This window comes from Piliocolobus tephrosceles, chromosome 15 (genome assembly GCF_002776525.5).
Source record: "Piliocolobus tephrosceles isolate RC106 chromosome 15, ASM277652v3, whole genome shotgun sequence".
Taxonomy (NCBI): Eukaryota; Metazoa; Chordata; class Mammalia; order Primates; family Cercopithecidae; genus Piliocolobus; species Piliocolobus tephrosceles.
The window spans coordinates 572676-644764 of record NC_045448.1 but is presented as its reverse complement, the minus strand read 5'-3'; the positions used below and the strand labels follow the sequence as shown (position 1 = coordinate 644764).

At 43.9% G+C, this 72089-nt stretch overlaps 1 protein-coding gene and 1 long non-coding RNA gene across 5 annotated transcripts; one reads left to right on the top strand and one right to left on the bottom strand.

The window, feature by feature from the left end:
• Window positions 1-14827: 14827 nt before the first annotated feature.
• Window positions 14828-62577, bottom strand: LOC111526762. 3 transcript variants are annotated; one of them, XR_002726486.2, is made up of 8 exons: window positions 62197-62577; window positions 59467-59556; window positions 57273-57427; window positions 48968-49135; window positions 44998-45454; window positions 27638-28137; window positions 22545-27258; window positions 14828-15389 (listed from the first exon to the last, which is right to left on the bottom strand). It is a non-coding gene; the product is annotated as an uncharacterized LOC111526762 (long non-coding RNA). The 3 variants fall into 3 exon arrangements; XR_002726488.2 differs by lacking the exon at window positions 14828-15389 and having other exon boundaries at window positions 22447-27157; window positions 62197-62569; XR_002726489.1 differs by lacking the exons at window positions 14828-15389; window positions 59467-59556; window positions 62197-62577 and adding an exon at window positions 59006-59451 and having other exon boundaries at window positions 22447-27258.
• TMEM18 (transmembrane protein 18) lies at window positions 62202-70991 on the top strand. 2 transcript variants are annotated; one of them, XM_023192660.1, is made up of 5 exons: window positions 62202-62381; window positions 63973-64093; window positions 66702-66756; window positions 69126-69219; window positions 69302-70991. In XM_023192660.1, exons 1-5 carry the CDS (start codon window positions 62325-62327, stop codon window positions 69395-69397), a joined length of 423 nt encoding a protein of 140 aa, XP_023048428.1. In that variant the 5' UTR covers window positions 62202-62324; the 3' UTR covers window positions 69398-70991. The 2 variants fall into 2 exon arrangements, with proteins under 2 accessions (XP_023048428.1, XP_023048429.1); XM_023192661.2 differs by lacking the exon at window positions 62202-62381 and adding an exon at window positions 62847-63085.
• Window positions 70992-72089: the final 1098 nt, after the last annotated feature.

The window sequence follows — 72089 nt, the reverse complement described above, 5'->3', positions numbered from 1 at the left end:
CATAATTTGGCTATCTAAAGCTTAGTCTTTTTCGGGTTTCTCAGGAACCTCTCAGGAGAGAAATGTGTACCGAGGTTTGCATGTTCACAGCCGCTTGTGGTCTTTCTATTTGAATTCACTTTAACAGATAATGATATATTTGAATTACATTTTCTTTCTTAGAGATTTGAAATATGGTACTTCATCATCTTCTGTTCAATAGTCTTCTGACAGCCGGGTCTTCATTTCTCTATAACTTAGTCTTTTTGCCTGAATGCTTATCTTTTTTTTCTTTTTCTTTTTTTTAACCCAGCAGCTTTAGCTTTGGAAGTGGCTTTGATGTTGGTCCTTTTGGATTGATCTTTCCAGATGGTGAGTATATTCCCATAATATGTAGCTTCCAGATGTTTATTTTAAAATTATGGATAATTTGCTTAGATTTTTGTTCTGATTGTGTTTCATTTAAAAACTGTTAATCCTCATAGACTTTTATTTTATCTGTCTTCCGTATCTATTATTTTTTCTCAAATCATTTACATTTATTTTTATGTATTTTGTTTGATTTTAAATTTCTGTTATACAATGATCTTCTCTGCCTAAAATCTTTCTTGAAAGTGATGTACCATTACAAATACTTTAACATTCATCTTTACCATAGAGACAACAGTTCATCAATTTTATGGACAATTTTGCTACAAGGGAACTATAGGTTGTTTTTCTTTTCTTTCCAACCGTTAAGATACCCCAATGTGTAACTTCTCCATTAACACATCCACATCTCCCGCTGCCCCTCAGAGCACTCGATTCCATTCCACAGCTTTGCGTCTTGCTGATTTGTAAACACGATCGGGAAAGTGGCTGTTAAGGAACTCACGGTTTTGTTCCTGGTCCAAAATAAAATCAAGGAATAAATTTAGAATAAGGAAGGCAGTTACAAAGTACAATGTTGTGAAAGCATTTATTTTAGTGAAGTGAGCAGCGAATCTCATGATTATGCAGATCCCAACTCTTTGACATTTGCACAGTATTGATAACAGGGCGGGGGGATAGAATGAGAGAAAACAACTGAACTCTCCCAGAAAACGTGACTGTGTCTACCCTTCTTTGTCATGAATGCCTTGTCGCTCCAATCGTACAAACAGCCCAAACCTCGCCCTCCAAGTGCTCAAAGTGGACATGGCGATGGCCAATGTCTCTGAGTTCTGAGGGCCTTGTTTCCTGCCCTTGCTTACAAAAGGATTAAGAATTGGATCAAGCCAACTCTTCCTCAGTTTTCCACTCTAAAAAAAAATCTTACTCAAGTTGTTGTGAGGATTTAGCTGTTTCATGAAGAGTGCTTAGCCCATTAATTAACACATAGCCATGGCTCAATAACATACTCCAAAGCTATCACCCTATACCCATACTCATGCAGGCACACAGGCATACACACATGAACATGCATACACACATGTGCACACAGACACATGGACACACAAAGACATATAGACACACGTGCATGCAAGTATGCGCACACAAATGTAAACAATGAACTAACATGCACAGACATGCACGTACACACATATACACACATATACACACATGAACACAGGCACATGGACACACAGACATACATGCACACACAAACACAAGCAGCAGATAAACACATGCACACACACAAATGCACACATGTATATAAATGTGCACACATGTAACACAAGCATGTGTGTGCACACATGTCCACAGAAACACGAATACACACATTCACACATACGTGTGCACATGCTCAAACACTGGCACACATGCACGAACATCACACATACATAAACATCACACACACGCTCATGCACACAGACACACACACGTGCACATGTCTGCATGCACACATAACATACCTGCACACACATACTCAGGCGCACATAAGCACACACATGAACACACAAGGGCACACACACAAAGTTATAGAGAACCCTAAGTTGGAGGCTTAAGACCGTCTGTGAAAGGTTTGAGAGTAAAACTGGAGTCTGGAACCACATCAGCTGGATGCAGTGGTGGCTCTGGGATCCCTTAGAAAGCTGTCTTTGTTTCAGACACAGCTCTCACTTCACACCACGGGAACAGATTCAAGAAGTTGCATGTCTTACTTCAAATCATATGTCTGCTTAGCATGTGAAAGGGAGGGAGGTATGATTCAAAAAAGGTTTATAACAGTTCCTAAATGATATCTATGTATTCAAAAAAAGGCAGTAAAAGTAATGCAATAAAAACTCCTTTCTTTACCCCAATTCTTTCACTAGTAACATCGTTAACAATATAAATGCTAGGTAGAAGCACCATGCTTTATTTTGCCCATCTGTAATGCTATATTGCTCACATATATACATCCATGTTTAATTTTATGTGTCAATTTGGCTAGGTTAAGAGATATTCAGGTAGCAGGTAAGACATTATTTCTGGGCTTGTCTGTGAGGATGTTTTGAAAGAGATCAGCATTTTAATCGGGACTGAGTGAAGCATATCTGCCCTCACCCACGTAGGTGGGCATCATCCAACCAATAAAGACCAATAAAGACCCCAAATGGAACAAAGAGGTGGAGGAAGGGTGTGTCTGCTTTCTGTTTGAGCTGGGAGTCCTCACCTTCCCCCTTTCCCTTGGCTCTCAGGCCTTCAGATTAAGATGAGTGTGCACCAGCAGCTCTCCTGGATCCCCAGCTTGCAGAGGGCAGACTGTGGAGCTCCTCTGCCTTGGTAATTGTGCAAGCCAATCAGATAATTATCCTATTCACCTGCCTATGTATCTATGCATTTATCATCTGTGTATATTTCTATCTCTGTATCTCCTATGGATTCTGTTTCTCTGGAAAGCCCTGACTTATATAATACACATAAACTAAAACTTACGTTAATTTTTCTCACAGAATAAGTGATGTGCCTATACTTTAAAATCCAAGCTTGGGCCAAATTTCACAGGAATACATGTTGACACTACGTAAATGCTAAGTGTCCTTAATTAGCCCTAGAAGGCATTTTTCTCTAGATTTCTTTCCTCCCAGGATGTGGTGGGGGGGTCCTTCTTGCTTCCTCTGCACATGCCTCCTCGTGTACTAATACAGGCTCACTCTGCACATCCCTCCTCATCTCCTGATCCAGGTCTCCTCTCAACATCCCTCCTCATTAACTGATCCAGGTTCCCTCTCCACATCCTTCCTCATTGACTGATGCAGGTTTTCTCTGTACATCCCTCCTCATTGACTGATCCAGGTTCCCTCTGCCCATCCTTTCTCATTGACTGATCCAGGTCCCCTCTTCATGTCCCTCCTTATTGACTAATCAGAGTTCCTCGGTGCTTGGCCTCAGGCTTCCTTTCTCCTCTCTTTCTCCTTCTGTGAAACCTTACCTGGAATCTTACTCTGTTCTATGGCTGTAAAAACTCCATATAAACTGAAGACTGAGAATGCATCCAAAGCTGAATCCCAGATGCCATTTTCAGAGCCTGGAATTCACTATATGTAGCACAACACATGTTCTTATCCATCTCCATCTACTCCAAGTGTGACCAGCTGGGGGCACAGAATGAGAATCCACACTCGCAGCTGCCTTGCATGAACTGTGAGCTCATGAACACTTGCTGGAGAGGGAGTGCTAACCGGACCCCTTCAGTGAGGGCTGCCTGGCTGACACGAGGTCCAAGGCTTCCTTGAGAAGTTGGGAGTTCAGACTCCTTGTCATCGCCTTCCCAATAAAGGTCAAGCCAGAGTCGGAAGAGCAATAAGGGTAGCCTGGGGAGAGAAAGGCGTTACATGAAGGTGCACAGTCCTGAGGCTGAGTGCATGGGGGAAGATCAGATGTACAGCAGCCTCCCTGTGAGGCCAGTCCTGCTGTCCCACAGCCCCTCTGCTCCTGTGCGGGGCCTGCAGCCAATCCCCCGCAGCCAACCCCGGCGCCCCGAGAGTCACCCCGTTCGCCCTCGCGGGAGCCTCGGTGAAGAGGGCAGGGACGAGGTTGGGGACAGGGTCGGGGACACGGCGCCGCCTGGCCTGGGAGGCGGGTGCGGCTGTAACCGGGTCGGAACCCCCGCGGGGCGGATGCGCAGCGCTCCCCTCCCCGCCCCGCGTTCCTCCCCGCACCCCGAGACCCGTGCGTCCTGGGTTTCCGCCTCTGACGCGCATCTCACCCGCTGGCCTCCCGGAGTTGGCCCAGGAGCGCGGAGGGGTCGGGAAGGGCGCAGCGCTGAGCCCAGGCCGGTCCACAATCGTCGGCCCAGCGCCAGGTCTCGGCCTCGGAGCTCTGGGTCCGGTGCAAGAGGACGCCCTGCCCGGGTTGGGGGGCGGCAGCCTCGTGAACCCCGCTCGCCCGCGCTGGAGTCCCCATTTTGGGGGAGTCCCCATTTTGGGGGGTCCCTGCTCCTCCCACGTGGAGCGCGCTTTGCAGCAAGCCTGGAGCCCCCGCGCTGTGTGTGTGGGTTCGGGGCCTCAGCCCAGGCCGGGGGTTCTTGTCGCCCCCCGCCCCACAGGAGCTGCGTCGTGCACCGGCTCTGAGCCTCATCCTCATACTAGGGGGCAACACTCTGTCCTCCAGACGCAGCTCTGAAGACTCAGCGGTTGTTCAGTCACCTGCCAATCATCAGTCAGCCGGAGAGACGGGGTGGGTGATTCCCCGGGGCTGCTCCTGCCCAGCCCACCGCACTGACTCTGCCGCGGAATGCGCGCTATGTCCCAAGCGGGGTCACGCGGTGCGTACGTTTTTGTTTGCTTTGGGGAGGATTTCCTCATCCGTTTTGTTTTTGAGGAGGAGAAAAAGTGAGATCTATGGGAAGCTATTTGTGGAAAAATGTTGAACGTATTTGCTACAAGCCTTGATAAATGCCTTCTAAGTAATGAGCTTCGAGAGAGACAAAGTCCTCCCGTCTCCAAGGCTCAGGAAGGCATCAGCCTCTCCCAGGCACGGATGGAGGCAGAACAGAGAGGACAGGTGAGAACAGGAGGGGTGACGACCACGCGCTCTCCAGAAGCTTTTTCTTCAGCGCCCAGCAACGCCAGGAAATGGTAAAACCTCAGCCTCCTGCAAGGATAGGACGTGCATGTGTGAGATTCTGTGTCCGGCACACATGCTGGGGCGCATGAAGGCACAGGCCCCGCGGGGACTGCAGGGCGCATGCTGCTCAGGGAGGATGTGCTCTCAGGAAGTGGAAGCAAGTGCCGTCCCTTAGTCACCGGTGCTCAGCGGAATCCCGGATCCCAGCTCAGCCCACTCTGTGCTGTGGACAGGCCGGGAGCGGGGCAGAGACAGCGGGAACTCCTGTCTGTGCAGACGGAATCAAATCCACACCGGCTCTGCGAGCTCCAGCACACCCTGGTAAGCCTAGCGATCCCAGGAAACCGTCCGCCCTTGAATGCCGAGAGCTTCTAAGACACTAGTGTTGGTGGAAGGGGACCGGATTCTCATGCGAGAATCCAGCGTGGAATCGGCCTGGCGAGATGGGATCCACTGCACTGTAGGGCTCCCCGCTTTCTGTAGAGATGGGCCCAGTGGGGCTCTGCTGCCTGTGGGGATGGACACTGTGGGGTTCTGCTCTCTGGGGGGACAGAAACTTTGGGGCTCTGCTGCCTGTGGGGATGGACACTGTGGGGCTCGGCTCTCTGTGTTCTAGTCTGGTGTTGAAGCTCTCTTTTTTTTTGAGACGGAGTGTCGCTCTGTCGCCCAGGCTGGAGTGCAGTGTCCGGATCTCAGCTCACTGCAAGCTCCACCTCCCGGGTTCCCGCCATTCTCCTGCCTCAGCCTCCTGAGTAGCTGGGACTACAGGTGCCAACCACCACAGCAGGCTAATTTTTTGTATTTTTAGTAGAGACGGGGTTTCACCATGTTAGCCAGGATGGTCTCGATCCCCTGACCTTGTGATCTGCCCGCCTCGGCCTCCCAAAGTGCTGGGATTACAGGCTTGAGCCACTGCGCCCGGCCGGAAAATGCATCTTATTTGCACCTAATTTCTTTACTCCAGTTAAAAAAAAGAAACCCAGGCTCTGAAATCTTTGAAGCTGAGGCCCTGAGTCACAGCTTCAATGGCATAAAAATTCCCTGAGAGAAGATGTTGAAGAGTTTTGTTTTGTTTCTGTTTTGTTTGCTTGTTTTGTTTGTTTGGTAGCTAATGCACAACCCAGCATTTTACATCAGTTCACATCAACATGGTCACCAAGTATTTTCTCTAAGACCCTGGCTCATACGTATTAAAGTTTTTTTATGTATTTAATATATCATTATTATAAAATTAAAGCCAGACATGGTGGAATGAACCTGTGGTCCCAGCTATTTGGGAAGCTGAGGTGGGGAGATTGTTTGAGCCTGGGGAGGTCAAGGCTGCACTAAGCCATCATCGCACCACTGCACTCCAGCCTGGGTGACACAGTGAGACTGTCGTTTATAAAAGAGAAAAAATAAAACCATTGGCAGAATGATCTGGGAACTCGGGCTCTGACACTGGCAGTTTTCACTGGACAAAGTGCTCCCATTTCTCATGCAAGTGCCTTTTCCAGGGCTTGTGCTCAGGAATTATTAGCTGAATTGCAGAAAGGAAGGAGGGATGAGTGAATTCAGAGATGCAGAGAGCCAAGCACCATTTGTCAACACCCCTGATGTTGAATTGTGCAGGCCCTGGATTCAGAGGAGGGGTGAAGGTATGGAAATGGTCATGAAGGAGATACTTACCCAAGGTGCCTGCTCACATCTCTACTGATGCATTATCACATTTCTTTGTGTCACTTTTGTTTAACCATCCTTAATTTTGGAGAAACTCTGATGTGCCCTGGTGCCAACTATGTTCACTTTAAGACTAATAGAAATATTTTACTGGGCATGGTATTAGTTAATAGCTCAGAATATAAATTAGGTCCATGATGTTACTGAGTTTCCTTCCAAGAATATGTATCTCCCTAGAGTCCCTTGCATAATCACTATCTACACAATGTGTCAGACACTACCTAGTAATTTAATCTGCATTTAATTTGCCCATGATTAGGCACTTTCCCCTGCAAACAATGTGTGTGTAGAAAAGTTATTAACTTTTTATGTGATATCTGTGTTCAGTGTTGAAATTTCTTCTACCTCTTAATTATCTTGCCTCAGAAAGCTGATGGTTGTAATGGCAATGGAATACCAAGTATCCCCACTGCTGATTCTCATTCTCCTTCCAGTCATTTTAAATAAGCCCTTTTTGCCCACATGCTTTCTGATTAACAAGGAAATTAATGAAAGGAAGCAATAAGAAGAAAATTGATATGATCAGTAATTGCTCTGCTGGCCAGCAATGTCCACATTAGATTGCTCTGTGGAAACCAGTTCTCATTAGCATAATGGGGGTCCAAAAGAGTAGAGTGATCTTTTCCCACCATGCTCTCTCACTCTCTCTTATGCATATATAAAATTTTCAATGCAAATAACTGAATACAGAATCATCTAACTAGTCCTAGTTTACTGAAGTTCTTGCTGAGTTTTCTTTCTGATAATGAAAGGGTCTTGAATGGTGTCTAATTATTTCTCTGCATTCATTGGAGCAATCATATGGGTTTTGTCTTTTATGCTGTTAATATGGTACATCACTGTATTAGTCTGTTCCTATGATGCAATGAATAAATACCCCAAACTGGGTAATTTATAAAGGAAAGAGGTTTAATTGACTCACAGTTCTGCATGGCTTGGGAGGCCCCAGGAGACTTACAATCATGGCTGAAGGGGAAGAAAACATGACCTTCTTCACATGGCGGCAGGAGAGAGAAGTGCAGTTCAAAGTGGGGAAAAGACCTTTATAAAACCATCAGATCTCATGAGAACTCACTCACTATCATGAGAACAGCATGGGGGAACCATTCCCATAATCTAATCACCTCCCACAAGATCCCTCCCCCTGTAATATGTGGGGATTACAGTTCAAGATGAGATTTGTGTGGAGACACGGAGCCAGACCATATCAATGACATGATTGACTTTCTGATATTCAATCAACTCACATACTTGACATAAATACCACCCAGTCATGGTGCTTAATCCTTTTTACATGTTTCTATATTTTGTTTGATAGTATTTTTTTGAAGATTTATACACCTATATTTCTTAGAGATGCTTGTCTGTAGCTTTCTTTGCTTCTGATAACATTATCCAGTTTTAATATTAGAATAATACTGCCCTTGGCCGGGTGCAGTGGCTCATGCCTGTAATCCCAGCACTTTGGGAGGTGGAGGTGGGTGGATCACGAGTTCAGGAGATCGAGACCATCCTGGCTAACACGGTGAAACCCTGTCTCTACTAAAAATACAAAAAAATTAGCCTACTGTGGTGGTTGGCACCTGTAGTCCCAGCTACTCGGTAGTCCCAGCTACTCGGGAGGCTGAGGCAGGAGAATGGCACGAACCTGGGAGGTGGAGCTTCCAGTGAGCTGAGATCGCGCCACTGCACTGCAGCCTCGGCAACAGAGCGAGACTCCGTCTCAAAAAAAAAAAAAAAAAGAAAAGAATAATACTGCCCTCATACAGTGAACTGGGAAGTGTTTTTTCATTTTCTTTTTTGGAAAATTTTATAAACTATTGATAATAATTCCTTAAATGTTTGCTAGAATTTATCAGTGAGGTCATGTTGCACTTTGTTTTTCTTTATAAGGAGTTTTTAAAGTTTTGATTCAATCTCATCAGTTTCAGTAAGTCTATTCAGATTTCTATTTATTTGTGAGTTTGTTTCAGTACTTTTTTGCTTTTCTAGAACTGTGTCTATTTAATCTAAGTTACCCAGCTTGGCATTTGATCATTTTTAGTATTCACTTATTTCCCTTCTATTTCTATAAGGTTGAGAGTGATATCTCTTCTTTAACCCTTCATTTTCATAGTTGGAATCTTCTCTCTGTTTTTCTTAGTCAGTGTTATGGGATGAAATGTGTCCTCCAAAATTCATAGATCGACGCCCCAACCCCCATGGTGACTGTATTTGGAGACAGGCCCTTTAAAGAGGTTACTAAAGTTCAATGAGGTCGGAAGTGTGGGGCCCTAATCCAACAGGACTGGTGTCCTTGTGGACTGGTGTCCTTGTAGACTGGTGTCCTTGTAAGAAGCAGCAGTCCCCATCAACAGAGGAAAGGCCGTGTGAGGGCACAGTGAGAATGTGGCCATCTACAGCCAAGGAGAAAGATGTCAGGAGAAGCCAAACGTGTAGATACCTTGATATTGGGTGTTTAGGCTCCAGCACTGTGACAGAAGGAATTTCTGTTGATTAAGCTGCCCAGCATGTGGTGTTTTGTTCTGGCAGTCCTAGCAGACTAAATCAACTTTTGTGTTGATTTTTCAAAGAACTGACTTTTGGTTTTGTAGATTTTGTTACTATTGATTTTCTATTGTCTATTTCATTTATTTCTGCTATAATTATTATTTCCTTCTTCCTGCTTGCTTAAGGCTTAGTTTATTACTTTTCCTTAAGATTTTTTTTTTTAAACTAGAAGCTTAATCAGTTTGAGATTTCTTATTTGTTGGTTTGTTTATTTATTTATTTATTTATTTATTTATTTATTTATTTATTTATTTATTTATTTTGAGACAGAGTCTCACTCTTGTCATCCAGGCTGGAGTGCAATGGTGTGATCTCGCTCACTGCAACATCCACCTCCCAGGTTCAAGTGATTCTCCTTTCTCAGCCTCCCGAGTAGCTGGGATTACAGGCACCTGCCACCATGCCTGTCTAACTTTAGTATTATCAGTAGAGATGGAGTTTTGCCATGTTGGCCAGGCTGGTCTAATACTCCTGACCTCAGGTGGTCTACCTGCATCGGCCTCCCAAAGTGCTGGGATTACAGGAATGAGGCACCGTGCCCAGCCTAATTTTCTCTCTTTTTTAAATGTGGATATTTTCAACTATCAATTTTATACTGCAAGTTTACTGCTCTGGTATTCCATAGTTTTGGTACTTTTTGTTTTTGTATTTATTCATGTTATTTTCTAATTTCTGTTATAATTTCTTCTTTTTGACCCATTGGTTATTTAAGAGTGTGTTGTTTTGTTCCCACATATTTGTAAATTTGTCAATTTTCTTTCTATAATTGATTTATAATTTCATTCTACTGTGGTCAAAGGACAGCCTTTATCTAATGTGGATCCTGCTAAATTTGCTGACTCATGTAAATTGTCCTAGCATATGATCAACCCCTGGGAAGGGTCTCTGTCCTCATGAGAAGGATGAGTATTCTGCTACTGTCGGGCAAGTGTCCTTCAGATGTCGGTTAGATATAATTGGTCCATAGTGTTATTCAAGATTTTCCTCTCTTTGTTTTTCTGTTCTTTATTGATAGTGAATTTTGACATCTCCAACTATTTTTGAATTGTCTGTTTCTCTCTTCAATTTTGTTAGTTTTCGTTTTATTTGTTTTGGGGCTTTTTGTTTTCATTTCACATATTCCCCTTCACTTTTGAAAGACAGTTATATTGAATACAAGATTTTTGGTTGACATTATTTTTTCTTTCAGTGCAATGAATTCTTCAATTCAATGCCTCTCATCTGCATTGTTTCTGATGAGAATTTATCTGTAACTATTTATATTACCTTGTACATAACGTGTTGCTTTTCTCTTGCAGCTTTCAAGGTTATTTCTTTGTCTCATGTTTGTTTGTTTTGACCATATGTCTGAGTGTTAATATCCTTGTGTTTATACTACATGGAGTTCATTGGACTTCTTGGATGTGTTTGTTATTTTTTAAAACTATGTTGTAAAGCATTCAGTTATTATTTCTTTAAATATTTTAGCCCCTTTCTATGTCTCTTCTTGTTTTGGGACTGCTATGTGCATAGCTGGTGCACTTTATAGTGTCCCACAGTTCTCTAAAGTTTTATTCATTTTTTCTTATTATTATTCCAGATACATAATTTCTACTAATTTATCTTTGCCTTTGCTCATTATGCTGTTCAAATATGGTTCAACAGCTCAAAAATGCTGTTAAGCCCCTCTTATGAATTCTTCATTTGGGTTAAGAAAATTTTCAACTCCACTATTTTAATTTTGTTCTTTAAATAGTTTATATAATTTTATTGATGTTCTGTATTTGATGATGCATTGGCACTGTCCTTTAAATTATTTTTAAAAACCACTTTATAGAGGTATTAGTGGCATGTTAAAAGCTGTGTGTGTGTATATATATATATATATACACATACACACACATATATATAATGTATAAAATGGAATTAGTTTGGGAATAAGTATATACCTGTGAAATCATCACCCAAATTGAGGTCATAATCATTTTCATAACCTCCTGGTTTTCTCCAAACTCCTGTCTTCTTGTTTTCCTTCTTATTCTTGTACTTCTTTTTCTCTTTTGAGACAAGGTCTTGCTCTGTCATCCAGGCTGGAGTGCAGTGGTGCAATCTCAGCTCACTGCAACCTCTGCCTCCCTAGGTTCAAGCGATTCTCCTGTCTCAGTCTCCTGAGTAGCTGGGATTACAGGCACATGCCGCCATGTCTGGCTAATTTTTTGTATTTTAGTAATGATGGGTTTTCACCATGTTGCCTAAACTGGTCGCAAACTCCTGAGCTCAGGCAATCCACCCGCCTTGGCCTCCCAAAGTGCTGGGATTACAGGCATGAGCCACCACACCTGGCCTTTTTCTTCTTGTTATTAGTAATAACCCTTAATATAATATCTACTCTACAGCAAATTTTAAGTATACAATATAATACTGTTAACCATATACGCTGCGCTGTTGTAGCTCTCCAGAAATTATTTATCTTGCATAAAAGAAACTTTGTTCTTTTGGCTATCACATCTCCACTGCTCTTTTACCTCAGCCCCTGGAAACCGCCCTTCCGGTGAGGCCTGAACACCCAGCCCGTGAACACCGATTTGGTCCTGACAACTCCACCCGGGGAGGGGGAGATTCCACAAGGGATTTCCTAGTGGGCCAATTGTGAGAGGTATGTAGGGTTTTTAAAAATCTTTGTAGCTATTGTATTTAGAAATAAAATGGGAGGGGAGGCTGAGGCAGGAGAATGGCGGGAACCCGGGAGGCGGAGCTTGCAGTGAGCTGAGATCCGGCCACTGCACTCCAGCCTGGGCCACAGAGCGAGACTCCGTCTCAAAAAAAAAAAAAAAAAAAAAAAAGAAAAGAAATAAAATGGGAGGCAGGTTGGCCTGACGCATTTTCCAGCTTGACTTACCTTTGCTGAGTGATTTTGGGGTCCCCAAATGTATGTTCCATCCGTCATGAAGGGCCCCAGCCTAGCCCATGTCGGTGGGGGGTGGGGCCTGACCTGGAGATACAGCTGGCAACGGGAGTGGCTTCAGCCCCTCGACCACCCTAACATCTGGCACTGTCTGGGGGCTCCCCGGGCTCAGGAACGCCCACCTCTGTGGCCGGGAGCCGGGCTCAGCCACATCCCTGCAACTTCTCCAGGCGCCACCATCCAGCTACGCCAAGGCCTGACGGTGGCTCCATATTTCCTGCCAATGGCCGTGCTATTAACTCGTGAGTAAATGTGCGTCATCCGTACGTGTCTAAAACTTGATGGGGAGATGCTAGTCGCATAAATTCTATTATTTTATAGAATTTATATTTTATAAATATAAATATTTTATAAAGAATATATTTCTTTATAAATATAGGAAGAAAATATAGGAAGAAATATTTTATAAAGACGGACTATTCACATTTAAAGCTTCCTCAGAGAAATCAACGATCAGAATTCTACAGTTGAACAATTAAAGCTGAAGACTAATATTGGAATGATGGATTTGTACTGAGACATAGAACCAACAGATTCAAATACCCAAAAAGAATACACTTCAGAACTGTTTTATAGTTGACAGATCCATATATTTTGCAAATTGAATGGCTGTAGAAATTTGTATGCAAATATAAATGGCAACGTTGAAGAAGTTCATTTCTAGGAAAAGTCAGGAACTTTCTGAGGAAACTGCTTTTAAACACCTTCCAAGCCTATGATTCTATAATGTGAAAATAATGGCTGTTGATGGAAAATCTGAGCCTTTAATGACAGGCAGTTTTATGTCTGTGCTGCCTTTTGCGAAGGTGGTCCTTTTCTCTTTCGGTTCTTTAGATTTCTTTACGTTCTTACAGAGTAAGCAGAATTGCATGCCAAATCCAATAACAGATACAATTTTTTTAATGCCTTCAAATTAGGTTTTATAGCAGATTGAGGAAAAAATAATTTCTCTTTAAAACTGAACAGACATAGAAAAAAGAAAATTAAGCCTCTTGTTTTCCTGCCTGAAAGTGTGGGTCAAATTCTTCTGTTTATCTGTCCAAGCGCCCCACAGAGTTCAGTTAATGGACATTTTAAGTATACACTTGTGAAGTAGGGCGTAATGTTTGTGAGGAGCAGGCTTGTACATCCTCAGTGGTTCCTCCCGCTGTGGACGTTGAAGAGCCCCCTGCACACCTCAGTGGACCTGAGTCAATGCAAAGACCCACCCTCGCTTCCTTTCTCCAGGAAAGAGAAAACCACCGCTTTGCGAAAGGCAACAGAGATGGTCAATGGCCTGGCATTAAATCCACGGTTTTCCCATGGACAGCCGTTATTTTCACATTATGTCATCACAGGCTTGGAAGGGACTGAAGAAGTCTCCTCAGAAGGTCCCTGACTGTCCACAGAAACGAACTTCAATTTAACAAGCCTCTGACCCTTCTATTGTCCTTATAAAAAGGTATTTACATCCCAGGCATATTCACATGCAAATTTAACAATCCAATCACATCCTTTTCTCACAAAGAAAGCTCACACTGGCCATTGCTGTTTCCCTCTCCTTTAGGAATCACTTCACCCTCTGACCAGATCCCCTCACAGTCACTTTCTAGAACTCATTCTGGTGCCAGCTATCTTTATGGACAGAAAACTACATTTACAAATCAAATCAAGTGTGTTCTGTTTTCCATCCAAATAAATCTGGAGCACTTTGTTTCTCTGGATACTCTTAAAACTACCTTTTAGCTATGCCGTAGCACACAAATTCAAAATGCCCTCAAATGTTTAATCATCTTTTATTGTCCTTTTTTTTGTTAAGTTCATGAATCCCTACAAATGTAAAATAAAAAGGCAATGGATATAGTTGAAGGAGGGTTTGGGTTCTTTATGAGGAATGAAGGTTCTGAGTTATCTGACATCTCCCTTTGACACTCTGCCTGAGTACATTCCTATGTGCAATAAATATAGACGAACCCTCAGGAAACTTTGCCAGACTCTCCCATCCTGAATACGTATTCCCAAAGAGAGGAAACCTCATTTCCTCTCAGGCTTTCACCCAGACTTGGCCCACAAACCTTACAGATGGTCGTAAAAAACACACGCACATGCACACACATATACAGACATACACACATGTACAACTCCCTTGCACACACGCACACACAGGTACATACACATACGCACAGATATATGCACACATGCATACGCAGAGGTACACGTACACACAGGTATATACACACGCACACACAGGTATACACACACGCACACAGTTATATACAAACATGCCCACACAGGTATATACACACACACACACAGGTATATACACTCCCGCACAGGTATATACACACGTGCACACACAGGTACACACACAAAGTATATACACACACCCCCACACAGGAATATACACACGTATACACAGGTATATACACACATGCACACACAGGTATACACACACACACAGGTATGTACACACACGCACACACAGGTAGGTATATACACACATGCACACACAGACATACACAAGTACTCCCGCACACATGTACACAGATACACACATGCACTACACTCCTGCACACACAGGTATATACACACATGCACACACAGGTACAGACATGCACACAAGCACACACACGTATATACACACAGGCACAAGCACTCCCACACACATGTACTCACATGCACACACATACACACACTACACCCCTGCACACATGCACACATAGATATATACACCTGGGGAGGGGCTGGGGGACAGACTGTCCAGCAGGGGGGTGTGGGCTCCCAGAGTGAGCCCTGGAATTGGACCCAGGCGGTCTGAGCTCACACTTTGAGTTGACCCCGTGGGACTGAGAGCAGCCTGGACCTTGCCTTCTCTGGCCCTAAAGACAAAAGTGTTTCTACCATGAGATCATTGTGAGATACAAATAAAATGGTGAGTGTTCCTTAACTCGCACAGAGCATTTTGGTTCCCAAGAACAAGAGCTAGCCGTCGCCGGCAGTCACTGTGCTGCTTGTGGGGTCTCGCTTTTCACCCCAGCATCCTCAGGAGATGGGTACGATGTCTCCCCACTTACTGGACAGAAAACTGAGGCATATGGAAGGAACGTCACTGCTCAAAGGTCTATGATTAATAAAGTGGCAAATCAATCCTTAAATCCACGTGGATGTGCCGTCCCAATGCCCATGTTCTTATTCTTAGCATAACCTAAAAAATGAGAGCTTATAATAAAGCACATACAATTTTAAACTTAGATGGCAGCTAAGCGTCTTTGAAAAACATACAAGTAATTACTGGAAGCGATCACATAAACATAGAAATTATGGTGTTAAAATTCTCCAGAGAATCCCCTTGACACCAAGGCTGGCACCTGTCATGTTGAGGCTCTTGGCTCTTGGAACACGTCAATGCTTATATTTTTGTTACGACTCTCACTTTATGGTTACAGATGTACATGAAAGAACAGTTTTCATTCCTTGAGACAATGAGATTAGCCTTGTTATTCTAACATTATATCCCCATTATGATGCCATTCTAAACTAGATCTGGAAGTTGTTTCTTCATTATTTACAGAGACAAATTTCCCCAACTACTTGAAACTGTAACCGAAACTTCTCAGTGCCTTCAACAATTTCTATCTCGGTAGTTGGTGAGGACGGGGAGGTTAAGACACCTTTTCTGTTCCTATTCATTTACTCAAAAGCCAATATTCACAATTTCTTTACGGGATCACGGGCAGCTCTTGGCCAACATAACAGGGAACAGACAGAAGGTGAACTGAACTCATGAAATCTGAAAGCTCATCAGAAAAGACTCACTGGACAAATAAGTAAGTAAAACAAAAAAAAAATACTGCAAACCTCAGCTCAACATGATGAAAGGCAGGAGAGTAACCCCGGGAGCTGCTACCCACAAGGAAGCGTCTCCTTCTCCGTCAACTCCCAACCGTCCTGCATCAGCCACAATCATACTTATAAACTCACATGACCTGAGATCTGCCGCTAAATGGTTCGTCAGCATCAAATAGTTATTCTTGAGGGATCCATTCAAAGTCCTGGGCCTCCCTGACACCCACGCCCCAAGCTGGTTCTCATCAGAGGTGGAACCACACCCGGGTGAGGCCTGAACACCCTGCCCATGATACGTTGCACCTTCCAGGCCAGCAAAATCCCACCCAAGGTGCAAATGCCCTTCCTTCCTCTGTGAACCATTCTGAACTCCAGATTGAACCACGTGTCTCCTCCCTATGGGCTCTTATTTAAGCATGCATTGTTGTTTATTATACTGTTTTTGGGATTTTACAGAATTTAAAAAGAAAACAAAACATGGACTTAAGTAGAACCGGTGCGGATGAAACAACTTTAACACCAGTCACGCAAGTGACTGTGAATCGAGCCTCTGGCATTTCAGGGCTCACAGAGGTTTCAACCTGAATAAATTCAGACCAAGCCACGCCCTCCACCACGCCTGTGCCCCAGGCCAGAGCGCACATCCCAGTGACACTCCAGCAGAAAACCTTCCCAACTCTTCTTCCCAGATGCTTCACAAATACATCCTTACTGGTCCACTGCCCCAATCCAAGCTCGGGAGACCCATTTCCTCCCTGGACTGCCACACTCTCTCTCTCTCGGTCCTCCCTATTTCCACGATTGGCAGCCCCTGCAACCCAAAGCAACAGCAATGATTTTCAAGCATAGACCAATTCATGATTCATCCACGCAATCTCCAGACAAAGCTCCATTTTCCTGTTATCTGTGGCTGGTTTGTGGTCAAGCCTGACTCCTGCCTCCACTTCCCTATCTCAGCCCCTCCCTGGCCTCACTGCCTCCTCCAGCGCCCACGTGCTCTGAGCTTGTCCATGCTTCCAGCTCATTGTTCACCTGTGTTTTGGCATGTCTGTGGCTTCTCAGCTTTTCTCAGTTCAACATGTGGCTTTGCAGAGACCTGACTGCCCTATCCAAAAGGACCCACGTTCTCACCCACTCCAGCTCTCTTCTTCTGCATAAGATTTATTCTAATTTTAAACAACTTTTATGTTCATTGTTAGTTTCTGTTTTGATCTATCTCTTCTGACAGCCTGCATACTCAATGAAAATTCAGTGTTTACTTTTGTAAACAGAGTTCCTGGCCCAGAACAGGCTAACAGATATTCATTAAATGAAAACAAGAGTCAGGCCTCATTCACTAAGCTAAAAGGAAATGTATAAAACAAACCAGAATAAAGTGGAAGGAATCACTCTATCCAATTTCAAAATATATTGTTGCAGAAATAAAAATTGTGCAGCACTGTGGTAGGATAGACACATAGGCCAATTGGACATCTATAGGCCAAAAAAGAAAAAAGAAAACGGAGAGAAAGAAAATCAACCTAAACCCCATACCTAATATATCAATTCTAAATGGATCAAGACTTAAATTTAAACCTGAAAACCATACAGCCTTTTAAAAACAACACAGGAGAGAATCTCTGGGATGTGGGTCCTGGCAGAGTCCTTAGACTTGACACCAGAAGCAAGATTCCTAAGACAAGAAATTGATGAACTGCATCGCCTCAAAATTAAACATTTTGCTCTGTAAAAGCCCATATGAAGAGGATTAAAAGACAGGATACAGACTGGGAGAAAATATATTTGCAAAGAACAAAAAAAGGAGCAGAACTTTGACACAGAAAGAATTCTCACAACTCAGCAGTTTAGAAAAATTCAATCAGAAACTGGGAAAAAAGCATCAACAGACATTTCACTGAGGAGGATACACAGATGCCAAGGAGGGCGTGGGAAGATGCCCCAATCCTCAGACTTTAGGAGAACAGATCAAACGCGCAACAAGCTGTGGCCACACACTTATCAGAGTGGCTAAAATTAAAAACATAAGATAGTGACAACATAGAATGCTGGTGAGGATGCAGAGACACTGGAGAACTCAGACCAGGTCTGGGGAGACGAAGTTGCGGAACCAAGCTGGAAAGCACGCAGTAATGACACAGCCCAGCTAGTGCATCTGGGAGCATTTGTCCTGAAGAAATGAAGACTCAAGTTTCCAAAAAAGCCTGTAGAATCTCTGGGAAAATGTCCTCACGGGCAGAAAATGTACTATGTCTTTATCTTTGTGTCATCAATACGGAGACCAATGCCTTGAAGTGGCGTCTGTGTAAATGCTGGCTACATGAAAGGCTCGTTTACAAGTAACAAGGAACATGGGTGAAAGCCCTGAGGACCTGGAGGTGCCAAGTGCTTCTGGTTTAATTTTCACAGCACCCTGGAAAGCTACTTACAGTCAAGTTTATGATAAAAATGAGGTCATTTGGGGTAAAGTAAAGCACCTTGCCTAATGCGACATAGTGACCATCTGCTCTGGAGTGAGCGGCTGGTCAGTGCAGCACTGACGCACCATCTCTTCCCAGCCCAGCACTCAGCCTCCGCACCAGGAGGTCCTCAGAAATGAGGAAGGCAAATAGAAAGCAAGTGGTTCACTGGAAGGAAAGTAAGTTATAAACAAGGGCAAACCAAGTGCTGAGACATGCGTAATTCTGGCACAAGGCTTAGGGTAAGGCATGATGTTTCCCCACTGGGTTCGAAGAAACAGCACTCCCTGGTTCCTCACTGACATCCTTCATTCTGATAAGGCAGAGTCCCTTCCCTGTGCTGCCAACTGCTCAATTCAGGAAGATCTCTTCCTGGACTTAGGAAGCTGTCAGTGCACACAAAGCAATCTTGTCTACTCCTGTGAATATGCCCAAAAGAACAGTGTGAGAAATAATGGGATCCTGATTTTATGCTCTTTGGTAGATGGTGACACATAAATACAAAATCAGTTCCCATTTGCACCTGCCTGTAGAATATATTCCTTCACTGGGATCTGTTCTTCAGCAGTACCTAAGTTATTTAAGTAGGAATATACTGCTACATATTGTTGATAATTTCTTATTGTTAAAGCTTACATAGATATTTTTCTTAGTATAATAGTAATACCTATGTTGTGGAAAATGTACAAGCACTGAAAAGCAAAAGGAATATGGCAGTTATCGTACAATCTTCAGAAACATACCTTGTCTACATTTTGGTATAAGTTTGTCCAGCAATTTCTTTTTTTTTTTTTTTTTTTGAGACAGAGTCTTGCTCTGTCTCCCAGGCTGGAGTGCAGTGGCGTGATCTAGGCTCAATGCAAGCTCCGCCTCCCAGCTTCATGCCATTCTCCTGCCTCAGCCTCCCGAGTAGCTGGGACTACAGGTGCTCACAACCACGCTCAGTGAATTTTTTGTATTTTTAGTAGAGACAGGGTTTCACCATGTTAGTTAGGATGGTCTCGATCTCCTGACCTAGTGATCCGTCCACTTCGGCCTCCCAAAGTGCTGGGATTACAGGCGTGAGCCACCGCGCCCGGCCTGTCCAGGAATTTCAAATGCTGCACAGGGTCGTTTAGGCTGACTGAGCAGTAGTCGAGATGCCTTTTGCATACAACACCTCTAAGCACCTTCTCCCAGGCTCCATTTACATTTGCTAATACCCATGGGCAGCTTCCTTGTCCATGAGGAGGAGAAAGGAGTGTGTATATGTGTGCACAAGCACAATGTGGGAGAGGTTTATGTCTAAAGCTTTGAAGAAAAGTGGATGATTTGGTGTTTTTTATGAAAGTTCAAGTTTGAGAGTCTGCAGTTAAAGAAAGAGCTGGAAACCTAGGTGAGTTTACCAGAAAAGCCCTGCACAAAATGCAATAGAAGAAAGCTCACAGAACCATTAAAGAAAGGCTTTAAGAGACAAGCAGAGAGATCTCAAAGGAGATGATACAGTAGAACATGCCAGGAATTGACCCCTCCACAAAAACACAACAAATAGTAGCGCCCCAACATACAGGAAGCATTTGGCAGAAGTGCAAGAGGAAACAGAGAGTTCTGTCAAAGCAGTTGAAGACTCCAGTACCTCACTTTCAATTATAAATAAGACATTTAGGCAGAAGATTAATAAGGAAATAGGGGAGCTAAACAACAGTATAAACCAAATAGACCCAGCAAACACTGACAGAGCACTCCACCACCACCAGCAACTTATATATTCTTCTCAAGGACACATGAGACATTCTCCAGGAAAGACCATATCAGAAAATACTTTGAGACTAACAAAAATGAAAACATGACATACGAAAGCTTAGGTGATGTAGCCAAAGCAGCACTCAAAGGAAAATTTATAGCTGTCCATACCTGCACCATAAAAGAGGACCTCAAATTCATAATCTACCTTTACACTGTGAAGAACTAAAAAACTAAGAGAAAACTAAATGCAAAGCTAGCATATAGAAGAAAATAATGTTTAGAGCATAAATGAAATAATAACAGAACAAAAATAATAGAATCAATGAAAACATAAGTTTACTATTTGAAAAGATCAACAAAATTGGCAATCTTTAGCAGGATTATGGCAAATAAAAGAACAACTACAACTTAGAAAACAAAAGTGGGGGTATTTCTGCTGACTTTTCACAAATAAGAAAGATTACAGGAGAAAACTGTAAAGAATTACATGCAAACAAATTAGATAATATTGGTAGAATGGGCAATTCATAGAAGCACATAAATTACAAAAACTGACTCAATAAGAAACACATCTGAAGAGCCTTATAACAAAGAAAGAAAGTGATTGAATCAACAATAAAAACCTCCTACAAAATAAAAGTCTCAGACCAGCTGCCTTCACTGGTGAATTCCACCAAACACTCAGAAGAGAGTTAACACCAATCCTACTCAAACTCTTCCAAAGAGTTGAGGAGAAGAGAACACCTCCTAAGACACTCCACATGGCCAGCACGACCCTGGCAGTGAACAGTCTCTTCAACAGATATTGCTGGAAAACCTAGATATCCACACGCAGAAGAATGACAGCAGACCCGTATCTCATACCTTCTACCAAAACAACTCAAAATGGATCAAAGACATGAAATAAGAGATAAAAAACATAAAAGGCTTAGGAAAAAAAAACAGAGATATTGGATAATATCTTACTGTCTTAGACATGATGCCCAAAGCACAAGCAACAAAAACAAACAATCAAATATAAATTTATCAAAACTAAAACCTTTTTGGTTTTTGCATCAAAGGACACCATTAGTAAAGTGAAAAGACAACCCACAGAATGGGAGAAAATGTTTGCAGATTATGTATTTGAAGAGGGTCTAGTGTTCAAAATATCTAAAAACACTCCTGCAACTAAAAAATAAAAAGGCAAACAACCCAATTAACAAATGGGCCAAGGACTTGAACAGACTTTTCTCTGAAGAAGATATACAAACAGCCAACAAAAACATGAAAATATGTTCAATGTTATGGTCGTTAAGGAAATGCCAATCAAAACCACAATGAGACACCTTGTTATAAACACCAGGGTGGCAATAACAGTAATTATAATTATAATAATAAAAGTGAGGCCAGCCACAGTAACTTACGGCCCAGCTGCAGTGGCTCATACCTGTAATCCCAGCATTTTGGAAGGCTTAGGCAGGCAGATCACTTGAGGTCAGATACAACACTAGCCTGGTCAACATGGCAAAACTCTGTCTCTACTAAAAATACAAAAAAGTAAAAAGAAAAAAACTAGCTGGGCACCGTGCACTGAGATCGCACCACTGCACTCCAACCTGGATGACAGAGTGAGACTCCACCTTAAAAAACGAATAAATAAGGCCGGGTGCAGTGGCTCATGTCTGTAATCCCAGCACTTCGGGAGGCCAAGGTGGGTGGATCACGAGGTCAGGAGATCAAGACCATCCTGGCTAACATGCTAAAACCCTGTCTCTACTAAAAATACAAAACAATTACCCAGGCCTGGTGGTGGGCGCCTGTAGTCCCAGCTACTCGGGAGGCTGAGGCAGGAGAATGGCATGAACCTGGGAGGCAGAGCTTGTGGCGAGCCGAGATTGCACCACTGCACTCCAGCCTGGGTGACATCTCAAAAATAATAATAATAATAATAAATAAAATAATAATAATAAAAGTGTTGATGATAAATAGAAGCCCTCATATCTCACTGGTTGGAATGAAAAGTGACTCAGAGACTGGTAAATAGTGAGATGGTTCCTCAAAAAGTTAAACACAGAATTCCCGAGTGACACAGCAATCCCACTTCTAGGTATGTATCTAAGAGAAATGAAAACATATCTGCACAGAAAAATGTATCCAAATTATAGCCACGTTATTTATAATATCCAAACAGTAAAAGAACCCACACATTCGTTAGTGGATGCATGAATGAATAATTAAGATACATATGTACAAAGGAATATTGTTCAGTTATAAAAAGATTTAAATAGTATACCTGCCACAGAGTAAATGAACATCAGAAACATGGCAAATGAAAGAGATCAGACACATACCATTTGACGCTTTGCATATCTGCAGAGATGAAAAGCAGATTAGTGCCGAGTCTGGAGAAGGCGAATGGAGTCACGGGTCCAGGGTGTGCTGGGGTGATGAAAAATCGTGAACCTCGAGAGAGATGGTGGCTGTAGGACACTGTGAATGTACTAGATGCCACCGCAGTGGACACTGTAAAGTGGATAATTTTGTCTTCTATGAATTCAATTTCAATTAAAAAAGAAAAAGAAGTGGCAAATGGTGAAAATAATTTTCTGTGAGAAAAAGAGATTGATGAATGTCACAAAGGCTCTGGCCTTTTCAAAAATAAGAATTGTAGAATGGATCAGTGCTTTCAGTTATGTAAATGTGTACATGATTTAAAAGTAAACATTTCAAGATTAACCATCTAAAACAGAGAGACGAGGACGGAGACGCAGGACACAGGTTTGGGAAGAAGACCTTTCTTCCCGCGTGGTGGACTGAGCAAGGCTCTGATGTGTGGACACCAGAAACTCCCGTGGCGGCTTCTCGGCCTCCGTATTCTCTTGTAGAGTAGCAGCATCTGTGAATTTTCACAAAGTGGAGCTCCGGAAAGAGACCAGGCAAATGGGAACTGGGGAGGAAAAACCGAAAGGCGGAGATGCTCAGTGATCTCTGGGGCAGGTGGGCAGTGGCCTCATGTGACACCTGCCCCCAGGGATGCACCCAACAGGACGTGGGGAGCTCGGCGTCGGTAAGCTCTGGCTGTCAGATCGGTGGCCACTAGAACTACAAACACTTGTTCATTAGGGATAAAAGTGTCCCAAGTGGGACTTTCTCAGGTGACAGAAATGCTCTGTGTCTTGATGGGAATGTGGGTTCCTCGGTGGCCACATTGCCAAAGTCACTGAGTCACACACAGAAGCACTGAGCATCTCACTGTGTGTAAATTCTGTCTCCACAACGGAACAAGGGCTGAACACCAGTCACCTGCTTTGTGCAGGGGAGTGAGTTAGCAATTCTGAAGCCAACTTGCTTAACACGTGGGAAGTATCTTGAGGAGAGTGGTCTGTCTATGATTGCCAGGGAGGGCATGGACATGCATGGACTACGTTACTTCGGAGAAGTTTCAGCCTCCTAAACACGTATCATCTGGCTCTGCCTGCTGAGAGGGCCCAGGAGCAACGAGCTCACCCAGGGTCCAGAGCTTGGTTTCCAAATCTCATTCTCCACTGACGAGAACCAGCGTCCCTGGAGAAAATGCTGAGCCCAAGACCACGGCCGGGGAGTCTCAATGCCTTAGAGAGCGAGGAAGTCTTCAGAGAACACTGGTGCATGTTCAGAGACACTTAAGCAGCTCAAAGAGGCTCCCACCAGCCAGAGCTGGGAGCGTTTTACAGCCAAACTGAGTGACTGTAGTAAAGTATTGTGATAATTAACATGATAAAAATCCATGAGTTTAGCCTGGTGTGGTAGCACCGCAGAGGCCAGAGGATCCCCTGAGCCCAGGAGTTTGAGGCCAGCCTGGGCACCCAGCCAGACCTGTCGCTGCAAAAAGGAAAAACAAAAAAGACTCTATAAGTCTATACTGATATGATTGAAACAAATAAATAAATGGTGTTAATGAGTGACTGATTAAATAAATGAAAAGGAAAAGTTTTCACTCACAGCAGAATGATAGCAAATAAATATAGAAGGAATGGGTGGTGAGCTAAGAAAATCCTGAATGAAGAGAAACAGGACAAAAAGTATCTTCCCACGAGTTACTTATTAGTTACAAAAGGAAAGGTTCTAACTTTGGTGGAGAAAACTGGCCAACAGCCCCTTGACCACGTGATCAAAGTCAGCCTCAGCATGGAGGCAGGACGGCCTCGTCTGCACGGGGTATTAACAGGAAGCCTGGAGAGGCCACTGGGGCTTCGGTGGTGCTGCTGCTGCACAGACTACACCTGGATGGGACGTCGAGGAGGCATCAGACAAACCCAGACTGAGGGGCTGGAAGAAATCACTGGGCTGAACTCGGAGGGTGTCGAGGTAAGAGAGATAAAGACCTCCCGAGGAGCTGCTCTGCGTGAGAGAGGACGGCAGGTGCCACCACACGGCGGACGGCAGGTGCCACCACACGGCGGACGGCAGGTGCGACCACACGGCGGACGGCAGGTGCCACCACACGTGCAGCAGGTCATGCCCCAGGTCTTGTTCCAGGACTCTGAAAAGAGAAGCTGTCAAGGATATTGTTGTGTATTAATAAATTGTGCACTAGATAATATAGTACTTAATTTAGTATACAGATAGTGGATTAGATCATAGTATTGCATTACAATTATATTTCCCAATAGTGATAGCTGTGCTTAGGCTGTCAGGAAATACACAATGAAGTATGTAAAAATTAAAGAACCACTATGTCCACAACTTAGTCTCAAATGGATCAGAAAAAGATAGATAGATAGATGATAGATAGATGATTAGGTTGAGAGATCATTAGATAGATGATAGATAGATGGTAAGATAGATGATTAGGTAGGTAGATAGATGATAGATAGATAGACGATAGATAGATGATAGATAGATGATCAATAGATGATAGATAGATAGATAGATGATAGATAGATAACGTGATGGGGCAAAATGTACCAGTTGGTGTGTCTGGGTAACACATTGTCGACAGTTTTAAAAATTATTCTTACAATATTTCCATAAGTTTGATATATCGAAATTTCAAAAATACAAATAATTGCATCTTCTAAAAATGGCGACAATAAATGAAGGAATGAATAAGTCGAACTTGATTAAAAGCTTACTTTTATTTATGAAAAGACATACGAGAGTGAGAAAGCAAGGCGATGTCTGTGCGCATGTGTGTTATGAAAGAGGTGTCCACGTAGCTCATAAATACATAAGCAGCTTTGCACCATCCATGGGCATAGAAAGTGGTGCAACCACTTTGGAAAAGTGGTGATATCTACAACAGAGAAACATGTACACACACACACGCAGAGTTGTGAGTTAGCAATTCCACTACTCCCAGTATAAATGACTGCTATGCCCACCAAAATACAGACACAAAAATGTTTATAGCAATTTTATTGATAAGAGCTAAAAAACTATAAAGAATCTAAATGTTCAGCTATAGTTAAATGGATAAATATGTTGCACAGTGGAATACCATGTTGCAACAGAAAATATAATAAACTATGCTGCAAAAATATGAATCTCACAGCTATAATGTTCCTTGACAGAAGCCAGAAGCAAGATAATACATATGATAACAAAGATACATATTCATATGAAATTCAAAATAGAAGTGAAATGAATCTTCAGAACAGGTTGTGGTGATGTTTGCTCCCAGGGCTGCTGGCCAGGAGGGAGCAGGGATCAGCCTTTGTGGTATGTGTGTTCAATGCCTATACCTGGGTAGTGTGCACACAGTTGTACACATGGGGAAAGTCCACTGAGCTTCATGTTTGAGATTTGTGGTCATTGCTTTGTGTAAATCATACTTCAATATATGGAAAAATAAAAATAAAAAATAAGACATCCTTCATGTATTGCCATAGAATGGTGACATATACAACAATTAGGGCACGAGAACTATATTTCATTAAGTTTTCGTATTTCTCCCATCATAATACATAATGATTTCAAAGTATTTCACTTTATGCATATGCCATAACACTTTTGATAATTGCCTGTTCTTGAATATTTAGGTTATTTCTAATATTTCATTCCAATACTTTTCTCTAAACACTTGATCAATTGTCACCTCTGTTACAAAATCTTACCGTGCATGCTTTTTTCTTTTTCTTTTTCTTTTTTTTTTTTTTTTGAGGCAAGATCTCACTCCGTCAGCCAGGCTGGAGTGCAGCGGTGTGATCACAACTCACTGCAGCCTCGACCTCCGGGGTTCAAGCGATCCTCCCGCCTCAGCCTCCTGAGAAGCTGGAACGAGAGGTGCATGCCACCATGCCTGCCTAAATTTTTCTTAGTTTTTGTAAAACAGGGTCTCGTTATGTTGCTTAGTTGGCATGCTTATTCTTTTGGTAGTGTGCCTGGTTGTTAAATTGCTGGGTACATGGTGGGAACCATGCTGAAGCTTTTCTAATGCATTCAAAATGTCTTCTATCAAAATCGTGTGCTAATTTACGTTCCAGCATGACAGCCCCTGAAGCATTCTGATTACGGAGACACTGTTCCTCTCCCCTCAGCACAAGCTCTTTTCATCTTCCACTTTCCAGTTTCCAGTATCACATGTGGGTCACTTACTTGGACCACCCACATTGGTATTAATAATGGAGTTATGTCCCCCACGTTTCCTAATGGGCTCATATTTAATGTCCAACCACGCGGATGACGTTCACCAGCTGACATCTGGGGGGTTGATGTTGACGTCTCTTCTTTCTCTTCCTCCTCCTCCTCTTCCTTGTCTTGCCCCTTCGTATTGTTATGGCAAAACAATGTTGAAGGCATTATGACCTTGTGACATAACCAATATAATAAATGAGGCTGAAAAATCCAATCTAATCTATAGATGACCAATCAATGCACACATGCTTTTCGAGCAAACATCTATAACTCTTTTCAAGGAAAAAAGCTTTTTTCGGCAAAAGACCTTTGGCAAAAATTTAATGAAGTTCATATTCACTTCGTTTTCCTGAAGAAATAAAGGTAACTTACATAAAGACACAAGCATTCCCACGATATATCCCTGAGTCTACTGCTGGTAATGAATCAGTATTCTGGCAAGTCTCCAAACTTCGAAACCAAAGAATAGACCAAGATTTAGGATTGCAAATAAGTTTTTCCACTGCATTTTGAAAAAAAGAAATCACACTTGCAAGGATTGCCTAGAAGGCCTTTGTGACACAGCCACTGTTTAATCCCCAGCCTCATCTCCATCACCAGCGCCTGCTGCCCCTCCGCCACCCAACGCACCCACCCCAGCAGCTGCTTCAGCGTCCTGGCATGTGTCTTCTTGGGATGGTCTGCCCCTTCCACCCTCTATCCCACACCTGTCACCTCTTTGTCTGTAGAAGGAGTTATTTCAGGCCCCACCTAGAACAATGTTCTGCAGGAACCCCTTCCACCCCCAAGGCCTCCCCTCCTCCTCCCCTCATCCCCGGGGCTCGCTGACCTCTGTGTAGCTGTCCCATCCCTGTGACTGTGGATGTTCTGTGGGGGTCCAGTCACGAAGTCGGCCTCCCTGGCCCCGCACACCATGGCCCTTCAGAGAGCCTCCCACGGAGGAGATTTGTCTCAAAAAAGATGCGGAGAGCTCCTCCTGAAACTGCTTCTGAGCTGCCTCTAAGGAACCATGTGACCTTGATCAATGGGCTGCCTTGGTCTCTAGAAAGGAGGGGTGTGAAACGAGGAGGCCTAAATCCCCTTCCCCATGTCATGGTTTCCAAGAAGGATGAATAAGCTCCCTCCACACCCCAACCCTGCCACGTGTCCCCCGCACTGTACCTTGGTGTCACCACATTTGAAACAGCGTAGATCTGCCTGCAAACGCACACGCTTCTGCTGATGCTGCCCTAAAAGTGATCACAGCGGCAGTCCCCACACGATCCGCCGGCCCCAGTTTTCACAGCTTCAGCACTTGACCACCTCACGGGGGATCCCATTAAGCTGTCGCTACATGATAGACACCCAATGTATTTTTACCAAATGAGTCAATTTGAATAATCTAGACTTGAGGTTAAATGAAAGCACAGAAAGGGTCAAGAATTATTAAAAGGACAGTAAACAAATGTTATAGAAATTCACCATTCAAGGAAGGAGCAGTGGGAGAAAAGGTGCATAATCCTTGCAAAAGCCTTTTTAGTAATGAAAGACAAGAAAGCTAAAGTGAAGTAGTCCTCCACCACCTAGTGGCCGGGCTCAGTAACAGGGAAACTCTGCTCAGTCCCTAGAGCAAGGTGATTCTCACGGAACTCATCGGGTTCCTGAATCCCACGAGTAATCAGTGAGGGCTAGGTTATTTTTCTAATTATTGATTATTACAATAGTAACACAAACTAGTTAATAGAGAATAAATCTAAGTAAGTTGAAAAGATACAAACAGTTAAAGGAAAATTATGTATTTCTTAATTGTGTTTTGAAATAAAAGCTAAAATAAAATCACCATGACCATGGTTCCCTATGGATTAATAGTTTATAATATATTTTACTTGGCTCACAAATGTGCCAACCAAGACCCACGAAGGCCAGAAGCTTTGCCTGAAGCCCCACAGGAGCTTAAGGAACTCACATGGGGTCAAGTAAAAAAGCAGTGGTGCTGGGATTCAAAGCCAGAATTAGGCAACTCACACCACCAACTCAGGCGTTTGATGTAATAAGAGACAAGGTTACGTTGAGTTTATTTATTATGCTTCATATGCTTCCAGCTGCATCTGAAAGGTGAGGGTGTATGGGATGGAAGCACATCTGGTGGGTGGACATGAGGACCACAGCAGCTGCGTCTGGAAGATGAGGGTGCCTGAGATGGAAGGTCTGGTGAGTGGACATGAGCATCCCGGGTATACTGAGTAAACTCAGCCAAGGATGCATTGCAGGAGGTGAGGAAGCTGACCGTGGTTTGGATGTCGTTTGCCGTCTCCACCAAGTTCCATATGAAACGTGATCCTCGGTGTGTTGGTGTTTGGAGATGGGGCCTGGTGGGAGGTGTTCACGTCCTGGTGGGAGGTGTTCACGTCCTGGGGCTGAATCTCTTTGTGAGGTAGTGAGTGTGGTTTCACTCTCAGAGACTGGACTGGACTGGCTCCCGCTGGAGCTGTTGTTATAAGGTGCAGCTTCTTCTTCTGCTTGGTCCTCTCCGCATCTGTTCACTTCTCTGACCTTCTCCACCATGTTACCCAGCTCAGAAGCTCGCAGGGAGCAAAGACTAGGCCCTTGAACTTCTCAACCTACAGAACAGTGAGTTAAATACATATTTTTTCTTATAAATTACCCAGTCTCAGGTAATTCTCTTAGCCATTCCACAGGGACAAGGCGTGTGGGAGATGGAACACACCTGGCGGGCCTGCCTCTGTGACAGAGTGAGGCTTGGGCAGCTCGGGCTACCTGCACAACCGTGCAACCAGGGTCCCTTGAACATGCAGGCAGGCCCTGGGGATGAAGTGTTAAAAGAGACCAACGACCTGTCTTTGGCCTTGAACAATTTCGCACCCTGGGTCCTCATTTCTTCTCTACAAATTCCCCTGGTACTGTGTTCACTTACTGCCCGCATCATGCTCCTCCAATCATTAAACCACTACCCAGCTGGTTTCCCCTAAGCAATCAGGGGTTTATTCTCAGCTTTGCAGAATCATTGATGTCTGGCAATGCTTCTGGTTCTCCTTCTTCTGGGCACCTGTTAAAACTGCACTCTTCTGCCCCCTGGAGGTTGTACAAGGGCGTGTGACTTGCCTTAGTGGAAAGTGAACTCCGTCATGGCTGGGAAGAAACCAGCAAGAGCTGAGTTCTTTGTCTCATCAAGACACCAGACACGTTCTAGACCTTTGCAGTCCAGTATGGGAGAAACCAGCCACATGTGGCTATTTAACTTTAAATTAATTAAAATGAAAGAGAATTAAACATTCTGTTTCTCGGTTGCATTTGTCACAGGTCAAACGCTCAGAGCCGTATGTGGCTCGAGGCTGCCATGTTGCACAGTGCAAATCCAGAGCGTTTCATCCAATGGTATTGCATTCCACAGTCCACTGCCCTGACAAGGGAAATGCACAGAACCTCCTCCTGACCCACAGCACACATGTGGTAAGAGACAGAGCAAATTTATTTTTAAAGACACTAACATTTTGGAGATTTTATGTCAGTAACACAATCTATTTTATCCTGTGTGTTGCAAGTTTCTTCCAAATTGCCAAAAAATAAATGAGTAGCTCAAAGCCATACAAAAAAGATAACATTGGTAAAGTAATCATATTGGTAAATATAAAAGCCAGCATTGGCCGGGCACAGTGGCTCATGCCTGTAATCCCAGCACTTTGGGAGGCCGAGGCAGGTGGATCTCGAGGTCAGGAGTTCAAGACCAGTCTGGCCAAGATGGTGAAACCCCGTTCTCTACTACAAATACAAAAAAATAGCTGGGATTGGTGGCAGGCGCCTGGAATCCCAGCTACTTGGGAGGCTGAGGCAGGAGATTCGCTTAAACTTGGAGGGTGTAGGTTGCAGTGAGCCGAGATCACACCACTGCACTCCAGCCTGGGCGAGAAAGTAAGACTCAGGTCTCAAAAATAAAAAAGGCCAGCATCATTGTATTTTTGTTTGTAACTCCCTCTTTTCTTTCCTACGTAACTTGAAAAGCATAGGTGAGAGTTTTAGAGATTAGAGAAGCAGCTGTACATTCTGGACCCCTGGTGATACAGGTGCCTAGAGTGTGGAGATGAACTAGACGTGGCTCCGTCGAAACCCAAAGCCATGCGATGCTTTGTAAAAATGTTTCTCTGGAATTAGGTTTCAGAATATAAAGCAAGAATTATCTGGAGCCGGCACCATTTACACATGTACCTCTTTCCGCCATGATCTTGTCGTCCAGCTATTACTAAAACCAGGGAGGGGATGCACCACACAAGGGCATCCTTTGTGACAGTAACATCAGGCTGTAGAGCTGTGTAGGAGCAGAGTCTATCTGCTTCTGAAGCTATGCTGGATCAATTCAAAATAGATTGCTGTAAGATTAGAATGTTAATTGTAATGTCAAAGGTAAACATAAAGAAAATAACTAAAAAGTGTATACAGATGGGAAATTAGTCAAGGATCAAAGGAGTAGAGTATGTCAATCAAATACAAAAATAAAGCTGTATAAGAGGAATCATGAACAACAAAGAAGACATGAAAACAAATAGAAAAATAGCAGAAGATCCTTCTTGTTGTTAATTACTTTAAACATAGAAGCATCAAACTCACTGGCTAAGGTACAAACTTGGCAAAATTTTAAAAATGACCTAATAATCACAAGATTTGCTTTAGAGCCAAAGGAATAGGTAGGGTGAGGGGGATGGTGGAGAAGCCGTCCTGCAGGAAGATACTGGGAGAGAGCTGAGGGACCACACCAGGACCTGAAAAACAGACTTTAAGTCAAAAAGGGTCACAAGACATGAAGAATAATTGATAAAAGGGCTTATTGATCTAGAAGATAGAAAAATTAAAAGCAAATATACATCAAACAGAAAAACCCCACACTATATGAAGAAAACATTGACAGAATGGAAAGGAGAGCTCATAAAAATGTCAATGTTCACTTCAGTAATGACAAGAACAATATTCAGAGGAGTGATAATGACCTAGACGCCGCCTGCACAAAACTCCACCCACCAGCAGCAGAACCGACATTCATCTCAAGTGCACACGGAACATTCTCCAGCATAGAACAGATGTTAGTCTGTGAGACAAGCCTCAACAAATGTGAAAAGATTGAATTCATACAGAGCCTTTTCTCTGATCACCAATAGAATGCAGAAATTTACAAAGGTATAAAAATTAAGCAACACACTCCTCAGCAACTAATTTGTAAAAGACAAAAAATTGCAAGGGAAATTAGAAAATACTTTGAGATAAATGCAAACAAAACCAAGGTTTACTAAAACTTATGATCTGAAAAGAAAGCAACCTTCAAAGGGAGATTTATAGGTAAAAAGGCCTAACGTAAAAAAAAAAAAAAGATCTCGGTAGCCTAACCTAAACCCAAAGTTACCAGAGGTGTGGAGATGCTGAAGGTTACAATGGTGATCATCATAGTAGATGAGAGAAAAAAAAACAGAATCAACAAAAGCAAACACTACATTTTTTGACTAAAACTGTCAAACCCTTAACTCATTGACTAAAAAAGGAGAGATGGTGTAAATAGCCAAATTCAGAAATAAAAGTAGGTATATTACTACCACCCTTACAGATGTTGAAAGGATCATAAGAGAATGCTGGAAACAGTCGTATGCCAACAAATTAGGTGACCTTGGGAAATGGAAAGAGTCCTGGGGACAGAAACTGCCAAGCCCCACTCAAGAAGAAATAAAAATCTGAACAGACCTAAAAGGAGTAAACAAATCGATTCAGTCTTCAAAAATTCCTCAGTAAGCAAAAGGCCAGGACCAGACGGCTTTATTGGCTAGTTCTAGAAATCATTGAAATAATACCAATCCTCAAAACAAAGTACTCTCCTTCCAAAACACACCCAAGGAGAGAACACTTCCTAACCCATCTTGTGAAGCCATCATTACACCAACACCAAAGCAAGACAAGACACAACAGGAAAATAAAACTGCCAACCAGTGTCTCTTAATGTAAATACTCGTAAACTCTACAACAAAGGCAGCAATCCAAGTTCAACATGTTAAAGGGATTATACACCCTGCACAAGTGTGATAGATGCCAGAAATGCAAGTGAGGTTCAGCCTCAGAAAATCGATGAATGTAACACATTACATTAAAAAAAGAAGAAAATAATAATCTTGATGTAGGAAAAACATTTGACAAAATTCAATATTATAAAAACACTCAGCTAACCATGGAAGGAGGTCTCTCTTCCTTGGCCCAAAAATATCCTTTTGGGGCTGTGAAAATGTAGATACAACCACCCCGGACACAAGCTGATAGTTGCTGAAGCCGGAGTTAGACACATAGGAGTTCACTATGCTTCTGTCTACTCTCATGTTCTTGAAATTTTTTGTCATAAATGCTTATATCATCACGTGTAAAAGGTATATTACTTTGACTACTTTCATCAGAATAACAGGTCTTTATATTCTCAGTACACCTAAGTCATCACAGGATAAATTTGCCTTCCATTTTATGTCAGGTCATTTAGCAAAATGTACATTAAGTGTCAGTCCTTGGGCTAATGCATAAGCAATGTGTGAGAACACTGTCTTAGTGAATTTGAGCTTCTCTAAGAAAATTCCATAAACAAGGTGGCCTGTTCTCCCAGTTCTGGAGGCTGGAGGTTCGAGATCGAGGCGGTGGGGGATCTGCTGTTGGGTGAGGGCCACTTTCTGGTTTCCGGACAGTGCCTTTTTCCTGTGTCCTCACATAGCAGAAGAGACAGGGCACTAATCTTATCATGATGATTCATGAGGCTCCACCTGCAAAACCTAATCACCTCCCAAATGTCCCACCTCCCAATACCATCACTTTGACCATTAGGTTTCCAACTGTGGATTTGGGGGACACATTCGGTCTATGGCAGGTACACATGGAGATGATTCTTGAATTTGAGCTTCAATCTATTAGGGTAGGAAAAAAAAGCAATGAAAATATGATATAAATATACTTTACACACACACACACACATACACACATAAATTTTCATACCCAGTAAGACAGCTAATGTTTAAAAATGTACAGACAAAACATAAAATGACAAGCATTTGTTGGGTTGTGGAGGAATCAGGACAATTAAGCATTCATAGTAGAAACATAATACAGTGCAGTCACTAAGGGAACTGTGCGAAGAGGAATATAATATAGTGTAGTCACTGTAGAAAACTATATGGAGAGGAATATAACATAGTGTGCTCACTATGGAGAACTGTATGGAGAGGAATATAATATAGTTGGTCACCATGGAGAGGGATATAATATAGTGTGTTCACTGTGGAGAACTGTATGGAGAGGAATATAATATAGTTGGTCACCATGGAGTACTGTATGGAGAGGAATATAACATAGTGTGTTCACTGTGGAGAACTGTATGGAGAGGAATATAATACAGTGTGGTCACTGGGGAGAACTGTGTGAAGACTCCTAAAAAAACTAAACAGAATTACCATATGACCAGCGATTCCACTTCTGGGTATATTCCAACAAACAGAAATGAAAACTGAAGACTGGGATTCAGATAGGAGGGATCCGTGCACCACTGCTCCTGGCAGCACCACGCAGAATAGTGGAAACGTGGAATCAACCCAGAAGCCATCGCTGGATGAACGAGTAAACATGGTGTGGGGCACACAGATGGTGAAATGTTATCCAGCCTTAAAAAGCAGGGAAATGCTGGCACCTGCTTCCATATGGATTCAACCCAAAAACATGGAAAACATTATGCCAAGTCACAAAAAGACAAACGCTGCAGGATTTCACGTCTGCGAGGAATCCACCGCAGTGAAGTTTCCAGAGACTGAAGGTAAAGCGAGGGCTTCCGGGCTGCGGGGCGGCAGGGGGCGCTGTCGTTTAACGGGTGCGGCGTTTCCGGGGGAGAAGGTGGAACGTTCTGGAGCTGGAAGAGGTGTCCGCGGCACCACAGCGTGAATGTGCTTATTGTCACTGAACAGTGCACTTCAGAATTGTTAAAATGGGCAATGTGTGCATGTTACACGACAGTGTGTATAAAAATACAGCATGGAATCTGCGGATGGTAAAGGAATGCTCAGGGCTGACAGGAAGGAGGAACATGAAGACGCCTCAGAACAGACACTGCCACTCGTGAGATGACACAGCAGCAGGCCCAGCGCCGTCTGGAAGAAAGACCGAGCCAGGAAGGGAGGAAAGAGGGATTTCCGTCCAGAGCCGCGACACACAGCCCCGTATCTCTCCACCGGGGCTCAGCCACGGGCTGCGCGAGGCCAGAGCTGCTGTCTCCATTCCAGGCTTTGCTCAGGGGACATGGCCCCGTCTGGTACTGTGGGTTCCCTGCACTGTCTCCCCTCAAACCCCCGCCGAGGCTCATCACCTCGACTTGGCTTTCGGCACTGTGCTAGGCGCTGCTTGTGCTAAGAAAACCCCGTTCTGGGATCTGAAACTGTGGTCGTTCCCACCCGTGATTTGCAGTTAGCAGACGCTGACTGGCCTCTCCCCATCACCCAGGAGGAGGCTTGGAGATTCCTGCCTGGCCCGGAAGCCAGGAGCAGCTCCCAGGCAGGACTCGGAGCTCCGTCCAGGCTTTTCCTTCATGGACTCGTTTGCATGTGAGACGCGTGTGTGCACCCACTCAGGGCTCACAGTGTGTACCCACCCACTCAGGGGCATACAGGCTCTGCGTAGGGGATCCAGACGAGGAAGATCTTCCCCGGAGGACTCTCATTGTTCCTACAAGATAACAGAAGCCCATAAGCTGCAAAAATGAGATTCAAAGCCAGGTCAGAATGAGTTTAACTGATATCCTTTCCACCACTAGTTTTCAAGAACTGAGCATTCTGTGATCCATCAATGAACAGCTTGTAATACAGGCACGTAAATATTTGGGCCTGTTGAAGGGATGCACACCTTAAGCATATGTATCTATGCATACACATATCTTTAACTGGATGATTAATGCTCTAGTTATCTGGCATGAAATAGCCTTAGATTTTATGTTTTCATCAGCATTTTAGAAAGTTTATGTTGCATTTATCATTAGAAATCATGATGCCAAACTATCCTTATGAAATGAACATTGTAATTACTACTTGTCAAATTGCTTCAGCAACACTGAAGATGTAATTATTGGAATCACATACTGGAAAAAAAATATGTGATTGCAAAGAGACAGGACAAAGGGAGGTAGCTGAAGGCAGAAAGGTCACTGCGGTTTTCTCAAGTCTTGCCGATAGACTGAAAATGGAGGAAAAGAGCACATTTCATTCTGGCTAGTATCAGCCCACATCCTGATGTCAGGAGAAACACGCTTTTAAGTCTGATGCTATTTAGCTTTTCAGCAGGCAAACTCCTTCAAAAGCATTCGAAGGTTCAGCACACAATGAATTTTAGATACCTCTCAAAACTGTCTGAAAAATAAATCTGTTTTTCTATGATAAGATTCAGCTGGTGATTTGTTAATGTTTCAGAGGCTGAATTCCTGCCACATTAAACATGATGTTTCCCTTGTTATCTAGAATGTCTTTAAGAAATTCCACTATCAGTTTATAAATTTCTCAGCTAGCCCATTGAAAGAGCCAGAGAAATTAAATGATCCTTCACTCTGTCGAGAAAAGAAAACCTATGGGTACAATTGAGTTCAGAAAGTACCTATCTCCTCAAATTTTCTTCTAAATATGTTTTGAAAAAGTAAAAATGTAGTAGCATGAAAGAGCTAATGTAAAAATAATGATAAATAAAATGTAAGAAAATTTATATTTTCTGCATGGAAAAATAACTGATTTTAATTGTTGACAGTGACAATGGAAGAACAAGACGAAAATTATCCTGGCAGTGAATTAGAAATCAGTAGATAGGAGCTGTACATTCTAGAACACGGCCAAGTGATCAGGAGACCAGAGCTGGACAGGAGGCTTCCACAGCTATGGGAGTGACTTTCAGGGATGCATTTCGGCAGAGCAGAGCAAGCAGAAGTCACCACAGTGACCCCAGGAGAAGGAGGGGAGAAGATTACATCCATGGGATGAAGCCTGCAGAGCCCAACTTTCTGAACAAGGGGAAATACATTCTGCCATTGTCATGATGGGAAAAATTAATTAACTCATGATTTATTATCTACTTATTTATTTAGTTTTTCAGCAACTGTGCTGAATGCCTGCTACATCCCAGGGATACAATATTGGCCAAGTAAGAATAAGTCCAACAATAACAGCATTTACAGTCTAGTAAAGACAGAATTAAACAAAAAAACAAATGAACAAGTTATAAATACAGTAACTGCATGCTGTGAAGTGCTAAGGTTTGCACAGTGTGGTGGAGAGTGGCCCTGGCATTGAGAGGGGCTCACGGAGACTCACCCAAGTCTGTGGGTTGAGGGTGGGGACCAAGAGCTGAGTGGCTGTAAGACCACCAGGTGCATACGGCGCCTCTGGGCTGCACAGCAGAGGTCTGGTTGAAGATACAAATCTGTGCACCAAGGTGGTAATTGAAGAGAAGGGCCTGGATGAGGTTACCAGAGAAGAAAGTCCCAGGAAGTTCCAGTTCTGACCAAGTAAGCCCTGTGTCCTTGGAAAGCAAACAGAGGGCCTGGAAGGCGGGTGAGGGCCTGGGAAGTAAATACCACAAAACCAGGAGCAGGGAAGGAGGAGGCTTCATCGGAAGGCTAAGTGCCCCTGCACGGTGGAGTCAGCTGAGTGTCATAACTGCATGATGACTGTGGAGGCCTCAAGACCTTAGAGAAGATTTGGGAGTGAAGTGATAAAGGCAGAAGCAAGGAAGCCAAACAGATTTACATTTCACTGCTCACCTCCTCCCATTGTCACCCACAGATCTTCAGACAAGCCTCCTGCATGCTCTCTGCGGTCACTGCACTCTCTTGGGTTGGTTCTCACTCTATATCAAGTCAGGTGGAATCCTTGCTTGGTTTCAGGGAAATACAGCTCTTTTCTGTGTTTATTCTCTCAACCTCAAACCACAGGGAATAATTACTGCAATTTCACTTTAATGCCACCTAATACCAAAAGCTTTCTCTGTGTGTATGACTATTGGTTGGATATCCACCTAGTAGTAGAAACTCTAGGTGATACGTGTATGTTGGGATTCAAGAGAGAATGGCAGAGTTTCACAGAGAAGTGACCCAGCTGATGCTCTCAGCAGCAGGCTTTGATAGTGCAAGCTGCTCACAATATTAATAGAGCATTTCTGGTGTAATGTAATTTTGTTTCATATTGTTTCAATTGTCATTCTCCTAACGATCAATGGGATTGAACAACTTTTCATTTATTCATTGGTTATTTGGAGACATCCTTTAGTGAGTTGCCTGTTCATGCTTTTTGCCCTTTTGTCGACACTTTTCTTTATTAATTTATAAATATTATTGTTATTATTACTGTAATGATTCCCTTGATAGTCATGGGTATTGCAAATGTTTTCTTTTCATCGGTGACTTTTTAAACAAACAAACTTAGTGGGGTCTTTGATCAATACAAGTTCCTTTTTCTTTATAGCCAAAGCTTTTTAATCCATTTAAGATTTTTCCCTCCTACTCTAATAACATAGGAGAGTCTATCACACTACTATCTTCTGGTAGTGTGATAGTTTTACATCTCACATTTAGATCTACAATCCATCTATATTTTATTTATTTCACCGTGTACTTCCATTTGATCCAGGACCACTCACCCAAAAGCCTTTCCTTTTTCGTTGCACAGTGCCAGCTTTGTTTTATTTATTTAATTTATTTAATTTAATTTTATTTTTCCATAGGTTCTTGGGGTACAAGTGGTATTTGGTTATGTGAGTAAGTTTTTTAGTGGTGGTTTGTGAGATTTTGGTGCACCCATAACCTGAGCAGTATGCACTGCACTCTATTTGGAGTCTCTTATCCCTTGTCCCCTTCCCATTCTTTCCCCCCAGGTCTCCAAAGTTCATTGTATCATTCTTATGCCTTTGAGACCTCATAGCTTAGTTCCCACATATCAATGAGAACATATGATGTTTAGTTTTCCATTCCTGTGTTACTTCACTTATAATAATAGTCTTTGATCTCATCCAGGTTGCTGCAGATCCCATTAAGTCTTTCCTTTTTTATCACTGAATAGTATTCCATCATATATATATATATATACTGCAGTTTCTTTATCTACTCATTGATTGATGGCCATTTGGGTTGGTTCCAAGATTTTCCAATTGCAAATTGTGCTGCTATAAAATGTGTATGCAAGTATATTTTTGATATAATGACTTCTTTTTGTCTGGGTAGATACCCAGTAATGGGATGCTGGATCAAATGGTAGTTCTTCTTTTAGTTATTTAAGGAATCTCCACACTGTTTACCATAGTGGCTGTACTATTTTACATTCCCACCAGCAGTGTAGAGGTGTTTCCTAATCACCACATCCATGCCAATATCTACTGTGTTTTAATTTTTGATTATGTCCATTCTTGCAGGAGTAAGGTGGTATCACATTGTAGTTTTGATTTGCATTTCCCTGATCATTAGTGATGTTGAGCATTTTTTCATATGTTTGTTGGCCATTTGTACATCTTCCTTTAGAATTGTCTATTCATTTCCTTAGTCCACTTTTGTATTTTTCAGAATTTCAGAAATGACTCATTTATGTATTTATTTTGTATTTTACTTTAAGTTCTGGGATACATGTGCAGAATGTGCATACTTGTTAGATAGGTATACATGTGCCATGGTGGTTTGCTGCACCTATCAACCTGTCATCTAGGTTTTAAGCCCTGCATACATTAGGTATTTGTCCTAATGCTCTCCCTCCCCTTGCCTCCCACCTGCCGACAGACCATGGTGTGTGATGTTCCCCTCCCTGTGTCCACGTGTTCTCACTGTTCAACTCACACTTATGAATGAGAACATGCAGTGTTTGGTTTTCTGTTCCTGTGTTAGTATGCTGATGATAATGGCTTCCAGATTCGTCTATGTCCCTGCAAAAGACATGAACTCATCCTTTTTTATGGCTGCATAGTATTCCACAGTGTATATGTATCACATTTTCTTTATCCAGTCTATCATTGATGGACATTTGGGTTGGTTCCAAGTCTTTGCTATTGTGGATAGTGCTGCAGTAAACATACGCGTGCATGTGTCTTTATATTAGAATGATTTATAATCCTTTGGGTGTATACTCAGTAATGAGATTGCTGGGTCAAGTGGTATTTCTGGTTCTAGATCCTTGAGGAATCGCCACACTGTCTTTCACAATGGTTGAACTAATTTACACTCCCACCAACAGTGTAAAAGCATTCCTATTTCTCCACATTCTTGCCAGCATCTGTTGATTCCTATCTTTTTAATGATCGTAATGATCACCATTCTAACTGATGTGAAGTGGTATCTCATTGTGGTTTTGATTTGGATTTCTCTAATAGCCCACTTTTTTTTTTTTTTTTTGAGAAGGAATCTTGCTCTGTCACCCAGGCTGCTGGTATGCAGTGGTGCAATCTCAGCTCACTGCAACTTCCACCTCCCGGGTTCAAGTGATTCTCCTGTCTCAGCCTCCCGAGTACCTGGGACTACAGGCACACACCACTGCACCTGGCTAATTTTTTTGTATTTTTAGTAGAGACGGGGTTTCACCATGTTGGCCAGGCTGGTCTCAAACTCCTGAACTCAAATGATCCACCTGCCTCAGCCTCCCAAAGTGCTAGGATTACAGGCATGAGCTACTGCGCCCAGCCAATAGCCCACTTTTTGATGGAATTGTTTGTTTTTTTCTTACTGATTTCTTTGAGTTCGTTGTAGATTCTGGATATTAGTCCTTTGTCAGATGTATAGATTGTGAAGATTCCACTCTGTGGGCTGTCTGTTGACTCTGCTGACTGTTTCTTTTGCTATGCAAGAGCTCTTTAGTTAAATCCTAACTATTTATCTTTGTTTTTATTGCATTTACTTTTGGGTTCTTGGTCATTAAATCCTTGCCTAAGCCAATGTCTAGAAGGGGTTTTCCAATGTTATCTTCTAGAATTTTTATAGTTTCAGGTCTTATATTTAGTTTCAGGTCATTATATTTCCCCACTTTATGTTTTTGTTTTCTTTGTCAAAGATCAGTTGGCTGTAAGTATGTGGGTTTATTTCTGGGTTCTTTATTCTGTTCAATTGGTCTGTGTGCCTATTTTTATACCAGTACCATGTTGTTTTGGTGACTATGGCCTTATAGTTTGAAATCAGGTAGTGTGATGCCTCCAGATTTGTTCTTTTTGCTTAGTCTTGCTTTGGCTATGTGGGCTCTTTTTGGTACCAAATGAATTTTAAAATTGTTTTTTCTAATTCTGTGAAGAATGATGTTGGCATTTTGATGGGGATTGCATTGAATCTGTAGATTGCTTTTGGCAGTATAGTCAAAGACCTCTACAAGGAAAACTACAAAACACTGCTGAAAGAAATCATAAATGACACAAATTGAAATACATCCCATTCTCATGGATGGATAGAACAAATATTGTGAAATGGCCAGCTTTGTTTTAGATGAAGTTTCCCTGTGTGCTCTCTTTTCTCCTGACTGTTCATCGATCTGTTTTTAATCCCTTTCACTAGTGCCACACTGTCATATGAACTTACTTTTCCAATAAATCTTGATATTGGGCAATGTATGTTCTTATCTTTGCTCTTCCTCAAAATTTTTTGCTATTCTTGTTTCTTTCTGTTTCTACATAAATCTTATATTAGCATGTCTGTCATCAACACACAAATAAAAATAGCCAAATGGAATATAAGGAGAATTTTTACTCTCATAATATTTCTTCCTCCAATTTGAGAAAATGGTATGTTCTTTCATTTGTTTAGGTCGTCACCCACTTCTCTCAATAATCTTTTTATAATTTTGGTATAGAAGTGTTACACATATTTAGACAGATTGTTTTCTAGATATTTGATAATTTTTGATACTATGGTAAATAGCATGATTAAAATTTTTTATATTAAATGCTAGAAAATAAAATAATTTTTGTATAGTGACATTGCATTCAGCAAGCCTAACTCACCTAAATTATTAAATTTGATAATTTATAGAAAATTACTTTTATAACCATGTGTTATCTGTAAATGAAGATACATGTATTTCTTTACTTAAAACATTTTACCATGTATTTACATGCCTTATTTCACTGACAAGAAACTCCTATAAAATGTTGACTAAAATTGTTAATAATAAATATCTTTTTCTTATTCATGATCTGAAGATAGAAGTTTTTAATATATTAATATTGGATCTAAGATTTGTTTTGGGCTCCAGTGATACCATTTTTCAGAGAAAGAAGGTAATTTTTATAGCAAATATTTATAAGGTATTTAAAAATAATTAATAAATATTGAATTTTATCAAAAATGTTTTTGTCATTTACCTAGATAATTTTTATTTTATTTTCTTAATATATAAAAATATATTAATATAAACTCAGTTTTTATATTTATCTATTTTATATATCAAGGAACCCATTTTACTTATATTTGTTTGTCATATTTAAATCCACATTTAAAATGTAAATTGTCCAGTAATCCATATTGTCAGATCTGTGAATCAAGGTAATACTGGTATCATAAAACCCATTACAATGAATTCTATATTTTTCATTTTACCATGAAGAATTGATATAGTCTTGGTTTTGCTGAGAATTCTCAGTTTGCTGAGAATGATGGTTTCCAGCTTCATCCATGTCTCTGCAAAGGACATGAACTCATCCTTTTTTATGGTTGCATCGTATTCCATGGTGTATATGTGCCACTTTTTCTTTATCCAGAAATACCATTTGAGCCAGCAATCCCATTACTGAGTATATACTCAAAGGTTTATAAGTCATTCTACTATAAAGACACATGTACACATATGTTTATCGCAGCACTATTCACAACAGCAAAGATTTGGAACCAACCCAAGTGATAGTCTTGGTTATTTATTTAGTAAAAGTTTGGAAGAATTTATCAATGAAGCCATCTGACACATGAGTCTACATTGCAGTAAGGTTTTAATAACAGCTTCTGTGTCTTTAAGAGCTAGGTATCCATTCAAATTTTCTATTTATTCTTGTATAATTTTGATGTGTGATGTCTGTCTAGGAAATTGTTTTATTCAAATTTAAATATATTGACATAAACTCATTCATCATTTCCTCTTATGGTAGTTTCTATTTTGTTTGCTGGTGACCACCTTATATTCCTCATATTGGCAATTGAGGAATACAATGGAAAGAAGTGCATATCTTATACTTTACTTAAGAAGTCTCTAGGGAAGCCCCAAGACAATATGGGACAAAACCAAAAGCACAAGAGAAATATGAAGCATCTGGCATATATAGTTAGAAAACAAATAAACACAATCCAAATCCTAGCCAGATTAACATAGAATCTCACAGTAAAGACATTTTTGCCTCAGTTTCTATTATCTGATAATTATATCTGGCTTTTGACAAAATAAAATACTATGTGATAAGCTAGAAAGTAAGAAAAAATAGTCTAAAGAGACAAACGTGAAAATGAACTCAGATATTGCATGGATTTTAGAAGTATTAGAGTATTTAAAGTAACTATGAATAATATGTTAAAGGCTGTCATAGTAAAAGAAGGCAATACTCAAAATTAGACAATGTAATCAAAGAGATAAAAATGCTAAGAAAGAAAGAAAAAGAAAGGCTACAAATCGAAACACTCTAATAGGAAATAATGAATGTTGTTGATGGGCTCATCAGTGGAATGAATTCTGCCAAGAGTCAGTGACTTAAAAATATGTCAATAGGAACTTCACAATAAAAATGACTGAAAATTTTACAATAGAAATTCAAGAACTGTAGAAAAATTTCAAAAGGTATATGTAACATATACATAGGGGATGGAAAAGATAATCCATACTAATACTAATCAGAATAATACTGGACTAGAGAAATTAGCTTAGGACAAAGGTGACTTCAGAACAAGAAAAAATGTTCAGAGATCGGGGCATTACATGATATGTGGTTCACTTCTTCAGTAAAGCATAGCAATAGTAAACGTGGACATACCTAACAACAGAGCATCAAGTTATACAAATCAACACTCAACAGGACTGAAAAGATAAAGAGACGAATCTACTACTACAGCTGGAAAATTCAATACCTCCCCTTCAGTAATCAAGAGATACGGCAGGCAGAAAATCAATAAGGACATAGTTGAACAGAACCTGAACAGAACCATCAGCTTGCTCTAACTGCTGTTTATAAAATACTCCATGCAGCAGCTCTAACTGCTATTTATAAAATACTCCATGCAGCAATAGCAGAATACACATTGTCCCACTCATGGAACATTAACCAAGATGGCGACATGCTGGACTGTAAAACACACCTAAAAATGTCAGAGAATACACAGCATATAAAGTATATTCCCAGATCACACTGTAATTGACTGCAAATCAGTAGCAGAAAAATGGATGGAAAGAAAAAACCCGAATATTTAGAGATTGAACAGTACACACTTAAATACACAGGAGTCAAAGAACTTTCAAGAGAAATTTTAAAATATTTTGAGCTAGATAAAATTGAAAATACAACTTATCAAAATTTGAGGGATGTAGTGAAAGCAGTACTTAACAGGGAAATTTATGGCATTAAGTGCACATCATAAAAAAGGAAAGATATAAAATTAATAATCTAAGCTTCCACCTTAGGAAGAAGAAAAGAAGAAAGGCCAGAATGATCATCTGGACAAGGATTAGGCGTGGAGAAACCAGTGTACACCCATGTGGACCTCAACATAGATTCCATAAAGAAATATTTATAGAAATATGTATGTACATGTGTAGATTCCTGCTCTGTCACTCACTAGGGCAATGACATCCCAATTTCGAAGATAATATGAAATACCCAGATCTTTGCTTCAATTGCTAATCTCCAGTAAAAGGAACCAGGGCTCACCAGAGAAATTGTGGATTCTAGGAGTAGAACAGGAAACAGACAAGGTAAGCTGGGGGCACTTTGTAGCGCTAGAAAATTAATAACTGCTGGAAAAATAAAAATGAGCAGCCACATTGCCGGGGCATGTCAGGGCCACAGGAGCCAAAGGAAAGATCTGGCCTGCAACTGAAACTGGAATGATTTAACAATAATGACAACAAAAAGCAGCATTGGTTCATAATCCAATTTATAAAATAAATATCTATGAGTTTATAGTGATATGAACGAATGGGTAAATATGTAAATATTTAATAGACAAACCTCCCTTGCAGAGGAATTCCAAATAAGGTGGCAGGCTCCACGCTCGTAAAGGAGGAGAGTGTAACTCCCGCTGCATAAGTGAAGGCCATGCATGGTGAATTTGCTCCAGTGAGTCTGGAAAGTGGGAGAAGGGAGTAACTTTCCTGTGGAGAAACCTGGCAGAGGCCACAACTGCCAGGTGAGGCGGGTGCTACAGTGACGAGTCATTGACCAAAGGTGCCTTGACAGAGTGTAATAAAAATAGCACTTTACTTCTATGGTCTTCTTCCCCAAATTCCATAATCCCAACTGGATCATCAGAAAAACCCCAACTGAGAGAAATTCTACAGCATACCTGACCATTACTCTTCAAAACTATCCCAATCATTGAAAACAAGGAAAATCTGAGAAACTGCCAGTGGCTAGGGGTCTAGGGAGATGTGACAACTGCATACACAGTGGCATCCCGGATGGGGTCCTGGAACAGAAAAATAACATCAGGTTAGCAACTAAGGAATCCCGAATAGGCTATGGACATTATTAGTCAATGATTATTATGACGCAAACATGTGATCATTATGTCAAGCTAGGGAACACATCTCCCATCTTGTCAAATAATTTATTGAGCATATTTATCAACTGTTGTTAAGTCAAGTCTGTCTGATAGCCTTGTTTGATTTCTGATCTCCTGATGTTTGATTTTTATTGAAATTAAATGTCCTGATTGTGCGGAGTCAGTGCAGTCTCTGTGTGTGCTTGGTGACATCTGAGTGAATGTCACACGCTTGTGTAAATGATAGCAGAGATAATGGGGGCTCCAGATGATACCATCTTTCCCCAAAGTGGAGCCATTTGACACTGGCTGGTGGCCCAGCTAGAGGCAGATGACGCCTGCTCACCAAGGACGGAGGTCACCCAGTTGTGTCTCAGCCTCTCTTTGAGGGGACCCTTCTTCTCACTCACCCATGCTTCTAGGGGTCACATTTGGAGCTCCAGCTTCAGCCCCTTGAGATTTAAAATCAGTTTCTGTTCCTCAGACTCGTCCCCTCTTCCCTCCAGGGCCAGCCTTCACTACATCCCTGGCCACATCAGCCCTCAGGGATTTGGTCTTTATGGGGAAAGATAGGAAGAGTATTTTAAGACATTTAAAGTAGAAAATATTTTTGGCCTTGGGGAAAAATGTTAAGGCTCTGAGAAAGAAAAATAGCCTTAGATTCCTGACGACACTGACTTCCCAAAAATGGCAAATGTTGCATGGAGAAGGAGAGAGATCTTCCCCATGAGCTGGCAGGACAGTCATGAGGGCAATGCCTTGGAGGCATGTGAGAATTGGGTAAATTCGGTGGCACACACTAGTGATTTGAACAACAGTTTATGGCTCTCTCCCCTCTCTATTTTTTCTTTACAGTTTTATTCCCTCAGGTTCATATTACCCTTTTTTCTAAAACTAATGTGATTTTTGAAACAACAGATGTGATAAACCAACATTAAATTACGTTCCCAAATTTAAAAAAAGGTTTAGAAGAAAGTAGTTTCATAATCAATGTTTGATAAGCACAATTATTTTTTAACATGTAAGACTTTACCAACTTAAATCTAGATAGTACATTAAAGTTTAAAAGTCCAGTTTGTAGGGGTATATCAATAGTGAAATAATTTAAAAGCTTCTTTATTTCTGGCATAATATTCTATTTCTATTTTCACTTATAAAACATACTATACGTTTGTATGCAAAATGTAAGGTGCCAATACCTTTGTTGAGTTTTGAAAATATTTATTAATTAAGGAACATCAACATATAAAATTATCTTCCAAATAAACTTTATGTTGATCAATAATTTCTGGATCAAATTAACTTTAAGCAAACAAGAGAAATATGTACAGCTGTCACAGTGTAATAAAATGAAAAATGATCACTTCATCAATTTGAGTCAACTGGACATTTTCTGCATAGTTTATAACGTACAGAAGCTGGAAGATGCATGCCTGATACATTTCCTGGGAATAAATGTATCATCTCTGAAACTCTTATGGCTCCAATAAGGAACTCCTCATGGTTGCTTTGGAAATTCCACTTAAGATGAAGATAGTGTTTTCTTTCCTCCAATGTGATCAGCAGTGCTGATAATCAATATATAATTACCAGGCTTCTCATGCCTGTTTCTAACAGACTAACACTTTTCTAGGAAATGCTAAGCAACTTCCATCTCACTCCTGGAACACAAGCCCCAGCCATATGAATAACAAACATTTATCCTGTTTATATGGGAAGTCATAGGAACACATGGTTTCCTAACCAGGACATCAAGGTCTTTGGAGGAATCTTGCAGCCTGTTCCTGGCAGCTTTCTCTCCCCTCCTTCCTAGGCCACCAGAGCTGGCATGGAGCCAGCGGGAAGGTGGCATTTCTGCTCAGCAAGCAACTAAGAGACGCCTGCCCCTGGCAACAGAAAGTTCTAACGAGGACCCAGGTTTTTAAACAGCTAGAGTCTCCGTGTTTCTTCTGATTATGGTAGAAAATAAAGCCAAAAAAAAATAAGCCTTTATAAAAACAGCATGGGTGTTTTTGTGATAGATTGCTAAGGGGTAAAAAAGGCAACTACGTTAGAAATGTGAGCCTGGCAAGAGGGAACAGCTAGCATTAAGGACCTGCCAAAATTCTAAATTCACTTTCTTTTCTATGCCAGAGTGAATTTAAAATAGATATATAAATGTCTGTTTCATTTATATTCTTTAGTGAAAGCCAAATACATAAGCAAAATAAAATTTAAAATACTACTATTGAATAAACAATTTGAATACCCCTATGACGTAAGACATAATAGAAGCTTGGACCTTCCCTTAAAGTAAATGGAGGAGGCTGCAGAGAGAAGGCTGTCTCACCAAACTGCAGAAGAAAAGCATAGCCCTCCAGCAGGAAATGGAAGATGGTGATTTCAGGACATTTGTCAGCTAAAGTTTTCACAAAACAGCTTTATGTAGCCTTTTGAATAAATGCTGTGCACGGTTGTGTGGAAGAGATATTATTAGGAGGGGCTGAACTCTTAAAATGATGAAATTGAGTTTACTGTAAAATTGTAGAGGTGAAGGAAATAAAAATAAGCTTCTATAAGTTATATGGGAAACAGAACTTCAAAATCAAGAGAAAGAGAAGTTTTAACTTCCTTACGTCTATTTGTTTAGGCTCTCCAGTGGGAGGTCGGTATTAGCACACACTACATTAAACATCTTGCACAGAAAAAGTCAGCATATTCTCTGTCAGCCAATGGAAGAGAGTGGAGTAAACCAGTGATTACTTAACACACATGCTTTAAAACAGCAAACTATTAGACGCAATGTGGAGTATATTTATGGTCTGTTACATTTTACGAAATGGTTTTATTTGGTTTATTTTTAAAATACGGCATTTTAGCAATCTTCTGATAAGATGGAACATTGAAAAGCTCAGAACAAAACCCATGGAATGATCAGCTTCTCTACGAGCAATGACACCCACTTTTCTGGTTTCTTTCTTTCTTTCCACTAATGAAATCATTACAGTTTTGTTAGGTCTAATTAAAGACCAGGAAGGCATTTGGACGGAAAAAAAGGTATCAAGTTTTGTGTATTTGTGATGTGTTTTCTACAGCCAGGACCAAGCCCTTGAAACCAAACTTCAACAAAGAAGCATAATTTCATAATGAAGAAAAGAAAGAACCCAGTAAATACCTAATTCCAGACTTTCCTTTGTCATAAAGTCAGTGATCTTCATGCACACAATTTCACATACAAATTCTCATTTCTTATTTATAATCCCTTTCTATTTACTGAGGAGGTCATCTCTTGATGTGGTTGAAAATACGTTACTCTGTAACTATGATTTTTCTCATGATAAAAGTGAGATGAAGGACAAGTCAGCTATTATTATGGGATATATGCGGATGTGCTGGGATGGAGTCCTCCACAAAAAATCACGGGGGCAGAGCACGCTCTGAAGTCTCGGAGCTTCTTACCTGAGAATGTTGATTCTGAGTCACTCCAGTGGCTTCCAGGAGTTGCCAACTTTTAAAAAATTGTGTTCCACTATTCCAAATCTGGTCTCCTTCTTTGCTGAGAAAGATGGAAGGCAGATGGCAGGCATGACATGGGGCTTCCGTAGGGGCTCCTGCTGTGGGGTAATCCTTGATAAAAGAAAAACGTCAGCCAAATTAAATTTAAAAGACTTTGAGCAATGAATGAATTGCGAACCAGACTGCCTTCTGAGCCAGAGTAGGTTCAGATGTTCCAGCACAACCATTCAGTGGAAGATTTATGGACATTGAAGGGAAAGTGACCTACAGAAAATGGGAGGGACAGAAACAGCTGGATTGGTTGTAGCTCAGCATTTGCCTTATTTGCCTTATTTGAACACAGTTTGAACAGTTGACTACATTTGATTGGCTGAAACTCAGTGGCTGGCACAAGTGTAGGCTACGGTCTACGTACCCCTCTCCTTGTTACGTTCATGATGTGCAGAAAAACCTTTAGGCTGACCTTAAAATCTCTAAGGAGGCAGCTTTAGGCTAAACTTGATTTAACACCCTCAAGATACCCGATTCTTTTGCAGATTTGAGTCAGGGTGGCTTCAGCCTAAGGAAGAGCTTGCTGGGCTCCTTGTAAGGGTGGGAGGTTGGAGGAGCCGCTGCCTGGGGTGCACAGTGTGTAGCTGCCCTGCTGAATCTTCTTGGATACTGTTATGGGATTTGGGGGGGGGTGTTGTTTTTCTGGCTGGATAATCCACTCTGTGGCTGGTGGGGCCTTTGCCTGAGTTTTGCTCTGGCCTGCTGAGCTCTTTTCGCCCACTTGGCCTGGCAGGCTGCACTTGGCTCACACTACCAGCCTCGGTAGTTGAGAGGGCAATATTGCCCACCTGTGACTCTGGGTGGCATTTTCCCGCCAGCCAGTGCTGCAGGCCCCAAAGGCTGTGGTGTCAGGAGGGCCATGGCACAGGGGCTGTGTGGGGAGGTTCTGAACCATGGAACGTGGGCAGAAGTGGCGTAGCCAGTGCTAGGCCAGGACCTTTCCACTTTCTGCACCATCTCCCAGCCCTCTTTCTCCTATAGAGACAGCCGTGGAAACCTCGGGAGGCTTGGCAGACCCAGACTGGATGTGTCCTGAGCCAGAAAAGGCATGACGCCACTGAGACCCTGGTCTGTCTCTATTTCCACAGCCAATATAAATTACCCTCAGCAAGACAACACCAGAGAGAAACGCTTCCACCACACCCAGAAATGGTTCCGGGGGCTAGAGATTGAGACAGTCCCTAGCCACTGTGCAGTTCTTCAGTACTTCAGGGCCCACAGAACAAAGGGGCTAATAGGAGGCCCAGGAGTTACTGCTGCCCTGAGGGAAGAGAGGATTGTCTCCTGTGCCCAGAGGCCCCATGGGAATGGTCCTAACTTGCCCTGTCCAGGATAAAAGCCAGGAGAGGCCCACACGAGCCCCAGGCAGGAGGGACCCCCAATGGAGCAGCCACTGAGGATGGAGAGTCCAAGAGCTGCGGGGCTGATGGGGGCCTAGGGGCAGCGCAGAGCTCTGTGTGGGTTCCAGCTGCGGCCACGCGACCTGTGCCAGGCACAGAGGCAACAGAGGCTGAGCACGTTCCCCTCCCACGCACCTGAGCACACGTTCATTGCATCCGCTGTCTCCTGTTTTCCTTCTAACATTACAGGTAAATGGATGCCTTTTCATAACTTATATATTTATATATTTCTGCTTATTATATTTCTGCTTATTATAACCTACCCAGTCTCAGGTATTCTAGTATATCAGCACAAAACAGATCATGACATCCTGTGTCTCAAAATGCAATTTAGGTTTTCCAAATTTCTGAAAATATTTAAATAGTTTTGCTTCATGTGCTCAGTTTTCCATATTTGCTGGTTTTTTATAGGAATATTTCTCCTGAATGTGGGCACTACCATAAATCATTCTTTATCTAACTCACTGAATTAGTGGATCCCTCCCAAGACCTCTATTTTGATTTGCTGTGTCCTACAAAGTTAGATAGTCCCAAGGCCAGCATGTGTGTATTCCTAGCCAGGGATTCACCTATTTATGGAAAGTAAGCTGTATTTCTTCCCAAGCCAATTTATATAGTTTTGCTTATCATTATATCATTTAAGTGAATTAAATACTAATATTCATAATTCCTGAGCAAGGACTAAATTGAATACTCTGGAAAGATTTGTAAATATTGGAGTACATTTTGATTAAAGGAAAAGCATAAATAAATAAATATGTAACTTAGAAATAGCCTACACTAAGATAATTTTTCAAGTGTCTTTAAAGTTATGTTCACTTTGGATTGGAAATCTCTGAGAAACATTTTAGGTGAAGTTTAAGTAGCAAAGACTATTCCTACCTCTAGTCATCAACCCATATCAAAGAACAGGAACAGCACCTTTATTTAAATATTGGCCAGTGAATAATTATTTGTATGGTATATATTTCTAATGTTCATTATATTGATATATCATTATTATTATTCTTTTCTGTAAGTGACGTATTGAATTCTGTTTCTAAACACTTTTTGGTATTTTGGAGAGAAGGGAGTATTAACAGGAAGGATTTGTTTAATCCCTTCATCTGTATAACAAACAAAAATGACACTGGACTATGACTTCTTCTGGCCTCTAACATGGGCATTTCATCAGCTGCCATGATTTTGCCAAGTGACTATTCGGAAATAATGCCATCTATATTAGTCTGTTTTCACACTGCCATAAAGAACTACCACTACCAGAGACAAGGTAATTTATAAAGAGGTTTAACTGACCCAAAGTTCCACATGGCTGGGGAGATCTCAGAAAACACAATCATGGCAAAAAGTGAAGGGAAGCAAGGCATGTCTTACATGATGGCAGGAGTGGCAGGGGAAGTGCCACACTCTTAAACCATTGGATCTCGTGAGAATTCTCTCACTATTATGAGAACAGCATGGGGAAAATCCACCCCCATGATCCAATTACTTCCCACCAGGTCCATCTCCTGATACATGAGGATTACAATTCGACATGAAATTTGGGTGGGGACACAGAGCCAAACTATATCATTCCAACCCTGCACCCTCCTCCCAAATTGCATGTCCTTCTCACATTGCAAAATCAACCATGCCTTCCCAACAGTCCCCCAAAGTCTTAACTAATTCCAGCATGAACTCAAAATTCCAAGTCCAAAATCTCATCTGAGACCAGGCAATTCCCTTCTGACTATGAACCTATAAAATCAAAACCAAGTTAGTTACTTTCAAGATACAATGGGGGTACATGCATTGAGTAAATGCTTCCATTCTAAATGGGATAAATTGGCCAGAATGAAGGGGCTACAGGCCCCCATGCAAGTCCATAATCCAGCAGGGCAGTCATTAAATCTTAAAGCTCCAAAATAGTCTCCTTTGATTCCATGTCTCACATTGAGGGCATCCTGATGCAAGAGGTTGGCTTCCAAGGCCTTGAGTAGCTCCACCTTATGGCTTTGCAGGATTCAGCCCCCACAGCTTCTCTCATGGGCTGGTATTGAGTGCCTCCAGTGTTTACAGGTGCACAGTGCAAGCTGTTAGTGGATCTACCATTCTGGGGTCTGGAGGATGGTGGTCCTCTTTTCACAGCTCCACTAGGCAGGGACTCTTTGTGGGGGCTCCAAACTCACATTTCCCTTCTGCAATGACCTAGCAGAGCTTCTCCATGAGGGCCCCACCCCTGCAGAAAACCTTCTGCCTGGACATCCAGGTGTTTCCATTCATCCTCTCAAATCTAGGAGTAGGTTCCTAAACCTCAATTCTTGCTTTCTGCAAACCAGCAGGTCCTACACCATGTGGAAGATGCCAAGGCTTGGGCTTGCACCCTCTGAAGCCATGTCGCAAGTTGTACTTGGCTCCTTTTAGTCATGGCTAGAGCTGGAGTGGCTGGGATGCAGGGCACCCTGTCCTGAGGCTGCAGAGAGCATCTGTGGCCTGGGCTTGGCCCACAAAAACACTTTTTCCTGACAGGTCTCTGGGCTTGTGATGGAGGGACTGCTGTAAAGGTCTCCAACAGGCCCTGGAGACAGTTTCCCCAATGTTTTGACTGTTAACTTTTGGTTTCTCATTACATATGCAAAGTTCTGAAAGCGGCAGCTTGAAATTCACCCCAGAAAATGGGTTTTTCTTTTCCTACCACATAGTGACAGGCTGCAAATTTTTAAAATGCTCTGCTTCCCTTTTAAACATAAGCTCCAATTTTAGATGATCTCTTTGTGATGCATATGACTATATGCATTAGAAACATCCAAGTCACATCTTGAACACTTTGCTGCTTAGAAATCTCTTCTGCCAGATACCCTAAATCATCTCCCTCAAATTCAAAGTTCCACAAATCTCTAGGGCAGGGGCAAAATGTCACCAGTCTCTTTGCTAAAGCATAGCAAGAGTGACCTTTATTCCAGTTCTGCGTAAGTTCCTTATCTCCATCTGAGATCACCTCAGCCTGGACTTCATTGTCCATATCACTATGAGCATTTTGGTCAAAACCATTCAACAAGTCTCTAGGAAGTTCCAAACTTTCCCACATCTACCTGCCTTTTCCTGAGCCCTCCAAACTGTTGCAACCTCTCCCTGTAACCCAGTTTCCAAAGCTGCTTCAACATATTCGGGTATCTTTATAACAGTACCCCACTTCTGGTACCAATTTTCTGTATTAGTTTGTTTTCACCCTTTTATATAAAAAAACTACCTGAGACTGGATAATTTATAAAGAAAATAGGTTTAATTGATTCATAGTTCTGCATGGCTAGGGAGACCTCAGGAAACTTACAATCATGGTGGAAGGTAAAGGGGAAACATGGTATGTTTTACTTACATGGCAGCAGAGAGAGAGAGAGAGTGAGGTGGGAAGTGTCACACTTTTAAACCATCAGAACTCATGAGAGCTCACGAGACCAGCAGGGAGGAAATCCTCCCCCATGATCCCATCACCTCCTACCAGGTTCCTTCCCTGACATGTGGGGATTACAATTTGACATGAGATTTGGGTGAGAACACAAAGTCAAACCATATCACCATCCAAAAAATAAAGGAAGCAATACTGTGTTTTCCATTGTCATTACATCAACATGTGCAGAAAATACTTGTAAATAAACAGTGTTGGTCTCATGCACTAAAAAGAAGAGATAAAAAGAGGACCCCCTAAGAACAGCAGGATAAACACCTTCATCCTTAGAGGAGGCAACATTCCAGTCCTAATGGCTGGTCCTTATTAAGCATGTGCCATGTATCTGGCACAGAGCTGGGCATTTAAGGCATTTCATCCCAAATCCTTAAAACCACCCATTAGAAAAGTATTATTGTCCTCATTCTCACACAGGCAAGCTGAGGCTTTAGATAATCAAAACTAGTATTCTAAGGTCATTTCAAGTGAGAGAACTCATACTCACATAAAATCTTCCCTGATCTAAGGTCCATTTTCTTCTTGATATTCCACATGCTTATAAAATGAGAGAAGAAAATGGAAAGAGAACCAAGTTCTGTCTGTGCCCAGTGGTACCCTTGGTGGTGTTGTGGGCCAACTTGTGTCCCCAAATTTATATGTCAGGGTCCAAACCCTGCATCTCAGAAGGCTACAGTGATTGGAGATGAGGCCTTTATAAGGAAAGTGAGTTAAATGAGTATATAACGGTTGGCCTCGATCCTACGTGACTGGTGTCCTTATAAGAAGATCAGAACACAGACACACACAGGGGGCTGACCCTGTGAGGACATGGGGAGGAGACGTGTCTGCAAGCCGAGGAGAAAGGCCTCCGAAAGAACCAACCTGTCAATGTCTTAATAATATTAGACTGCTGGCCTCCACAACTGTAAAGAAGTCAGTTTCTGCTGTTTAAGCTGCCCAGGCTGTAGTGTCTCATGATGGTGGCCCAGGAAGTCACACAGTAGTGCAGAATGTCAGTCGGAGAACCACAGCAATTCCTACGGAAGGACCACTTCATGTGAAGATTAGCATAAACTTCCCTGAATACCAACATCATTACAAGACACATCAGCCTAAACTCATCAACCTATGTCAAGATGTGAATTTGAACTGAAGAGAAATGTACACTGGGCAGGTTAAATCCTGCCAGCTTCATTCTGTGTGTGTGTGCAAATTTCTGAACTCTAATTTTTATGTCAGAGAAACTGCCCTAACAATCAATGAACTCCAAAGGCCGATCTGCATATTAAAGGCTCAGGAATAATCCCCTGCTGATTTTGGCTTCTCATCTCAAACAGGCATTTCATACTTGTACCATCCATCCTGGGGACTTCTGTCTCTGTGATGCCAAGAGAACAGCAGGTACCCCTAAGTGAACACAGGGTAAACCACAGCCAGCAGGGTAGCCTGGGCCTATTAATTCAGTAAGAATGAGCTATAATTGCTTTAAGTGGAACTGGAAATGTCACTGCCATTTAACAACTGCATTTAAAATTACGCCTGAGTGAGCTATAGTGCATTACAAACAAGTAGGATGGTAAACCCTAGTAATCATTGCCCAGAGCCTAGGACACCCACAAGTCTTCCCTACCTGCCCTGAATTGTCAGAGAAAATAAAAGTGGCTGCCTTGAAGGTAGCCAGAGGCCCCAAGGTCATAGGAGAGCAGAGATTTGCCCCTGCTGGCTCTCTGAGAGGGTTGCCATAGAAACAGGAGGAAAGATGAGTCCAGCCTGTATAGGCTGGCCACAGCCAGACAGCCAGGCATAGAACAGACATGGGCAGGAAGTTGCAAACCTTGCCTTCATGTCCCTAGTGTGAGCCATTTTCAGTGATCAGAAAAGTTGCTTTGGAGTCCTTGATGTTTCTAACCCATTGTATTAGTCCATTCTCACACTGCTATAAAGAACTGTTCAAGGTGGGGTTATTTATAAAGAAAAGAGCTTTAATTGACTCACAGTTCCTCAGGGATGGGGAGGCCACAGGAAACTTACAATCATGGCAGAAGGGGAAGCAAACACATCCTTCTTTACATGGCGGCAGCAAGGAGAAGTGTCCAGCAAAAGTGGGAAAAGCCCCTTATAAAACCATCAGACCTCATGAGAACTATCAGGAGAACAGCATGAGGGTAACTGGCCCCATGATTAAATTACCACCTATGGGGTCCCTCCCATGACACATGGGGATTATGGGGGCTACAATTTGAGATTTGGGTAGGGACACAGACAAACCATTTCACTGATTAAGGAGGGTTAGAATAAAAATGCTATGAACAAACATCCTGGAATTTCTGGAGGCATTAATTCAGAGGTTGAAAGGCCATATTTGGGCAAAACCGTCAGATATTGCCTCCTCAGTGTGTTACTTTTGGAGAGAAATCATTATTTCCTAATAATTTCCTAATATACAAAAGAATTTTTAGAGGAAAAGGGAGGGATAGCATTTTTCTTGGGTAAGGAGGGAGACATCCTGAGTGCTGGTGAAAATCATACAAGCTTTGGAATTGGCCAAGTCAGACACCAAACCATGCTTCCAGCGCTCACGAGCTATGTCCTTTCAGGCAAAGGATGCTACTTCTGAGCCTCAGTTTCCTCATGTGAGTAGAATCACCTCTCCCACAGGGCAGCACAGAAGCATTTAGGGAATGTGTCCATCTCTAGATATCTGTTTCCCATGGTGGCCAAGTCAGCCCATCTAAGGTCACTCTCCTGCAGGGGAAATCTATAGACAAAGAACAAATATAAATTAACTCCCTAAAGGCAGTGAATGGGGATGAAAAGCATGGATTATGGAAGGGGAGTGTGATGTGTGGAAGAAACAAAGGGAAAGAAGGTTTTTATGGTTTTTAGCTTAGGGGTGAGTCTGACGCCATGCAATGCAGAGTTGCCAAAACACTTAACAGAAAACCCTTGGTCTTTCCCTCCTGAAGAAATTGGGAACATGCCTGCTAAAAATTGAGAAGGAAGGAGAGAATCAGAGACAGAGAACCCCAAATTCTGTGTATTACTTCCGCCCAGAACTCAGTTGACATCTGAACCTTGAATATGTGACGCAAACTCCACAAAACACAAGGATAAAAGAACCAAACTGAGAATTCAGCTGCGGTTCAACAGGCATAGTTTGCAGTTCGTCAAACCAACTTAATGGCCCCATCACACACACACACACACACACACACACACACACAACTGGAAAAAATAACAGAGCCTAGACTCTCCACGACATGACATTTGCAATGCCCAACAAGTCATGCTAAATGATCCACAATTGCAGAACCAGGGAAGTGTGGCCCACTCTAACGAACAGACACACTCAGAATCAGAACAATCCCCTTACTGCGCTCAGAGGTGGAGCTTCCTGCCGTATCCCTGCTCAGTGACGGGAATTAGGGCCTGCACCCACCGCCAGGATGAATCCAGCCTTGCCGCAATTTTACAGCTGCAGCGAAGGACAGTTCTGCGATCGTGGGAAGTCTAATGTTCAGTCTTCATCTAATAAAGGAAGAAAAAGAATGAGAGAAAAAAAATGAAGAAATCATGCTAAAATTTAACAATATAAATTCACACAATCAAGAAATTTATCAAACACAAGCAACATGAATACAAAGAAAACTAATTCTAGGCACATCGTAGTCAAACTGCTGAAACCAAGATAAAGACAATATTCTGAAAACAGAAAAATGACATAATATCCGTGGGAAAATGAGGATTAGAAACATCACTGCTTTTCTACAAGAAACTATGGCAGACAGAAGGCTATGGAATCTCTCTCATGTGCTGAAAGAAAAGAAAGAAAAACAGTATTCAACAACAATTCACAGCACAACTATCTTTTTAAATGAAGACAAAACAAGACCATTTTTCATATGAAGCCGATTCATCCCCCACAGAACTGAACTGCATGGGATGCTAACTTTAGTCTGAGAGGAAATGATACCACCTGAGAATGTTCAGAAAGGAATGAGAGCTTTGGAAATGATAAATTAAGCATTGCTGTCAAATGCTTTATTGTAAACTGTATTGTATAAACTGACAGAGCAACCAGATCACACGTTAAGGTCAAACTGCTGCAGCCCAGAGGCACAGAGGGAGGAACCAGGAACCAGGAACCCGCATAGAAGCCCCCTGGGGTCCTGGACCCAATCCGTGAGGTCAGTGTCCTGCAGGCTGTTGCTGAGCTTGGCAAGTTCAATGGGGATAAATGGAGAACACAGTGGTGGAGATCAGGGCACTTCTATGGCCTGATTCGCATCCAAGACTCTGAAACTGAAGGCGTCCAGAGTCCAGCTCTCAGGGATCTATAGTATTGACCATGATGTCTTCAGGAATGAAACCTCCGGGCTCACATAATTATTTGGGTGTGCTACAGTGTTTAAACCTTTCCTGAGATGCATCCTGCCGTCCCCCAGGGTCCAACCCTCCTGGGCTTCCTGGCACTGTCTGAGCTGTCACCAGCCCAGGGGTCTGCACCTGGCACCCCGCTGGCATGGGGTTATGGAGGCCAGGTCCAGGGGATCCTGCCCATGTCGGCCTGGCTGTGGCTCCTCCCAATACCAGAGCAGACATTCCCGGTCACTTGCAGTGTCCCCTGGTCCTGGACCACTAACCCCCAAGTACTTGCTATTGCAGTAGAAGGACCAAATTAGTGACCCTGGAGCTAGGACCCTGACTACCATCACCAAAACACAGACCATGCAACACTTGACTTCCACAACGTGGAAAACACAAGCCATGCTGAACTCGTGGCAGCGCCCACCTGGCCCTGGTTCCAGGGGGACATCTGCACAGATACAGGTCCTCATGGCCCTGGGCACCTGGGACGGGGGCCCTGATTCCGCAGCCTCACTGTGGAGGACAATAGCGACCCTGGCCTGCAGGGTCTCTGCATGGTGTTGGGTGCAGTCCCAGGTAAAGCCGGCGAAGCCTCCGGTGCTCCGGGCTCCTCTTCCTGGGGAAGCAGGTCCTGACTCACTCTGGGTAGTGACGGAGGGCTCAAGGGCCCAGGTGATGGCCTGGACACTTCCTGACCGACTATCAATGCTAGGGACAGGGCCTGTGTTGTGTGCCCACCTGGGTGCTGGCCTTCCTCCCAACTGCACCAGTGGACGCATGCAGGTCACGCAGCTGGTTCGCAGGACAGATGCAGGTGCCACACCTGGTGTGCAGGTGGGTGGAGGCCACACAGACCCTGGGCAGCTGCCGGCGCATGTCAGCTTGACCCTGAAGGTCGTGGAATGAGCATCACAATGTGAAGCAGAACGTCGAGGGCACCACCTGCTTCTGCACTGAATGAAGGAAGGGTCCCCAGGCAGAGATCCTGTGACCCTGACCCTGAAGGGCTGCTCAGGAGCCGGCATGAAGATGGAAGAGTTGCTGACGGGAGGTGGTGAAGATACAGACGCTGCGGTCTCGAGGGAGCTGCTGTGAAGGTGCCTGTGGGATATCTGTGCCCCTCAGAGCTTCCCTGAGGAGGGGGCTCTTCCTAGACAGACGCCCCTCCCAAGGCTGCCTCTGGGTCACAGGACACAGACCTGGTCTTGGTGCCTCTCCTTTCCTCCACAAACTCCTCATTGCTCTCCCCTGTGGTCTCTCCACCTAAACAATCAGCTGCCTGCTGGCACCTGAGCAACACAAAGAGCAAGAGAGCTATCAAGTACTGGCTTTAATTCGTAGAATACATTACAGCTCACAAACGTATTTTACCCATTAATAAAGCTCTTGAAAACCAATTGTATGTGGATTAAATATAAGTGAATCAACTTGTGAAGCTATTTTAGAAATAAACAAAATTGGGCCAGGCGTGGTGGCTCACGCCTGTAATCCCAGCACTTTGGGAGGCCAAGACAGGCAGATCACCTGAGGTCAGGAGTTCAAGACCAGCCTGGCCAACATGGTGAAACCCTGTGTCGACTAAAAATACAAAATCAGCCCGGTGTGGTGGCACATGCCTGTGATCCCAGCTACTTGAGAGGCTGAGGCAGGGAGAATCGCTTGAATCCGGGAGGCAGAGGTTGCAGTGAGCGGAGACCCTGCTTGCTATTTGCACTCCAGCCTAGGCAACAAGAGCAAAACACAAAAAAAAGAAAAAAAAAAAAAAAAGGAAAGGAAAGGAAAGGGAAAAGAAAGCAAAGGAAGGGGAAGGGGAAGGGAAAAGGCAAGGCAAGGCAAGGCAATAAATAAAATTGAGTCTTCTTTATTCCGATCATGGATTCATTTAGTCCTTTCTGAAAGCACAAAATTCCAGGTAAACGGAATAGAGTCCACATCAGCATTCACATACCAACATAGAGAGTAGGCCATGTTCTAGTGGCCACATTAAAATAGTAAAGCGAAAGATGAATTTTATTGATATATTTTATTTCGTCCAGTATGTCCAAAATATTAATTTCAACATGTAAGCAAAATAATGCAATTGTTGATCATATATTTTACATTTTGGTACAAAGTCTTTGAAAGATGGTATATGTTTGAAATTAAAGCACATCTCAGATTGGTGACATTTCATGAGCTTCACGTCTAAATGTCCGGCAGCCTACCGTTGTTCAGAACAGTGGGGCAGGAGAAATGTGGAAGATGAATGTCCTGGGACAGAGAGTGAAGCCGCTGAGAGGCAGAGTTTTAACAATTTTGGAAGCGTGGGTGCCAGGGCGCACATGTGAAAGATCTGGGAGGGGAGGCTGAGGGGAAGATGAGGAGAAAAAATCCCAGTGACCATAGATAGGCTGTGGTTAATATTAATAGCTAGAAGAGTCTGACCCAAAATTACAGAAATTACAAGAAAACAGACCCCACAAAAGAAAGGCAGGCACCGGACAGGACTGACAATGAAAGTAACCCATGGAAATTAATAGAGTGATGCTTCACATAGTAACGAAATATCATCAGGGAGATACACAGTAACAGGCTGAACTGAAGAGGACAGATCTACCCCCTGTAACTGAAAGGTCCTGTTGAAAATAGCTGAACAAGCACAGGAGAGTGAAAATGGACACAGATGAAAACTATCACACCGGCTGGGCACCGTGGCTCATGCCTGTAATCCCAGCACTTTGGGTGGCTGAGGCGGGTGAATTACTTGAGGTCAGGAGTTCAAAACTAGCCTGGCCAACATGGTGAAACCCTGTCTCTACTAAAAATACAAAAAAAAAAAAAATTAGCCAGGCGAGGTGGCGAACGCCTGTAATCCCAGCTACTTGGGAGGCTGAGGCAGGAGAATCGCTTGAACCCGGGAGGCGGAGGTTGCAGTGAGCCTAGATCGTTGCACTCCAGCCTGGGCAACAGAGCGAGACACTGTCAAAAAAAAAAAAAAAAAAGGCAGGAAGGCCAAGGCCGACATTTCCGAAACTCAGCAACAACAGACGTGATGTTTTGAGAGGAAGGTTGAGAAACACAAAAGAGAGGAAGATGCACTATCCACCTAACGGATGTTCCTGGAGTTGAATATAGGAAGAATGCCGAAAAATATCAATGAAAGAAATGTTTTCCCATAAAAAGAAACCATGACCTTCTACGCTGAAATGAGAGAATGCATGTTAAGTAGCATGAGCAGAAATGACCACACTGTGGAAAGATTTTAAGAAAGATCTGGGAGGGGTTACAGCTATTAAAAAAAAAAAAAAGTCCACCACTAGAACTATTTTTACAAACATTAAACTAGTTCAAGAGCTAACATATGCAATGAAAGCATATACACTTAATAATTCATGATGTTAAAATAATAAAATGTTTAATTTGAAAATCTCAAAGTTGGGGTATAAATGTTAAAAGAAAGGGAAAAAAGAAATTCGCTGTAAGAAACTTAACTTTATATTTTTATATCTGTCGTTAAACAAGGAAATGAAGCTAAAAGCACCTGGTAAATCTCCAAAGTGAAGAGAGAGAACCCCAAGCTGATCCAGACCAAGAGTGCACTGCCCTGAGCATCCCAAGAGCAGACACCTTCCCAGGTCCTGCAGGGTCCGAGGAGTGGGCAATGTCCCCAGCTCCTGCAGGGTCTCGGGGCGGACACCGCCCTCACTGACCCTTCTAGGGAGTCCCGGGTGGGACAGAGGCTGGCGTGGCGGCAGAGCGCCCAGATCCTCTGAAACAAGCCTTCCAAGCCCCACCCGCCTCCGCCTGCTCCTCTGCTAAAGCACTAAAGACGCCCTCAGCCTCCCGGCGGAGCGAGCACAACTCCCACCTCAGGCTAGTAAGTTGTGCATATTACAGCGAACACCTGGAACGATCGCGATATCTGGAGCTACCAAATGCCATGAAATTACCGCGAGAAGAAGGAAGCGCAGGTTTCGTGAGAAGGGCAGATCTCACGAGAGAAGATTTGGCGCCCTCCTCGGTGGATTGTGGCCAGGCCGGGTTCGGCGGTTGCTGTGAGGGCGGGCTTCTCGGCACCATGCCGTCTCCGTTCTCCGTCAGCTCTTTCCCCGTCAGCATCCCAGCCGTGCTCATGGTAACTCGCGGCCTGCGTAACACCAGTTCGGGGGAGGACAGCGGAGAGGCGTTGGGTCTGCCCCACAGAGAACCTACCCTGTGGCCAGGAAGGCGCCAATCGTGGGCGGGGCCTGGCGGCGGAGCGCGCGCGCTGGGCGGGGTCCTGGGACCTGTGGGAGTGGCTCGCGGTGGGGCGGTGTAGCGCGCCCTGGGCGGGGTCCTGGGACCTGTGGGAAGGGGCCGGGGCCGGACGTGGGGGCTCAAGTGCTAGGCGGGGTCCTGGGCCGTTGGGCGGAACGGGGCGGGGCCTTGGGGCGGAGCGTGCGCAGTGAGCGGGGCCCTGCGCCGTGCGGGCGGGACTTGGGCTGGGCGCGCGTCCCGCACCGTGGGGGCGTGGCTGAGTTGTGTGGGCGGGGCGCGAGGGGCAGGGCTTTGTTCGTGTGGGAGGTGCATACCGGCGAGTCCAGCGTCTTGCGGGCGGGGCTTGGGCCATGTGGGCGGATCCTGGCAGTGTGACTGGGCGTGCGTGTTGGAGCCTGATCGTGTGGGCGTGGCACGGAGGAACCCTGCCCCTGTGTGGGCGGGGCCTGCGTTTTGCCCGGTTGGTTTGGCAGGTCCCAGGGGAGCCCGCCCCCCGAGTGGCCGCCCAAGGGTGGCATGGGCACTCGATGGGGTCTGGGCAGAAAGCCGTGCTCCCCTCACCTCCCTGCCTCTGGTCGTCTGGTTGGTGAATTGATGGGAGCAGATGCGCTTGTGTCCTTATCTCATGGCGCGGCTCTGGAGAGGCTGGCGGCCCCCAGCAGAGAGCAATGGCACTTACAGGAGTCCTGGAGGGCTGTGCGGGGCTGCAGCTTGGAGGGCAGGGCTTGTCTCATGCAGGAAGGCGCTCAAGGAGGGGATGGCAAGGGTTGAGGACTGCTGGGATTGGCATCTGAGTATCAGTTGGGGACTGGGCAGCAGTGGATCTGAGCTTGGCTACTTCAGGCCCCTGAGCCAGACACCGTCCCCAGGTACGGCAGGGTCCCGGGGAGTCCAGGATGCGGCGGAGTGCAGCACTGGAGGGTTCAGTGTATTGCAGAGAGGTTGGAGAAAATCAAGTCGTGCATGTGGCGATGAAGGCCCCGAAGCCTTCAGTGCTGACTAAGGAGCCTGAAATGATGATTCGTGTTTTACCTTTGGGGCTGAGCCAAGTGCATCTCTTTGAGCAATCCACTTAATGTCCTTGTCGTCACCAATTATCATCACCAAGTATTGTTATAAAGGATGGTAATTCCTTTAATTATACCCAATTTAAAAACATGATTCTGTTCCACCAGCAAAAGGGGCACGCCAGAGATGCCTTCAGTTCTGTGTGCTTGAACTTTGAATTCCATGAATTATAGTTGCACTGAGGGGAGAATCCTGTTTGCATCCTCCTGGTTCCTTCTCCCTTTCCTGTCCCCATGTTTCTCTGAGGCCCGGCAGTGCTCTCCGGATACCTTGCTGAGTAGCCCCAGGAGGACTCAGGATTGAGAGGCCCCTGCCCCCTGCCCTGGGAGAAGGCTGTGGGTGGGCTGTGAGCCCGGCCCTGTGGGGCAGGACAGTGAGTGTCTGCTGGTGTGTTCCTACAGCAGACGGACTGGACTGAGCCCTGGCTCATGGGGCTGGCTACCTTCCATGCGCTCTGCCTGCTCCTCACCTGCTTGTCCTCCCGGAGCTACAGACTACAGATTGGGCACTTTCTGTGTCTAGGTGAGTAAAACAACAAACTTCACAACTCAGATCTCTGTGTGAAATGAAACTATGTATCGTTTGTGTCTTCAAAATATATACATATTTTTATAAGACCTCCCAACCCTCTGTCAGCTGCCTGCTCCTAGGGCACTCCCATTTTTCTCTCTTGGAAGCTATAAAGGAAAGTACTTTTTGGATGTTAGAGTTGAAAGGAATCTGTTGAGTTCCTGTTGCCTACCAGGGAGGTGCTGAGCACCAGCTGCACACGGGAGAGCTGGGTTTCCGGAAGTGCTGTTGTTTACACAAGATGTGTCCTTGGTGGCAGCTCTGCTCATGCACTGCTTTGAATGGGAGGAAGATTGCAAACCGGGAAAGAAAAGTTCTGTGCATAAAATAAGGCATTGCCCAACTTGGTTTCAAGGATAAGGGCTACAGAACTTAGAGAAGTTAGGGAGTTGCACAGGATGACTGAGAAAGATTATTCAGAAAAGCTGAAATCATGGCACAGGGTGCGAAGAGTGAGTAAAATGTTAAGAAGAAGAGAGGGAGCAGGTGATGGCCCTGGGAGGGCAGCAGCCTGACATGCAGATACTGAGATGGATGGAAGGTGTGGGTCAGAGGCAGAGAAACTGCCAGCTCTGCAGAACCTAAGCACTTCTGGTGCTGAGCGTTATAAACACTTGTGGGTAGAAGAGGCGAGGAGGGCCTGGAGGTCTGGCTCAGGCTCCTCTTGACTCTGGACATTGGGGAGACACTGAAGATGTTCTTGGTAGCTAAAAATAACTAATTTTAGATAACTTGAGTTAGCTGGCTGTGTGCAAACAGGAAATCCGAAGAAGAGATGATCTTAGAAAGACTGGAGAAGTGATGAGTGTTTGCCTCACAGCAGGGGCCTGTACAAGTGAGGTGCTCAGAGCAAGCTCTGTATTGAGGGTGCCCTGAGGAGTGCTGGACTGGACCAGGCAGACAGGGCTCCTTTGCCTCCCACAGATTCCTGGGGGACACCAGCACCAGTGCTTCATCACAGACCTGTGTTGTTATCAACAGTGACAAGTGTTGCAATGGAAAAGCCAAAAACACAGTGAAACAGGAGGAGCAGTCTAATTTAAATCACACAGTCCCCTGCCAACGCAGGGGCAAAAGGTGCACAGGCAGGAGCCCGGCAATGACATGCTGACAGAGGGCGGGAGCGGGTGCCCCACACAGTGGCCCTGAGGCAGGCACCTCAAAGAAAGGTGACAGCTTCTACAGCTGAGCTCCTGGATCTGAACAGCTTTGTCAGCTAGAGAACTGCACAAGGGTTTGATGTTTTCGAGGATAAGGGGAAGGATGACTGCTTTCACACCGGGGTAATACTAGACACTGTGCTGCCTGCCGTTACATTTCCTGTGATTCATTTCTCAAACCAACCTAAGAGTTGAATTTTATTTGCCCATTTTTATAAATGAAGCACACAGAGGTTCTGACTCCCTCAGCTACACAGCTTATAACTAGCACCATCAAGATTCAAGATTCAGACTCTGCTCCAGGGTGCGTTTCAGGAAAAGCTGGAGAGGAGCACCTGGTGGCACCCTCTCTGCCCGCCCTCCTCCTGTGCCTACCGCCCTCCCCACCCTCCCCCTGTAACCTCAGCCCTCCACACCCTCCTCCCCGCACCCATGCCCGCCACCTCCTGTGTTAGCCTCCCCGTCTGTCTGGCTGTCCTACTCCTGCCCCTCTCTGACCTTCCTCCTCCTCCTTCCCCCCCCCCTCCTCCCCCCACTCCCCTCTGGTTCTTTCCCTGTGCCTCCTTTTCCTCTGCTTTATTGAGTCCATTCCCGAAGGGAGGAAGTGGAGGGACTGCTCACCCTAATCCCTAGTTTAATCTGCTTACTGATGTGAATCAAGAAGAATGAAAGGATTTTTACATTTTACTTCACCTTAGAAGTTAAAGCATCACATTTTTCTTAATCTGCTGAATTATGTTTTATTTAATTTTATGGTAGCATGGGTCACTCTCTCATGGGTTTGAGTCCCGGCATTACCCATAAATTAGCTGGAGACCCAGGGCCAGTCCCGAAAGTCTGTGCTCCTGGGAGCATGGAGGCCTCGCCTTGCCCCCACCAGCCCCTGCCCTCCCTCCTGTGCCTTTGCCTGCAGCACCCCAAAGCTGTTTGCTCCCCTCCTGTGGTCATCTCAGTTGCAGTGTCCCGAGGGCAGTCCGGGAAGTGTGAGCATGAAAAGCCCTTGGTTGTCAGCTCTGGGTCTCATGGCTGTCAGCTCTTGCTGCTGGGTCCTGTGAGGCTGATCTGTGGCTGCTGTCCGTGGGGAAATATGTGAGGCCCAGCCATGCCTGGGTGAAGCCTGGGGCCTTGGGCAGCTCCTGCAGTGGCTCTGCAGGTGCTAACCTGAGCACGGGCTCTGACTGGAGCATAGAGCACTGGAGAACTGGAGCACTGTTGGCCTTGGTTTTCTTTATGCTAAATGAGTGAGTCCCACAAGTTGACAGTGTTCGGATGTTTACGTGACCTTATGTTTAAAATTAAAGTGACATTTCTATTCAGTGTTCTACTATAAATAATGTATAACTTTATAACGAGTAATAGCAGGTCATCTAAATTCTAACGTGACTTGTACCTTTTTTCAGTCATCTTAGTCTACTGTGCCGAATACATCAATGAGGCAGCTGCAATGAACTGGAGGTAAGCCCATCCCTGGGCCTGTGGCCTGGTCCATGCAGGGGTGTCCCTGGGACGCCCCCACAGCCGGTGGGTCTCGCGGAGGAGACAATGAATCCTAACATGGCAGCCGCGCACACCCCGTGCCCATGCGTCCAGAGTTGTGGGCTCCAGGGCGACTCTGTAAATGCTTTACCAGCGCCAGAGCGGCCCTTTCTGAGTACAGCACTGTGGGACAGTGCTGGCTGAGGCCTCTGATGGCAGAGCCAGAGAAGTGACTGTGGGAATTTGAGCTGCAGAATAGAAACTGCAGCGTTTTAGAGAACGTGGTCCATGCTGGCCTCAGCCATGCCCTCCCCCTTGGACTGCAGGGTGGCTGAGGAGGGGGCTTCTGGGTAGTCTGAGGCACCTGCCTGCCTCACCCCCAGCCCCGCGTCCTGATGTCAGGGCACTGCTGGCAGCCCCGGCCCTGCATCCTCTGCCCCCTCCTCTACCCCTGGTTTCCTCTCAGGGGAACTCGGAACCCAGCACCTGCCCAGGGTGAACCACACAGCCTCTGTCAGATGAGACCCACCTGGCCTGACTGACTGTTTTTGAGTGACCTGTGAGCTAAAAATGCTTTTTACATTTTAAAATATAAAACAGAAAAAAAGTAAAACTGCCAGACTGTGAGCAGGAAGTAGCTGAGACTGTGGCCTCGTGGCCCATAAGCCCTGAACGCTGATCCTGGGCCCTCACCGAAGGGTTGCTGAGCACTCCCTGCAATCCTTGGCTTAGGCCCTGCCCGGGTTTCAGAACCCTCCCCTGACTGGGCCTCCTCCTGCCCTGCCCCTGCCTGCCCAGCCTTTCCCTCCAGGACAGCATTCCTGCAGCCAGAGGTGCTGTCTCTCTCCTCCCTCCTCCCTGCCCCCTCCTTAGCCATAAGCAGCTCCCTGGGGACCCTGCCTCTCCTCCTGGATGCAGGGCCTCCACATGGTTCAGTCCCAGGAGTGGTGCTCAGTCCCTGGTTACCCCGACCTTGTCCAGAGGCCAGCACAGTGTCCTCGTCCTCCCTGAAGCCCTCCCACACCCAGCTGCAGCGTGCAGCACCTTCCTGGCCCCTCCCTTCCCTCTGGCTGCAGCCTCCTGTCTTTGTGCTTCTCCGCGATCTCCTGGTTTCAAAAGTGCTGGGTTTCCTGCCTGTCCCACCTGTTGGACTGGGCACCAGGACGTCTAACAAACGTCTCAAAATTCACACTTCAGGACAACTGCTCTGCTCCCCTCTGTTTATAGGGGCGGCTTCTCCCTCCAGCTTCTTAGACCAGAGACGTAATAGGGCATTTTTCAGGAAGCTCCGTCTCCACCTTTAAGGTCACCATGAGCCCAGTGTGTCCCATGCCCTTCACCCCACCCTCCTGACCTGCTGCTGACATGCAGCAGTCCCTAAGCCATCCCCCAGCCTCTTGGGCGTCTTGGGGAAGCGTGGGCCTCAGAGCCAAGCACTGCCCCTCAGAACATTCCAGAGTGTCCTCAGGTCACCTAGAGTAAACACGGAGCCCTGCAGTGATGCCCTGCGGCCTCCTGCCAGCTCTGTCCCAGCCGCTCATGGCTGTGCCTACGAGTCCATGAGGCCCCCTCAACCCGACAGGCTTCACGTTTCTCTAGAGCAGCACTCGCTGCATGCTCAGACTGGCTGCCTCTTACTTTGGGGCCTCCCATGGTCTAGAGCATAAGCACCAGCAAGGCGGGAGCCCTGTGGTCACGAGGCGCTGACCCATTGCCCACCATTACTAGCTTTGTTCACGGCATTTCCGTGCTGGCTGCTGCGAGAATCATCAACACCCACATGCAGATCCTCTGCCCTCCCTGGCGCTGTGCCTTGTGCAGGTGGAGATCTTCCGCCTTCCTCAGTCTCTTCTGCTGAAGAGGCACTGGCACTGACAGAGGAGGACTGCCGTGAGAACCAAAGGGATGGAAGGGCCCAGCACCACTCATTCCCAGTGCAGCAGTGGAGCAGATGCAGCTGCTGTCCCTTTCTCATTTACGGGGATTGTCGATGTTTACTCTGTAGGTTTTAAGGATTTCAAGTCATCAGTGTCTTCCAGCTGAGGGCAGATGTGCTGCTGACCCAGGGGGGCTACGGGGTGGTGTCTCCCTGCTGTGGGAGGCCTCGGGGTCTTCCCCGTGCTGCTGGGTGGTGTCTCCCTGTCCTGTGACCCAGTGTGTTTTCTTCATAATGAGCATTCGGGACAGTGCAGTGGAGATGACGGCTGCTCCCAAGGGTGGCCCCGTGAGGGGGTTGCCCCCACCTCAGTCCACATCAGCTCTCTCCAGAGTCTTAGTTAAATAAAAAGTGTCACTAGAACTTTCTGGTTGTATTGCCTAGTAATTTTTTGTTTTTGTTTTTTAAACAGATTATTTTCAAAATACCAGTATTTCGACTCCAGGGGGATGTTCATTTCTATAGTATTTTCAGCCCCGCTGCTGGTGAATGCCATGATCATTGTGGTATGTAGATGACACTTGCAGTTGTTGTTCTCCCTGTGTCTGTTTTTCAAATCTAAACAGTGTTTCAAACAATTGTGTTTAGATTATGTGGGTATGGAAGACTCTGAATGTGATGACTGACCTGAAGAATGTACAAGAGAGAAGAAAGGAGAAGAAAAGGAGAAGGAAAGAAGACTGAGGGGCAGCAGCTGCTTGGAGTTTGTGTCCTTCCCGTCCACCCTGGCTGCTCCCAGTGCTACAGTGCACATGGCGTGGGCATCCTTCCAGCTGACTCTGTGGTTTGAAAAACTGTTGTTTTATTTAAATATCCACAGTGGTAGGCACACACTGAAGTCGGCTTTTCAGCCAGCACTGAATGTATCCATCAGGACATGCATCTTCAGGCGCCTGATCTTTGTAGTCAGGCTGTGGGAATGGTCTCTGCAGAGCTTCATAACTGGGAGTTTGATTTGAAGAAGTCCATGTCATATGTGTAACTAGTACTAATTATAAATATAAAATACACAATATAAAATACGAAATTCAAAAATAAACCGTGCTACCCTGTGCATGGGCACCGTCCCCGCCTCCACGTGCTGTGTTTTCTAGCGTATGCCATGGTTCACAGTGAGGGTGTTTTCACCTTCCAGGAAATGGAGCAAAATTTGGAGACAGTTGGTTGTCACTGGAGGGGGTGGTGGTGCTGGCTTCTGTGGATCCCAGGGGTGATGCAGAAAATCCCGTATCCCTGGGTCAGCTGCACCACAGACAATGACTTGACATGAAATGTCAGCAGCGGTGGGGCGGAGAGACCTTGGAAGGAAGCTCTTGGAAAATACGTTGTATCTCAGTTTGATGAACCCATTCTCAAGAGGCTAGGCCCTAACAAAGTTATGGGCTGCTTTACTGAAAACAGAATGGAAGCCCTGAAGTCAGCACTCCATGGAGAAGCATGTCTTTCCTAATGTCCTGGTGTTCTGTGGATTTAGGTGCTTGAGAACACAATGCTCCCAGTTCTGTTAGGACAGGCATACCGTCACTTTGCAATATGCACTTTGTAAAACAGCTCCTACCCAGTGGCTCTTGGTTCCTGACAAATCTGGACCTGTGGTTTAAGAATGAAAGGTGGTTGGAGACCCAGATATTTAAAAATAGGTGTTCAATAAGGGAATACTCACTGTGCATTGTATCTGATAGCATGCCTAATTGTGCATTTCTGAAAGTTACTGATTCAAAATGTAATTGGCACAGTTATCTTTGAGTAGACAAGCCTGGGAAGAGAATGTTGAGGTGTGGAGGTGACCAGCCAAGTTCGTGCCCCTCTCAGGCCTTTGTGGCTGAGAGGTGGGACAGAAAGATGATTAAGGTGATGTGTCCTCCTTCCCCGGCATTGTCCAGGGCCACTGTGTAGATACTTGACTTCACTGACAGAAAACAAACCTGGGAGTTTCTAGAGACTATGCATTTTTAGTATAACATTTTCACCCTCTGACACGGTTTGGCTCTTGTGTCCCCATCCAAATCTCACCTCAAATCGTAATCCCCATGTGTCAAGGGAGGGAGCTGATGGGAGGTGATTGGATCATGGGAGTGGTTTCCCCCGTGCTGTTCTCGTGATAGAGAGGGAGTTCTCACAAGATCTGATGGTTTTAAAGATGGCAGGTTCCCCTGCTGTCACTCCCTCCTGCCGCCTTGTGAAGAAGGTGCTTGCTTCTCCCTCTGCCATGACTGTAAGTTTCCTGAGGCCTCCCCAGCCATGTGGAGCTGAGTCAGTTAAACCTCTTCTTTATAAATTACCAGGTCTCAGGTAGTATCTTTATAGCAGTGTGAGAACAGACTAATACACCATCTGTATGTTATTTGGATCGCATAGGGGGCCACGTGATTGAATCTCAGTTTGCCTGCGATAAAGTAGTGTAATAGTATTGCTCGCTTTGCATGAATTTGATGCTGATGACATGTCAGTGTGAAACCATGACGTGTGTTCTTTGGTTTTCACTCAGTATCTGTGTGTGTGTCTGTGTTTTGGAACAGTTATATTTTGTTTTTATAAAAACAACCTTCACTTTATTTTTAACTGTGTAGTAAGTTTCTATTCAGTGCCTTAAAGTGCATTGTTAACAATTGTCTTGATACGTTGTCCTCATGTTAGGGAAAGTCATAGAAGCCAAAATGATCAGCAGTTGAGTAATTTACGAAAGCACAGGTGCAATCCCACTTTAAAGCCCTGGGGGTTGCACAGAGCACATTGAGTTCAGGCTCCATAAACATGGATGACTCCCTGGAGAGCTTGATCTGTTTAAGTAGAACAAATGTTTTTACTGATAAAGTACAGGAAAGGAGGTTTGTGATAAAAATATATTTTTCACATTCCAAACCTGTGACACCTTACGTGTATCGATTGTTATGCAATAAAATATATGTTTAATAATATGTAGTATGCTTTCTTCCCCTCCCCCCAAAAAATGGTATTTATTTTGCTTCTTACTGTCACTGGAAACAGGAGCACCTGGAACTTAGCTCCACCTTTGTCTGGCAGGTCCCTTTGCTGCAGCATCTGGTGCTGAGTTTCAACAAACAAATGCAATTGTGTCATTGCCAGTAGAAGAAAGTCCTCTTGCACAGATACTGCATATCAAATCAGAAAGCAATATGCAGCCTGAATGGCTAGCTTCTGTGAGGAATAAAGTACGAGGAGATGTTAACGTGTTCTCTCCCCTTACAAAATAATACATGTTAAACAGCGGGGGTGGAATGCAGGGCAAGGAGCTAGTGTTGCTGAGTGGGATGCTTAAAGACAGACGAGAATTGCCATCAGAGAGGTACCGGTCAGGTCCAAGCATCTTTTCTCTGGAAAAGAACTTCAGGCTTCCTTGTCTGGACTTTGGTGG

What these genes read in the sequence shown, in the direction of transcription:
- TMEM18 (XM_023192661.2), top strand. Translation starts at nt 63,020, where the DNA reads ATGGGCACTCGATGGGGTCTGGGCAGAAAGCCGTGCTCCCCTCACCTC. An exon ending in GCAGCTGCAATGAACTGGAG is followed by an intron (nt 66,757 to 69,125) that starts GTAAGCCCATCC and finishes TTTTTTAAACAG; the next exon opens with ATTATTTTCAAAATACCAGT. An exon ending in TGAATGCCATGATCATTGTG is followed by an intron (nt 69,220 to 69,301) that starts GTATGTAGATGA and finishes AATTGTGTTTAG; the next exon opens with ATTATGTGGGTATGGAAGAC.